Source organism: Quercus robur, chromosome 6 (assembly GCF_932294415.1).
Source record: "Quercus robur chromosome 6, dhQueRobu3.1, whole genome shotgun sequence".
Lineage (NCBI taxonomy): Eukaryota > Viridiplantae > Streptophyta > Magnoliopsida > Fagales > Fagaceae > Quercus > Quercus robur.
In genome coordinates, this window is record NC_065539.1 from 50,345,382 (window position 1) to 50,410,747 (window position 65,366).

At 35.4% G+C, this 65,366-nt stretch overlaps 4 protein-coding genes and 1 long non-coding RNA gene across 6 annotated transcripts; 3 read left to right on the forward strand and 2 right to left on the reverse strand.

Annotated features, from left to right (window-relative positions):
* Positions 1–7,994: 7,994 nt before the first annotated feature.
* On the reverse strand, positions 7,995–8,522 carry LOC126690334 (uncharacterized). The gene has a single exon (XM_050385443.1). It carries the CDS (start codon positions 8,520–8,522, stop codon positions 7,995–7,997), a length of 528 nt encoding a protein of 175 aa, XP_050241400.1.
* Positions 8,523–28,767: 20,245 nt separating this feature from the next.
* Positions 28,768–33,060, forward strand: LOC126689303 (G-type lectin S-receptor-like serine/threonine-protein kinase At4g27290). Of its 2 annotated transcripts, XM_050384453.1 has the most exons (7): positions 28,768–30,064; positions 30,190–30,315; positions 31,337–31,494; positions 31,596–31,806; positions 31,933–32,170; positions 32,245–32,395; positions 32,477–33,060. In XM_050384453.1, the coding sequence occupies exons 1-7, from the start codon at positions 28,768–28,770 to the stop codon at positions 32,768–32,770; spliced, it is 2,475 nt and encodes an 824-aa protein (XP_050240410.1). In that variant the 3' UTR covers positions 32,771–33,060. The 2 variants fall into 2 exon arrangements, with proteins under 2 accessions (XP_050240410.1, XP_050240411.1); XM_050384454.1 differs by lacking the exons at positions 31,337–31,494; positions 31,596–31,806.
* A 6,384-nt stretch (positions 33,061–39,444) lies between these two features.
* LOC126689306 (uncharacterized) lies at positions 39,445–41,404 on the forward strand. Its single transcript, XM_050384466.1, has 4 exons — positions 39,445–40,001; positions 40,293–40,366; positions 40,836–40,928; positions 41,010–41,404. The coding sequence occupies exons 1-4, from the start codon at positions 39,983–39,985 to the stop codon at positions 41,208–41,210; spliced, it is 387 nt and encodes a 128-aa protein (XP_050240423.1). The 5' UTR covers positions 39,445–39,982; the 3' UTR covers positions 41,211–41,404.
* A 1,589-nt stretch (positions 41,405–42,993) lies between these two features.
* LOC126689309 (uncharacterized) lies at positions 42,994–45,808 on the forward strand. Its single transcript, XR_007644507.1, has 2 exons — positions 42,994–43,396; positions 45,179–45,808. It is a non-coding gene; the product is annotated as an uncharacterized LOC126689309 (long non-coding RNA).
* A 1,655-nt stretch (positions 45,809–47,463) lies between these two features.
* Positions 47,464–57,133, reverse strand: LOC126689308 (L10-interacting MYB domain-containing protein-like). The gene is made up of 2 exons (XM_050384467.1): positions 56,608–57,133; positions 47,464–48,148 (listed from the first exon to the last, which is right to left on the reverse strand). The coding sequence occupies exons 1-2, from the start codon at positions 56,917–56,919 to the stop codon at positions 48,113–48,115; spliced, it is 348 nt and encodes a 115-aa protein (XP_050240424.1). The 5' UTR covers positions 56,920–57,133; the 3' UTR covers positions 47,464–48,112.
* Between the last annotated feature and the right edge of the window lie 8,233 nt (positions 57,134–65,366).

A 65,366-nucleotide genomic window follows, 5' to 3' on the forward strand; every position in this document is an offset into this window, starting at 1 on the left:
TATCCTTAAAACAAACTAAGTTATTTGTTTCATATGGTTTTCTTCAAGACAGAAATTGTATAAGAATTCCAATCCTCCCTCTCAGTGCATCTTTCCATGTTATATACCGCAATCTTCGAGTCATCCTTACCACACACGTGTAGGTTAGATTCGGGGGATTCCTTCCTGTCCCATCCAATACTTCCTAGAACCATCAACCAGTAACTGTAAGGCTACTTGATCACTGTTCAGACATCACTTCCACATTAATGCGGCCAGATAGTTGGTTGAGAGGCAATTAATGCGGAGGTAGCAACCTTTAAAGATATTTGTCTACCTTTTTTATTCTTATCCCTGGTCCAATGTCCTACCCTTAGTTGTGACGTAATCTCGAAGTAAGTCTGTGATGATAAGGCACTTAGATTAACCTCAGACACAAGTTGCCAAGAAGGTTTCTGTCCTCGGATGTTTATTGGACCCATCTCATATTGTCTCTACTCCTCTCTTAACTTTATTCTACTCATAACCTTATTTGGGCCTCCTCGGATGGTCTAACGTCCTCAAATAGGGCCATAGGCCCAGTTAATACGGCCTTTAACAATACTCCCTAATTAACTGGCCCCCACACTACCCCCTCAAAATCTTGCTTTTTGACTCCTCGGAAGAAAAGGATGATTTTGATGTCCTTATCCCGTCTTGTTTTTAGCTTTACTCCGTATTCCTGACCTCCTACATGGCTTTTAGTATGCTCTAGACACGCTCCTGACGCTTCGGCACCCAAGGCGTGCCAACATTAAATTTTGGCGACGCCCTTGTCTCCCACGTTCAATGGTAAGATGTAAATCGAACGGTGGGGGGCTTTTCTTGTTTTACGAGCGGGAACTTTCCCGCTTGTAACTTCTGAGCCACTATAAATAGTTTTTCAAATCAATTCTCTCTCTTACTTTCAGCAATCACACAATCCTAGAGCTCATACACTGAACCTGTCACTTTCTTTCATTTCCTTGTGCGTCTACAAATACTAGACTCTTGTCCAAGGACCCTCTTTCACACCTGTAAGTCTTCTTAAAACCTTTTTTAGCTTTCATCTTAAACTTGTTAATTTTTCTTCGAAACCCCTTAGGAAAATGGGTAACTTCAAAGATCTGGTTGAATCCGAGGAAGGTATGAGAAGTTTTCGGGCTAAGTATAGGATCCCACCAACAGTGGGCATGAGGTACGCTGCCCAGGGGGAATGGGCTAACGTTAGGAGAACAGGGGAGGTGGTTATTCCCATGATCGCCTTCATAGAAGGGGGGATGACCATTCCCATGGGTACAATTACTAGAAATTACCTTAGGTTTTTTAGGTTATCTCCCATACAATACGCCCCAAACATGTTTAGGGTCCTGGGAAGTATAGAAGCCTTGAATGAGAGAATGGACTTGAACCTGACCCATTATGATGTGAACTAGGTGTACAATCTTCATAATTTGAAGGGGCAGGGATATTACCTCAAATCGAGGTACCCCGCAGTAAGACTAATCCAGTGCCTTCCCACTTCAAACAAAAATTTAAAGGAGGACTTCCTTATTTTCTCTGGAGAATGGCACAATGGCTTGCCTTGCCCAACGGAGGAGGGAGAACCAGGTGGAAGTATAGCCGTGGACTCATGAATTTTGGTTTACATCTTTTCTTTGTTTGTTCTGTGTCTCAATATCCTTGTTTCTCATGAAACTTTCCTTTTATTTCAATGATTTTGTAGATAGGCATTATACCAAACCTAAACTCAACTTAGTCAACAAAGCGAGCTTGGATAGGGTGTTGCGAACCGAAATATACATGAACGAAATTGACGGTCAACTCTGAGCAGCTCATTTGATCCTCGGATACACACCTCTCTCGTTCGCCTTCCAAGCTCCTAAGTACGTAATCCGAGCTCGTGATCCTCGGCTCAGCCATATCAGCGTTGCCTACCAGGGGTTCATTGTTCCAGAGGGTGTTCCACTCCCTAGAGACACTCCCCTCTCCCAGCCATTTTTTGTTGCCAGTCTTTCAGCAGGAGCATCCACATCCCAACCCGTCCTTAGAGAAAAAGAGGACATAAAGGAGGAAGAAAAAGAAGAAGAAGAAAGAAATCTGAAAGAAGTTGTAGATTTGACAGAATCTTCGGACGAGTTCGAAGTTTTCAATCAGACTATACACTCCGAGAACAATCTTGACGAAATGGGTGTACAAAGGAAATCCCAAAGAAGTCTAATGGAGCTGATAAAGAACCAGCCCGGGAAAAGTGCACCAGGGAGACCTGCACAGTCCCAGATTCCTCCTCCTCCCACCAAGTCTCCTTCTCCTGCTCCTCACCAACCTCCTTACCAACCTCCTCAGCCGATCAGAGTTGAAGCCGCTGATTTGAAAAGGCGAAGGGAACAGAAGTGGAAGGACGTGGTAGATACTGGAAAATCCCGTCCGACCCGAGAGGAAGAGGCCCAACGAGCTGCAAAGCAGCAGAAAACCAGTCATACCTTACAGCGAGGCCAGGAAAGGTTGAACACTCAACCTCCTAAGCCACAAGCTTGGCTGCCCGCACCTATGCACGATGGGGAGCCCCTAAGGGATGATGCATCACTTAGGGATTTCAACGATGGCATTGGGTGCCATGTAGCCTCGGCCGTAGAGGAGGCTTTATTGCTTCCAAGGGACATGGCCGAGCTAAAAAATGCAAGGAAGAATGAACTCATCCTTAACAATAAATGATATTTAGGAATGGTATAGTGTCAACTCTTTTCCCCCCCCTTTTTTTTTTTTGCAATTATCATTTACTAATGTGTGTTTTTTATTGACTATGATGATGATCCTTCCCTTTTAGGTTATCCAAAACACTTTTAGACTGGATGAGATGTTCAATAACTGTTACCAACAGTTAGAGGATGAAAGGAAAAAACGGGCGTCTGCCGTACAAACTTTGACCATATCGGAGCATAACCTGGCCGAGGCGAAGAAAAAATTGACTGCTGAGGAGCAAGCTCGTCGTAACGCTGATTCGGCCTTGGAAGGCATACAAAGGCAAGTCGAGGATCAAAGGAAGCGCCTACGCGAAGCAAATGAAGAATTGAAGGCTGCCAGGGAGCAATTAGCAGCCCTTAAAAAGCAGCTGGAGGAAACCCAACGGCTAAAGGATCAAGTTGATAAATCCAAGGAGGAGGCCGAAAAGGCAAAGGTTGAGGCCGAAAAGGCAATGGTTGAGGCTGAAAAGGCAATGGACATGGCCGAACAGAAAGGTTATGACCTTGGGGTAGCTGAGACCGAGGAAAACCTTAAGGCAGAGGTCCCAGTAGTATGCCGCATTTACTGTACCCAAACTTAGGATATAGCCCTTAACTGAGCTGGGGTTAAGGCTTCATCTGAGTTGAGGAAGGCAGAGAATGTGTTTTACCCTCCTGCAATCCGAGCCTCGAATCCTCCTTCCACTCAAGCCGAAGTGACTTCCATAACTGCTGATCCAAATCCAGAAGTATTGCTTCAGGATCCTCCTCCTCCTTCTAGCCAACCAGAACCAGCCAAAGAGACCAGTGTTTCCCAAGAAGCATCCTTGGATAAAGCTGCAGCCGTTCCAGAGGCAGAGGTAGCTTCTCAAGGTTTTCAGCAAGATTTGGCCTCTACAGTCATGCCAGCTGAAGGAGCTTCCAAGGACAAAGAGGGAATAACTACCTCAAAGGCAGACAAACTGGCCAACCAAACTTCCAAGCTTCAAATTAAGCTGAAAAAATAAGCCTTATTTTGTAATTTAATTAGAACTTTTGTAAGGGATTTTGTTTCCATTTGTTTGTTTTTTTTTTTTTTAGACATATCTTAATGAAGCATGCATTTTCACTTTTTTGAATTTGTTTGAGTTGTTGATTATCTCATTTTTGTGTTGTTCATTTTGTCATTTTAGTTTGAATGGTTTCACCTCGATTGTCCTTTGTTTATACAAGAGAAAAAATATAACTTACACACATTAACAGTTGACAGTTAAAAATGGATGATAACCATTAAGACTATAACATCACATAGATATATTTCGGATACATATATATCCATTCTAATAAATTGAAACTTAACGAAGCGTTCAAAAGTTGGATAAAGTTAAGTCTAAAGTACTTCAATTATACATTAAGTGATGCTCACAAGCCTATTAGGATTTATATCTTCACTAGGTAATTAGGAACCCTGTGATCCGAGGATGGTACTTGAGGGTTTGTTATTTTGAAATGCCCATGTTCTTGTGGCACTAACATTTTAATAACAAGAGGCTATATTAGTTTCTATTGAACCCGTTTAAAGTTTCAATAGATGTTATAGGGTATTAATTTTCACTAAGTTTGTGGTCCTAGGAACCTGACATAACTTATTTTCTGTTTAATACTTCAATAGATGTCATAGGGTATTAATTTCCACTAAAGTTGTGGTCCGAGGAACCTGACATAACTTTGTTTCTGTTTAATACTTCAATAGATGTCATAGGGTATTAATTTCCACTAAGTTTGTGGTTCGAGGAACCTGACATAACTTAGTTTCTGTTTAAAACTTCAATAGATGTCATAGGGTATTAATTTCCACTAAGTTTGTGGTCCGAGGAACCTGACATAATTTTGTTTCTGTTTAATACTTCAATAGATATGGAAACACATGATGTATGATTGTCATAAATTAAAAGAAAACTCAAACTAGATTACTTTTATTAATAATAATACCTCTTGAAATTGTTTACATTCCAAGGATGGAGTACAACTTTTTCATCTAGGTCTTCCAGATAATAGGCTCTTATTCCGGCTACTGAAGTAATCCGATAAGGCCCTTCCTAATTAGGCCCCAATTTTCCCCAAGCTGGATTCTTGGTGGTTCCCAGAACTTTCCTAAGCACTAGATCTCCTACAGTTAACGGCCTCAGCTTTACATTAGTATCATAGCCTTGCTTAAGTTTATGCTGGTAGTAAGCCAATCAGACCATTGCATTCTCCCTTCGCTCTTCGATCAAGTCCAAACTTTTCTCCAACAGCTCATCGTTACCGTCCGAGGTAAATGTACTAGTCCTTAACATTGGGAAACCAGTTTCAAGAGGGATGACAGCCTCAGCTCCATATGTCATTGAGAAAGGAGTCTCTCCTGTTGACCGTCAAGGCGTTGTTTAATACGTCCAAAGGACATGTGGCAATTCCTCCACCCATTTTCCTTTCGCATCATCCAGCCTCTTTTTAAGTCCATTGACTATAACTTTGTTGACAGCCTCAGCTTGCCCATTCCCTTGAGGATAGGCCGGAGTGGAATATCTATTCTTTATCCCTAAGTCTGAACAGTATTGCCTGAAGGCTTTACTATCAAATTGAAGGCCATTATCCGAGACAAAGGTGTATGGAGTTCCGAATCGCGTTACAATATTCTTCCAGATAAACCTCTTAACATCTACGTCTCTGATGTTAGCCAAAGGTTCAACTTCGACCCACTTAGTGAAATAATCCGTGCCGACCAACATATACTTTTTGTTTCCTAATACTTCAGGAAAAGGACCTACAATATCTGAACCCCACTGAGCAAAAGGCCAAGGGTTGGAAAGGGGATTAAGAATTCCTCCAGGCTAGTGGATGTTGGGTGCGAATCTTTGACATTGGTCACATTTTCTAACATACTCCTGTGCTTCCTTCTGCATATTTGGCCATCAATATCCTTAAGTAATGGCCCTGTGAGATAGGGACCTTCCCCCCATGTGACTTCCACAAATTCCTTCATGCAGTTCCTTTAGAAGTGACTCTGACATCTCGGGGTGTATACAAAGCAGATACGGCCTAGAAAAAGAGCGTTTGTATAACTTTCTGTTCCCGGATAACCAAAACCGAGGAGCTTTCTTACGTATTTTGTCGGCTTCTATTTTTTCTTCAGGCAAGGTGTCACTTTTAAGGAATTTCAATATGGGGTCCATCCAGCTCAATGCTAGGTTGACTTGATAAACCTGAAGCACGTCCTTCCCTACTGGGGTAGATGTGCACAAATCCTCAACGATTATCACCCGGGGCAAATTCCATGCTGAAGAGGTTACAAGGGTTGCCAAGGAATCGGTGTGGGTATTTTCGCCTCGGGGAATATGTGACAAGTCAAAATATTCAAATTTCGTTTGCACACGCCTAACTTGACTTAAATATTCCTACATTCTTGCATCTCGGGCTTCCAGTTCCCCTTTCACCTGGCCAACTATCAATCTTGAATCCGAGAATACTTCCACTACCTTTCCGCCCATTTTCTAGACCATACTCATTCCTATCAATAAAGCTTCATACTCTGCTTCGTTGTTTGTGACTGAGAATCCCAGCCTCAAAGACTTCTCAATGATGATCTTTTCGGGGGATACTAGAACTAGCCCCACTCCTGCTCCCCGTTGATTTACTGTGCCATCCATATATACTTTCCAGGATGAGACGCCCTGTGTGGAAATCAGGCTAACCGACTTTTCATCCATGTCATGTTGCTTCATCTCATCTTCTTTTGGGAGCTCGGTGAACTCGGCTACTAAATCGGCGAGGACCTAGCCTTTCATGGAGGTGCGGGGCATGTATTTGATGTCGAAAGCCCCTAGGATCGTGCCCCACTTAGCAATCCTCCTCATATAATCTGTGCTTCTAAGTATGGACTTGAGTGGTAGCTGAGTTAGGACTACTACGGTGTGCACTTGAAAGTAATGCGGGAGCTTGCGAGTTGCATGGACTATTGCCAAGATGGCCTTTTCTAGCGATAAGTATCGCACCTCGGCTTCATGAAGTGACTTACTTACATAATAAACTGGCCTTTGAACGCCACTGTCCTCTCGTATTAAGACAAAACTAACTGCATGAGAGGCAACTGCCAGGTATACAAACAGGACTTCGTCCACCTTAGGGCTAAACATGATAGGCGGCCGAGATAGGTACTATTTCAGCTGCTGAAATGCTACAGCGCATTCCTTGGTCCACTTAAATCCTTTCCATTTATGCAGTAAACGGAAGAAGGGTTTACACCTATTCGCTGACCTGGAGATAAATCGGTTCAAAGCAGCAGTCATTCCTGTTAGTTCCTGCACCTCTTTCGGATTCCGAGATGCTTGTAAATCGTTAATGGCCTTAATCTGGTCTGGGTTCACCTCAATTCCCCTATGAATCACCATGTACCCCAAGAACTTTCTGGAGCCTACACCAAAGGAACACTTTGAGGCATTCAGACGTAGCTTATGCTTTCTCAGAATTCCAAAAATACTTGTAAGATCTTCCACATGCTTGAACACCACTTTACTCTTCACAACCATATCATCGATATAGACTTCAATGTTTCTGCCCAGTTGTGGTTCGAACATTTTAGTCATCATCCGTTGATAGGTAGACCCCGCATTTTTCAAACTAAAGAGCATCACTTTATAATGATAGTTTCCAATGGGGTTGACAAAAGCTGTCTTCTCTTGATCGTCCAATGCTAGCGGTATTTGGTGATATCCTTGAAAGGCATCCAAAAAACTCATCCGATGATGACCAACTATTGCATCCACCAACTAGTCTATCTTCGGCATAGGAAAAGGATCCTTGGGACAAGCCTAATTGAGGTCCATGAAGTCCATGCACGCTCGCCACTTTCTAGTCTTCTTCTTCACCACCACCATGTTGGCTAACCATTGAGGATAAAAAAACCTCCTTGATAGCCCTGGCCTGCTTGAGCTTGGCCACCTCACTCCTAATGGCTTTGGCGTGCTCTTTTGATGGTCGTCGAGGTGGTCGTCTCTTCGGAACAATGGAAGGATTCACATTGAGTTGATGACAAATAAAGCTCGGATCTATACCCGGGGCTTCGTATGGACTCCATGCGAACACATCGACATTTTCTCTGAGGAATTCTACCAACTGCTCTTTCTCTCGCGAAGGTAGTTTAGCCCCAACTTGGAAGAATTTCTCTGGATCATTAGCAAGAATTACCCTCTCTAGATCTTCGCATTTTGCCTCATTGGCCAGTCCATTTAAAGGTAATGCTAGGGCTTTTAATTGCTATAATCCATTATCGGCAGTAGCCGAGGTCTCCGCCTCTGGCCGATGTTCGATAGCCGCTACCAGGCATTGCCGGGCTGCAACCTGACTTTGTACTATCTCCAAAACTTGACCTCCGGATGGGTACTTTACCTTCTGGTATAGGGTAGAGGAGACTGCCCCTAGGGAATGGAGCCAAGGTCGGCCCATAATAGCCGTGTATGGAAAGAAAACATCTACAACGATGAAGTCCACCTCCACCACATCTGTACCGGCTTGCACAGGTAGCCTGATCTGACCTTTTGGGACGACCATTCTTCCTTCAAAACTCACCAGAGGTGAACTATAAGCTATCAAGTGCTCAGGCTTCAAACCTAGCCCCTTGTATAAGTCATGGTACATTATATCAGCAGCGCTGCCTTGGTCAACCATTACTCTTCTCACATCATACCCGCCAATTCTTAGTGTGACCACCAGAGCATCATCATGTGGCTGCATGGTTCCTACTTTGTCTTCATCTGAAAAGCCCAAAACCAATGGGATGTCCATCCTGGCTCTTTTAGACATTGAGCTATACTCCTCGGCTGGAGATCGAGATACTGACAATACCCTGGAAGGACAAGAGCCAGTCCTCCCCAGGGCAGCAAAAATAACGTTTATTGTGCCAAGGGGGAGTCTTGAAGAAGCATCTCCCTGCATCTCCGAGCCTGCTTAGCCTACTTGACTACTGGAGTGGTGCAAGTGTTGCTTCAACTTCCCTTCTCGGACTAGTTGTTCCAAACGGTTCCATAAATTCCTGCAATCCTTAGTTGTGTGTCCATGATCTTGACGATAGTGGCAATAAAGATTCTGGTTGCGTCTTGTAGGCTTTCCTGCCATCTTATTTGGCCATTTAAAAAATGGTTCGTTCTTGATCTTCTCCAATACCTGTTGCACCGACTCCCGAAACCTAGCATTAACTGCCTGGGTGTTGGCAGAACCTGACTGCCCAACAAAGTCTTTCCGAGGCCAGTTATTGTTGTACTGGTCCGACCTGAAATCCTTCCTCTCCTGAGGGATTACCTTAGCCTTTCCTTTTCCCTGAAGTTGGTCTTCTTCTACTCTTCTGTACTTGTCAATCCGATCCATCAATTGATGTACATTAGTAACAGGTTTACCAGTTAAAGACTTCCTCAAATCATGCTCGGCTGGAAGACCGGCCTTAAAAGTACTTATAGCCACATCATCATGCTCTCCTTCTATCTCATTAAACATTTCCCAGTATCTATCCGAATAAGTTTTAAAAGTCTCACCCTCTCACATGGACATAGACAACAAGGACCCCAAAGGCCGAGAAACCCTGCTGCAGGTAATAAAGTGAGCGCCAAAAGCCCGGGTAAGTTTCTTGAAGGAATCGATAGAATTAGCCCTTAAACCGTTGAACCATCTCATCGCCACCGAGCCCAAACTTGATGGAAAGACCTTGCACATCAAAGCCTCATCTCTGGAGTAGATAGCCATCCTTTGGCTGAAATGGCTAATGTGTTCTACCGGGTCTGTCCGACCATTATATAGGGTGAATGTAGACTGATGAAATCGCCGAAGAAGATTCGCATCCTCTATATTCCTTGTGAAGGGTGATTTGGAAACTTGGCTTAACGCTTTATTCATGGCGTTATTCCCCAAGCCTCTGCGAGGCGGACTTTTGTACCTACGTCAATGGTGATACTCCTTTTCATAGGAAAAAGTCTCACTGGGCAGAGTTCTGGACTTTCGTCTATAACTAGCACCATCTGTCTCTTCGGAGGAAGGCTCGAAACTGGGTGGGGAAAATCTTCATCGTGCGTGACGCAACTCTCTTTTCAATTCGTCAATTTCACGTTGCATGTCGCTGTCATTCTTTGCAGGGGAAACATGACTCTTCCCTCGAGACTGGCTTTTGCTGGTATGAGTCGTGCGTACACTTCCCTCACGGCCCTCTCTCCGTTCAAGGCTCCGGTGCGGATTGCCATGGTGGGAACCCCTTGATTCTGCTTAGTGTGGGCCAGCATCTATCTGGTGCGGCCCCGCTATTGCCTGGTGTGGACTTGCTTCCTCCATTATGAACGTTGTAACTGAATTTCCTTTGGCTTAGATCAAGCTCTTCCCACAGACGGCGCCAATTGTAGTGACTGAAATTGTATTGATCCCAAAACTGGATTGGGCTCAAATGCTAACGGTCCAAACAATAAATTTGTAGAGCGTGGATAGAAGAACTAGATTTATCCCAGAAGAAAAACGATTAAACTTAATGGTTCAAGATGGTTTGACCCAAATAAGATTATCAAATTTATCCTCGGAACAAACTAAGTTATTTGTTTCATATGGTTTTCTTCAAGACAGAAATTGTATAAGAATTCCAATCCTCCCTCTCAGTGCATCTTTCCATGTTATATACCGCAATCTTCGGGTTATCCTTACCACACACGTGTAGGTTAGATTTGGGGGATTCCTTCTTGTCCTATCCAACACTTCCTAGAACCATCAACCAGTAGCTGTAAGGTTGCTTGATCACTGTTCAGGCATCACTTCCACATTAATGCGGTCAGAGAGTTGGTTGAGAGACAATTAATGCGGAGGTAGCAGCCTTTGAAGATATTTGTCTACCTTTTTATTCTTATCCCTGGTCCAATGTCCTATCCTTAGTTGTGACGTAACCTCGAAGTAAGTCTATGATGATAAGGCACTTAGATTAACCTCGGACACAAGTTGTCGAGAAGGTTTCTGTCCTCGGACGTTTATTGGACCCATCTCACATTGTCTCTACTCCTCTCTTAACTTTATTCTACTCATAGCCTTATTTGGGCCTCCTCGGATGGTCTAACGTCCTCAGATAGGGCCATAGGCCCAGTTAATACGGCCTTTAACAATACTCCCTAATTAATTGGCCCCCACAATTTATTTTTAGTTATGGCTGGTCACAGTCTCATATTTTATTATTTTATTGCGACTTATAAAAAATTGACACATCAATAATTGTGAAAATATTATGAAATTTGTTGTGTCAATATAACAATATATATACCAGCTTACATAAATATTTAAAAAGAAAAAAAAAAAAAAAAAGACAAAGTGGCTCACCAAAATGACACTGTAGATGAACAATGCAGAAACACTGAATGAACATTGCTAAAATACTGTAGCGGCATTGCCACTTTTCACAAAACATTTATTTTCAGTTGTGGTTGGTCACAGTTTCATATTTTATTATTTTATTTTGACTTATAAGAAATTGACACTTCAATAATTATGAAAATATTGTGAAATTTGTTGTGTCAGTATAACAATATATATAAAAAAATAAAAATAAAAATAAAAAAATAAATAAATAAAACAAACGGAAGACTGAAAGGAAAAAGAAAAAAAAAAGTGTGTAGCTACTATAGCTACAGTGCCGCTTGGTACTGTAGCTACTGTTCAAAACTTTAAAAATAAAAAATAAATAACAAGTGCCTCACGAAAATTTCACTGTAGATAAACAGTGAAAACCACTGAATGAACAGTTGCAAATCACTGTAGCAGCATTGCCACTTTTATATATAAGAAATAAAAAATATATATAAAATCAACAGTGTGATGGAACTCACAGTGTGACCATGTGAGGAGTCTGGTTTCTTGTCTCTATTAGGTAAAGGGAATTCACAGCTTTAATGTAGAGTTTGCATTTAGGAATGGTTTGTTCCACCCAACAAGAGGGGATGGAGCATTGGGAGTGTAGTGTACCTACACTCCCAATGCTCCATCCCCTCTTGTTGGGTGGAACAAACCATTCAGTGATGGTAATGGGTTGGGGAAAGTTAGGTGGCTCGCAAGACTCACAAGTCACAACCCATTGCTGAGGGGCGTGTGTCTATACTACACTATTAAGGAATTAATAATTTGAGGGCACTCTAATTGGAGGTTAAATGGAACATATAGAACATAACACAATTTAGAGGTTAAAAATTTATAAATTTGAGTCCTATTATATTATACTAATTCTTCAACTTCTTTAGGGTTTTGTTCATGTGAGACTTTCAACATGCACATCTTGTGTTGTGTGAAAGAGAGATCATAAAATAAACGGCTCAGTTAACAAGTGTCTAAGACATTGATAAATATTGATTTTTTTTTATTATTATAATCGTTCACTTTTTTCTACAAAGTTGCACATAAGTCAATTAAAAAAAAAATGATCTAATTAATTGATGCCTATAAACCATTTGTTAATGGACAATTTTAGAAAAGAAAATTGGCGAAAAACACATTTTGGTCCCTACATTTTGACCCGATTCCCGTTTTAGTCCCTAAGTTTTTTTTTTACCGCTTTTAGTCCCTCTCCAGAAAAACGGTTCCATTTTAGTCCCTGCCGTTACATCAGAAACGGATATTGCTGACGTGGCAAACGGCAAAGTCAAAAAATAATAAACTAATGTCCACGTGACCTAAATTAATAATAAAAAATATTTTTTAATGCCACATTAGCATCTAAATTAAAAAAATTAATTTATTAATTTTAACTAAATAAAAAAAATTAAAAACATAATTAAAAACTAAAAATCTTATGTATTGAGATCTAAGTGTGCCTTGAAAAAAAACAATAAGAACACAAACCCAGATCCAAGAACACAAATCCAGAAATTATTTAAAAAAAAAAAAAAAAAACAACAACAACAAAGAAAAAAAAAAAACGGGAACTGTATTTCATAAATTTTAGTGGTAGGATACTGATATAGGATACTTGGTATTGTCAAAGAAATATTTCACATAGAAGAAGACTTAACGAAATAACCCAGAAATATTTCAACCCACCCCAGATGTTTTTCTCATCTAACAAATATTTTCATAAAAGAAGCAAAAGAATCTACAGGAGAAGAAGATCGCGAACCTCAGAAATGGGACTGTGAGACGGATCGGACAAATGCGGCGGCAGAGAGCCGGAGTGCATGGACCGAGCGATTCTCTCTCTACCTCTGATCGCTTCCTTCTTTCTCATCCGCCGCTCGTCGGAGCTCTCTCTGACGCTCGGACTCGACGACGGAATCTCATTCATCTCCCAAAGCGTCGCCGCCAGCTTCCTCGCCGACACAGGCGGGGGCAGCGGCTGCTGTTGCTCCGCCACCGCCGCCGCTCAACCCAGCACTCTAACCCCCTACCCATTTTTCCCTTCACACTTTCTCTCTCACGAACCCAGATTTGCTCTCTCTTTTTCAACCGAAACCAGCCAAGACAAAGAAAAATAAAAAAAACAACAAAAATCCATAACAATATCCACGAACCCAAATTTGCTAACAATATCCATCAGCTCCTAAGAAATTGTTTTTCTTGTCTTTTATTATTATTTTTTGCTGTCTTTTGGTTTAGATTTGAGCTGTTGACATTTTTTTTTTTTTTTGGGTTTGTGGCTGTGGGTTGATTTTCTTGGCCTGGGTTGTTGTGTGAAACAAAACAAATGAAAAAGGTCGAGTTTTTGAGGATGACCGACGAGGAATGTGGCTCTCTGCAAATATGGGTTTGAATTTAATTTTTTGAGTTTTAAATTTGCCGTGTTTGTGTTTTGTTAATCTTGTTTTTGCTGGGTTTTAAATTTGTTGTTCTTGCTGGGTTTAGTTCTTTCTGGGTTTTGTTGTTCTTGCTGGGTTTAGTTTTAAATTTGTTTTTGATTTTTTTTTTATGAGAGTTTTTAATTTTTTTTATTTAGTTAGAATTAATAAATTAATTTTTTTATTTAAGGATTTTTTTTATGAGAGTTTTTAATTTTTTTTTTTAATTTAGATGCTAACGTGGCATTAAAAAATATTTTTTATTATTAATTTAGGCCACGTGGACATTAGTTTATTATTTTTTGACTTTGCCGTTTGCCACGTCAGCAATATCCGTTTCTGATGTAACAGCAGGGACTAAAATGGAACCGTTTTTCTGGAGAGGGACTAAAAGCGGTAAAAAAAAAACTTAGGGACTAAAACGGGAATCGGGTCAAAATGTAGGGACCAAAATGTGTTTTTCGCCAAGAAAATTTTAATACTACTTTTATTAGAAATGTAAAAAAAATTGAAAAAAGTTAATTTCTTTTTTCTTTTCCCATAAATAATTTCTAAACTAAACTTTTCCTTTTAAAAGAAAAAAGAAATGCATTTGTTTATTTAGGTAACAAAAACTGTTGTTTAAACACCGCAACGCGTATTTTTACATATTTTTTCACCCACACATATTTTCACAAAACTTAAACTATGTTACTAGAAATTTCTTATTAAATGAGCTTTAAACCTCTATGCTAGATGTTTAAATAAGGTACTTAACCACTATGCTCCCATCAACTCTGGTACTAATGCGTCGACTTGAACCCAAGTACCAAGTTGAGGTGAATAAGGTGTTTAATTACCGTGCTCCCGAATCAGGGTCAAACCAACATGATTAATGATAGCCAAGAAAGAGAGCATGATAAATCCATGAGCACGCAGGCCCTGTCTCCCTAATGAAATTCATACCACATGAAATTTTAACCTAGAACTTCTTGGGAAATTAAGCAACACAGAGACGTTTGTCCTAATACATAGGAATATGGGGTATAAAATCAACCATGCCTACCCGGCGACCAAAATCCAAGAGTATTGTGACTAATTTTGGGGGTAGGGTGCACCAGCTTAGCCAATGGCCAACCTGACCCCCATGTGATTTTACTACTAATTCCTTGATCTTTGTGCTTTGAACTAGGGGTGTGTAAAAAACCGACAAACCGAACAAACCAGCCGAAACCGATCGAACCGTTGCCAAATTTTCAATTCGGTTCGGTTTTGCTTTTGACTTTCTAAAACCGAAATTATTCGGTTTCTGTTTGGTGGCAGGTTTGAATGCACCAAACCGACCGAACCGAACTGAATCATATTATAATATATTTTATATATAATATAAATTTTATAAATATTTGGGCCTCCTATACATAGTTGGGCTTTTCATTTTGTTTAAAAACATTTGAGCCTTTCTTTTTTAAATATGACCCGGCCTTTACGTTTAATGTTTTCAATTTTCATTTTATCATTAGATTAAGTAACTATAATTAAACTAATTACTAATTATATATCTAATTAAACTTAATCTAATTAAACTATAAAAATTAAAAAAATAAAATAAAAAATACCCTACAGACCCATATGTTCTCAGTTCTCACACTCACTCTCAACCTTCACTCCAATCCCTCTCAGCTTTCACAGTCTCCTCTCACAGCCTCCACTCCAATCCCTCTCACAGCCTCCATTCCACGTTGGCTTCCACGCAAATTTTCCTCTGCGCCGCCTCCACACGAATCTGTCTTTGCCACTACCTCGATCTGCCCCTGCCACCGCCTTCACATGTTGGCCTCCGCATGAATCTGCCTTTGCCACCGCCTCGATCTACCTCTGTCATCGCCTCCACATGAATCGGCCTCTGTCGCCACCTCCACACACTGGCCTCCCCACACCGGCTTGATCTTTTCATTCTTAGTTTCTCACGGTGACATTTCTCGATAACCCTCTCTTTTTTTTGTATTTTGGGTTTTGTTTAATACTGAATCAATGCTATTTTTTGTGAATCTGTGATTGTGATTTTGAGTTGTTATTTTCTTATTAAAAAATCAATAACCCCATGTGATGTTGAGTTATATTTTTCTTTTTGTGACTGTGAATCTGTGATGTTGACTGAAACCGAAAACCAATTGAAACTGAAACCGATCGATTTCCAATTATTTTGATCGGTTTCGATTGGTAATCTCACAAACCGAAAATTTCAATTTCGGTTGGCCAAAACTAAAAAAACCGACCGAACCGAACCGATTACACCCCTACTTTGAACATAGAATTCCTCACTTTGACTTTTATAATTCTTGACAATAATTAATTCTTTGTTGGTAATAGTTTTTTTTTTTTTTTTTTTGGGTACAAAAGAATTTAGGCGATAATGCATTTTTAGTTCCCACATTTTGGGCCGATTCTTGAGTTGGTCCCTAAATTGCTTTCGCTTCTAGGTTAATCCCTAATTTTGAAAAATTGTTTTTATTTTGGTCCCTGCCGTCAATCCAATAACAGAAAAATCTAAGGTGGCAAACGGAATACATTGTGTGCACAGTAAATGCTGATGTGGCTAGTAAAATAATATTAACAAATCTTATTTTACATTTTTAAATGCCACATTAGCATTTAAAAAGCCACATCAACATTTAAATTAATAAAAAAATAGCTAGCTCAGAAAAATAAAAATAAACATTAATCTAATAAAAATAAATAATTTAATTATATTAAAAAAAACAACAAACGTTGAATTAAAAACAAATTTCTGAATTTCTAATTTTTTTTAATTTAATTAAATTAATTTTTTTAATCTTAAATCTAAAATTGTGGTAAAAAGTGGTCACAAGTTTTGATTCTTAAAAAAAAAAAAAACTTTAAAACTATTTTTGGAGTATGATTTTCTATCATGTTTACAAAGATATATCTGGGTTGAGAGAGAGAACGATATGGGTTTAGAGAGAGAGAGAGGCTGAGATGTGGCCGGCGGTGGTTCGACATCTCCCTTGTCGACCAACGACGAGTAGATCTGCTTATCTTTCTTTGGATTTTTGATCATGGAGGTTTCGGTGCTTGATTGGCAACACAGATCAAAGAAAACGATGGGCAAAACGACTTCTCCCCCTTGTGTGTGTTATGAAACTCAGATCGGTGGTAGTGGTCATGGTTTCCTTCCTCGCCACTCACCACCACCAGCCACCATCAAGGTAGTCTCCTTGATCTCTCCCTCTACCTCTTCTTTTCTTGGACTCACCCACTCGGTGCCTCTTTCTTTGATCCGTGATGGTGTGGGGGGGTTGGGTTGTTTAATGGTTCAAAACATGTTTGAGTTATGGTTGAAATTTGATTGTAGGGTCTGGTGGTGATGGATTTGGTAATGGTGGTGCTAGAGGTCATTCGGGTTTGGTGCTGGTGGATATGGGTTAGTGTGGCAGATTGTGGTGGTGGTCATTGGGTTTGATGGTTTAGGTTTTGATTTTTGTGGAAGAACACAACACCATTTTTTATTTAATTTATAATTGATTTTTGGTGGAAGAATGTATACAAATTTTGGAATAGAAATTCAGAGTATTGTTCTTGTTATCTGGGTTTGTGTTCTTATGATCTGGGTTCATGTTCTTGTGATCTGTGTTCATGTTCTTGTTTATTTTTATTCAAATCTGAATTGATGTATTTTTATGTAAATTTTGTTTTTATGTTTTTTTATTATTGTTAAAATTGATATTTAAAAAAAAAAAATTAGATGCTGACATCGTATTTTTATTAGTATTATTTTTTGGTTGCGTCAGCATTTAATATGTCACCTATGTACTCTGTTTGTCATCTCAGATTTTTCTGTTACTAGAATGACGGCAAGGACCAAAATAAAAATGATTTTTAAAAAGAGAGATGTTACATCTACAACATTTTTACAACAAATCACAGATGGTTAGTTGTTATTGGTTCAAATTTCAAACTAACGCTAAGATTACTTTTTTGCTTCAACAATAACAACTAGTAATAACTTGTCACTTAGGATTTGTTGTAGAAATGTTGTAAAAATATTATAAAAATATTATAGACATATCATTTCTCTTTTAAAAATCATGGATTAACTTATGAGCGAAATCAATTTAGAGACCAAATCGAAAATCGACTCAAAATATAGAGACTAAAAGTATATTTTTGCCAAGAATTTAACTCAACTGTTAATAAGAACTAGGTCGCATGAGTCAGAAAATGCGGCTGCACCTAACTGAACAGCACAAGCACAAAGCCATGCACACAGTCCAATAATCTATATTTATTTTTTGCTAGATCAGTACAATTGCCAATTACCGGTATCTTTACTTACTGATTGTACATTCTACCACGTATTGACTCTTTTTTTGGTTGAATAAAGATTTCATTAGAATGATCAAACAAGATCAGCGTAGTTATTAATATTTATTTATTATAATTTTTGAGTTTCAACTTTCAAAATCAGTGTTATTGAGGTAAGGTTTTACTGATAATGGTTTTGATTATCTTCTTCTTATAGGTTAGTAATAATTACAGTACTAGGATGAAACATGGTCATCGTTATTTGAGATAAGGATTTATTTTTCCTAACTCAAGGTTACGACGTGTGGTGTGGTATCCTATATAATTTATAAATATTAGTACTACAAATTTCAAGATCAATATACAAACCTCGCATTAATGAATTATTTAAATCACGTGAAAATCCAGTTAAAAAAAAAAAAAGAAAAAAAAAAAGAAAAAAAAGAAAACTAAGAAAAACCATGAAATTTAATGGACAAAAGTTAGGCATAACACAATCCAATTTCTTTCTTACATAGTATTATCTATGATTTTACAAAGATATCAGATATGATTTGTCACTGAATGTTCACTATTTTTTTTTCCCAGGAAAGTGATGCATCATGCATAGAACTGGAACTGGATCTTAGACAAAATTAGCACTCACAACTTCTCAAGGTTAAATAAATAAAGGGGTTCTATTTAAACTAATTAAAGGTCCAAACAACAATACTATCAATCAACATCTATAGACAATGAAAGTTTGAAACATAAGGCACACTCAATTGCTTTTCCTTATAATAATTGAGCTATTTCATGATTGTTAATTGCTTTGATTTCGGTGAAACGGACAAACCATGATTGGTGATATGTATGAATCTTTGTAAGCCTAATCTTAGTTTTCAAGAGGGCATAGCAGCATGGCCAGAAGACTTTTTGTAGTGCCTACCCAGTTATATCACTATCACACAGAGTCATAGTGTGGGGAAAATATTAACAAGATTTTCAATGTTCCATTATCAATGATTGTTCATTTAAAGATTGGACTGCTAATAAGTCTTGACAAATTGGTCAAAAGTATGTTGACAAATGAACCTCAGACAACTTGTCAAGTATAGTCCATGTATATACCATATCCTTTAAGTGTCTTGCCAAGTATAAAATTAAAGTATTGGGTTAGTGTTTCAGAACTTAAAATTAAAGTATTGTCCTTGTCTTACGTGTTGTGCTTGTATCATATGGCTTATTATGATGCAATATGTTTTTGTCATATGGATCATTTTAAGTGTTAGATTATAATTAATGTCTCAACTCTCAAGTTTCTAATTTGACTTTGGTTTAGGTTCTTATTTTTGGTCTGAAATGAAAGTCTATTATTCGTCTGTTAAGAAAATTATTCATTGTGTAAAAAAGAAAAAAGAAAAAAGAAAAAAGAAGAAGGTAAAAATCCATCCAGGAATAGGTATTGAAGTTTTATAAATAAACAATAGTATCATGGGTATCAATTTATATTATTATTATAATTATTTTTAAATCAATTTTAGATATGTTGTCAAATATAAAAATGATACTTATTTTTAAGGGAAATTTTAAAGATCTCTTAGCCCTCGTTTGAGAGGAGAGAATAGAAAGGAATGAAAATAATAATTTTAGAATATTATTCACTTCCCTTGTTTGAAAGTTTTAGTGGGAGGTAATGGAATTAGTAGAAGGAACCATTCATTGTTTTGTATTTCCATAAAATCTTAAATTTTTATTTTCCCGATATTAGTAGGAATTGAAGAGAATGAAATAAGATTTAATGAATTTTTTTACTAAACTTTCAAAATACCCATATATATTCAATCATTTATTTTAAAATAGGAATCTAATAATAATGTCGTCTTTTAAAAAAAAAAAAAAACTCTTGTAGCATCATTTTCAAGTAATAAATTATATATATATATATATATATCTGTATATATTAAGAGGATTCAGAAAGTTAGTTATTACTTTTTTCCCAGTCAAAAATACCCCCTAAATTAATTAACTAACAACTTAAAAATGGGGTTAAGTTTGCAGAGAGTGCATTGTTTAGTTCAATGTGACTCCGTCTCTATGCCCCCATATACATATACCTCCATAGTCCAAACAAATTAAGCCCCCAGCCCCTAAACCCTCATCCCCATGCAAACACCATGTGATTCCTCACCTGCCTGTCAAAAAGTCCTCCTCTTCCTCCTCCTTCCATGTGGCATCTGGCATGACCGAAATTTGGCGCATTCATTTTTGAACATTTATATATGATGGATCCGGTTAACAAATCTGTTTTTGAAAAAAAATTTATTAGATATTGAGAAAATTGTCAAAACTTTTTTAGTTTTCAATAAAATTTTTTTCCAAAATAGTATACTATTGTGTGCCCTTAAGGCACACATAAATAAAATTCATATATTATTACTGTTTCAAGTTTGAACCTTTTGGATTAGGAATGTACAAAGCTAGGAGGTGAATATTATTGTACCCAGTGATGTCATGCTAGATTTTGTAACCAAACACTCCTCAGCAAATTTTGGATCTCAAGCTACCAACATTAAATGTTGTCTCAGGGGTCTCAGCACCCGCGCAAGTGCAACCCTTGTGACTGAAATACAAGTTGGCGTAGGCAAATATCCAAAGACTTCTGCATCATTCACAAAATCTTCAAACATACACTTCACTTACAAAGCCCCCAATCTCACAACAAAGCAATCCATTGTGAGTAATACACACTTTCTATCCACTCTTGTTGGCATGAATTTATTACTATCACTCATAATAAATCACACTTAATTTCACAACAAAGTAACAGACAATAAGTACTCTTATTTATATGAACCTATCTCTCATAATAGCACGAGGCAGCAAGCCATAGAATTGGGTGTATTTCTAATATTGTTTTTTTTTTCTTAATAAAAAAGAATCTCTAGTATAGACTCATTGACCCACATCACGTGATGATAATAAATATTAGAGGTATCACTCGCTCCCCAAATGATGCAAATTTCAAGAACAACTACGCCAGGTGGTGTGTGACAAGTATTGTTAATCCAAAAACTAGTTAAGATCAGGGCGCTACAATCCAGTAATACATGGAATTTATTTTTTTTGCTGAATAAGAGCATCCACAACAGTGGAGCTAAAAATTTAGCAATTTAGCTCCACCAAAAGTTACTTTATCTATTTTACCTACACACATGCTACAGCAATGGATCTATTTTAACTTTCAACACAATAAAATAATATAAACATCACAATAAAATATTCATTATATACAGCATCATCATCTCTATCTTTTTCTCTCTTCCTCTTCATCTCTCTCTTCTCTGATACAAAGTAATCAAACCACCACACCACAGCAACAATCACACCACAGCACACCACGACAATCACACCATGGCACACCATGGCAACAATCACACCACAACAAAAATCACACCACGACAATCACACCAACACACCACGGCAACCCATGGATCAACAACCCACCACCACTGACCCACAAGCCACAATCCACCGACCCACAAGCCACAATCCACCGACCCACATCCACGAAACCCATTGATCCACAGGCCACAATCCAATCAGATCACACCCACAACACAAACCCAGCACAAACACAAGCATAAACACAAACCCAGCACAAACACAAACACAAACTCAGCACACATACACAAATCTAGCACAAACTCGGCGATGATGGGGCTCGGGTAATAGATCGGCGATGGGGCTTGGGGAGATGGGGTCTCGGCCTGCCAGAACCGCTCAACCCGCGCCTGCCAAAACCGCTCAACCCGCGGCCACCAGAACTGAAGGCCGATTGACCCGAGCACCACCTCTGTCGGCGAGCTCGCCGGCGAAGCAGAGAGGAGATAAGTGAGGCGCTAGAGGAAAAAAATGAGAAGCCCAATCCAGTTTGGATTTAAAAACCATGTGTCATGCCGTCCAGTGGGCTTCGCTTGATCAGCCCTCAATGCTCCTACTCTAGCTTTGTGATGAATAGAACAAGATTATTTATAGGCCATGGAGCGATTGGTTGAGCCATGCTTGGTGTTGCTAAGCAGGTCATACACCTTGTGCAACTTAAATTTTCTGCCTACAACTGTCTACTCAACTAGTCAAGGCCTTCGTTGGGTGGTCTTGGTGTCCTTGGAAAGTTTATGAAACCTACTTTCTAGAGCCTCCACATGTGTGTAGTTTTGTACAATGATCCGAAGGTTATAGTCTCCTGTGAAGTTAGATAGTTGGTGAGGCAATATTGATTATTGACCCAATCATAGATTTTTGTCGGCTTTCCATTTTAGTGCGAAAGACCTGATAATCCAAACTTCCTCAAAAAAATGGGGCTTAGCCAAGTTGTACAGAATTTTGACTAGTTTTTTGAAGTACATGCCTTTTGAAATATCATTAAGCAATTTATGGCAACTTAGCGCGCAGATTTAGTACCCCAAGATGATTTTGGGACTTACAATATGCTTTTCCTAATTTTCAGATTTTTCACATAAAATTACCGACAATTTGAACTTCCATGTAAAAATTCTGTTTAACCAAGTTGTAGTAAATTTTGCATGGTTTAAGAAAGTTTTAGAAAATTTTACATAGTTTAAGAAAGTACATTTTTTTCAGATGAACTATGTGTGGTTCAAAACAACTTTGCATGGAATGGTTCTAGTGCAGTCTGATTTTGAAAAAGAAATCCAAGATTTCCATAGAATCCATCCACTTTCATGCTCTTAATTAACGACCTTCTTGTTGTCCGTTTAACTCAAATGACTTATCATTGCAAAGCTTTAATAGTGCCAAAGTTGCACTTACAATTTCTTGACATGAAAAGTCATGATCACTACAACGTAACCTGAACCAGTTTTGATTATTTTTTGTGAGTGTGAGTGGGTCTTTTGGAGTTTCCATGTCCAAAGCATATAAGATCAAAGTTTTTATTTTATTATTATTATTTTTTTCTGTGATCTTTCCAATAGTTTCCAGTTTGCATCAATTCAACAACGGTTGGCCTTGGTTTGAGCCATTTTCCCTTAATTTCATGATATTTTGCTTGTTCCAACTTTGATTGTAGCCTGCAAGTAGTCGTTTTGATTTTTGATTTTTTTTTTCGTTCTTTTTAGAATGGAACCAAATTCACGCCAATCAGACAACAGAGCTCTAGTTAGATTTTGGTCAAAATTAGTCAAATTTGCAGTTTGACCATAAATCGATAGAATATACTGGTTTGATGCCTAATCTAGGTAAACAAGTACGTTTGGACCTTAGAAAACCCCTAGCCAAACTTAGACAAAGTTGGTCAATCCTAGGGTTTGGACATGAATTGATGAAATTCACTGATTTGACACATAATCACAATAAACATGTACATTTGGACATATTAAACCCTTGGTCAAATTTGTTCACAGTTGATTAATCCTAAGGACTGTAATTTGAAATTTGATCGGTCAAATTTGGTTGAAGTTCATTAATCATAGGGATTGTAATTTGACACAAATAAATTTTTCCTCCATTATATCAGGGCAAATTTCTAATTGATTTAGGCGAAATTTGGGGATAGTGGGGGTGGTTGGTGTACAAAACTGGTGTTAGCTAGCGGCCGGTGCATGTTGATACTCGATAGGGATATCTGTCCAAAAAAGAGCTCCGCTGTAAGGTTTTGTCTTCAACTTATAATATGGAATCAAAGTTTTTAAGAACTAGCAATCAATTAGCACACGTCTCTTACATGTCCTTTTTTTTTTTTTTTAATCAAGGTCCCCACTCGAACTTGACAATATTGGCGCTTTAGTTTGCATTTATCTATAGCTTAGTTACCATAATATGTGGGAAATTTTGTAGTCATTAGGGGATTTGCAAAGAGTTATGTTACAGCCATGGTGAGACAAACTAAAATAGAAAATCTGCTCAATAAACTTAAGTATATTGTAGTGAGCCTGAGAATAAATTCCATCATATGGGAGGAGATGTGAGTTTTCAACAATTTGCATAATACACAAGTCTCTCCAGTGTCGGCTCCAGGAATTTTTTCTAGGGTCTTTCTTAAGAAGCATAAATTACACAATCTAATAAAAAGAGATCATATATTGATAACAACAACAATAAAAAAAACATTCAAATACATAAAGTTTACAATTGCATTCTACAAGTTTTCATATTTTGAAATTATTAATTATTATTGTTTAGTTGTTTTATTAATTTGTTTGTCTTTTATAAACTATAATTTGTTATATTGTTGTTTCATTAATTATAAAATTATTAATTGTTGTTTAGCCTAACATAGTAACATAATTTAATTTATTGTTTATTAGTTGCTTCCCCCAATTAATTATTGGTTAATTAAATGATTGTTTATTAGTTGCACTACTGCACTAGCACACAGCCACACACCTCATGTGCATTTACCTCGGCCCCATGTCCCCATCCACCCCCCCAATTCAACAGACAAGCCCTAATGCCCCATAGCACCCAATCACAATACTAGAGCCAATCAGATAAAGCCAATTAATTGTATCTCACCAAAAGACCAATCCGATCTGATGTGTTCCACCGTTTTGGAGCTCGAGTTTGAGGCCTGATCTAGCAATCTCCTTCTCCGTCTATTGGTTGTTGTCGTCCTTTCAGTGGCGGCGATCTCCTTCTCCATCCGTTGGGTTAGGTTTTTTTTGTTTAGGTTAGGTTTCTTTCTTTCTTTCAACATCTATTAGTGTTTGGTTGTCCATTGCTAAGTTGGTTTCTGATTTCAGTTTTTTTTTTTTTTTTTTTTTTTTTTTTTTTTTTTTTAAAGAATCCATGGGTTTGCTACCATCTGTAATTTGTTGGACTTGCCGTGGGCTTGATGTTGGGCTTGCCATCCGTTGTTTTTTTTTTTTTGAGAATCTGTGGGCTTGCCGCTTGCTCTGTTACAATTTTTTTTTTTTTTTTTTTTTTTTTTTTTTTTTTTTTTTTTTTTTTTTTTTTTTTTTTTTTTTTTTTCAGATTTTGGTTCAATTTTTTTTTGGGCTTTTTTTTTTTTTTTTTTTGCTTGAGCGTAGAACAAATAAAATTTTTTTCTATTTGAGGATGTTCCTGATTTTGATTGAAGGTGTTCCTAACTTTTTTTAAAGGGTAAACAAATAAAAAAATTAATTATTATATTTTTGTTCTTCAGGTCAGGGTGTTTTTGGGAACACCCTAGACTAAACATAGTGCCGCCACTGAGTCTCTCAGCTATTTGTAAGCCTAGATCAAACTTCACACCTAGTCAAAGTTCCTTCTAGCCCTACTCCCATTAAATACGGAAGCAAAAACAAATAAAAAAAAAAATCTGGCTCCTAATTAAATGTGTGATGTGCTACATTTTTATTATGAAAAATGTTACATAATTACGTGCATAATATTTTTACAATAATTTCATAATAAATTTTAGGTGTTAAGTTATTATTGGTGGGACAAAAAAATAATATGTCAATGGTGATTCATATTAGAATCAGTAATAGCATGACAATCAGGATTTATTCTGAAAAATGTTGTGTTGTAACATTATTCTTTATTTATCTCTTTCAATCAAAAAATGTAACATAATACTGCTATATAATTTCTAGGATAATTCTTTTTTTTATCAATTTTTTTTTTGGATAATTCAATATCTTGGGAGTGCAAAATATTCTACTTCCCAAATATGGTAAAATCTTTCATAACATTACCTTTCCATTCCTCTTGTCAACCTTCCACATTCTTGTCAAAAATAGTCGAACAGAAGACAAACTAAAAAAAATGCAACATCTCCAAAAGAGAATAACAAATTAACAATACAGCAGGAAATATTTGTTCACCAAAAAAAAAAAAAAAAAAAAAGTGGAGTTTTCTAACAAGCAAGTCATTGTTAATGTACCAATGCTCAAAAGAACAACCACATGCCTAAATCAACGCACGGCCTTCAATGATCTATTCTTTGCTCATTATAAGAGCATTTACATTCAGTCTTCTATATGCCATGTGTTGGTATATTTTAGCATCAAGATACAAAAATAGCCCATTACTCGATCTTGCAAAATCTTACAATTGCAAAAAAATTTGCAATTGTGCTACAGTGCCATCCTAAATGTATGATGACATTGTAGCATAATTGTAAACCAAAATATTTAATTTTATTTCTTTTTACCTTTTGTTTTCTCTCACTTTTGTCTCTCTCTCTCTCTCTCTCTCTCTCTCACGCGTGCGTTCAGAGCTTGCGCTAGAGCTGGGTTGGATTCTGAGTGGTCATGGCATGGCAATCGACGTGGTCACGGCATGGTCACGACGTGGCAAAGATTGGTGTGGGTTTTGGATTGGCGTGGATTGGTGGAGATTGGAAATCGTGGTGGCGTGGGTTTGGATTAGTGGGCTGTGTGGGTCAAGTGGGGTTGTGGTGTGGAGATTGGTGGGTTCTCTTGGTTATTTGATGGTGGTTCTTCCAGGTTTGGGTGTTGTGTGTGGCTTCGTTAGTGGCTTCGATGGTGGCTCCATTGAAGGCTTTGATGGTGATTTTTTTAAAATTGGTTTGCTGGGATATGTGGGGTTTTGGTTTGGTTTGAATGGTTTGATGGGTTTTTTATAATGTGGTTTTGGCTTGATGGTCCAGTGGGTGGTGCTAGGATATGTGGGGGTGGCAGTGTGTTGTTGGGTGGCATGGTGGCGGCTATTGTGACTGTGGTGGCCGTTGTGGGCAATTGTGGTTGTTGTGTGTGTTTTTTTTTCTTGGTTCCTTTGGTTTGTGGTCGATGCAGTGGTTTTTGGTGTGGTTGTTTATGGTTTTCTATGGTTTTTTTTTTGGTCGGTGCCTAGAAGTAGAGGGAAAAAGAGAGGAAAAGGAAGAGAGAGAGAAATAGTAAAAAAAAAATTAAATAAACTGAAAAAAATAGAGTTTGAGATGTTAAGTATGTTGTAAAATAGTATGATATAAATGATAAAATAACTCTTGGTGTGTGTTTGGCAAAAATTATTTTTGCCAACTTATTTTACTATTCAGCTTATTTTTGCTACTAGTCATAGGGCCCACTTCACTTTTTGGTACTATTCATAGGTCTCACTGTACTATTTCAACTAACTTTTATTTTTATTTATTGTACTTTCAGCAAAAAAAATTCAGTTTCAGTAAAATAAACAGATCCCAAACAGACCCTTGATATGGTAAAATGAGATTTTTTTTTTTTTTTTAACCAGATGTAAATGCTCGTAGACCTAAATTTAAAATTTTGGCTAAAGAGCTCTAAGAACAAGAAGCATTAATGGACATCTTTGCTTTGTCTCACTTAGTATATTGTAGAGAATCTGACAATAAGTGTCCGTTTGGCAAAAATTATTTTTTTGTCAACTTATTTTACTATTAAACTTATTTTTGTTACTATTCATGGGTCCTATTACACTTTTTGATACTATTTATGGGTCCTACTGTACCATTTCAATTAACTCTTACCTTATCTATTATACTTTTAGTAAAAAGTTTTCAGTTTCAGCAAAATAAGTAGATCTCAAAGAAATCCTAAATTGCATCATATTGAATGAACCAAACTTCACTCCTAGTCAAGGTTCCTACTAGCCTTGGTCCCATCAAATACGAAAGCAAAAACAAATATTAGGCAAAAATCTGGCTCCCAATTAAATGTGGCCCTATTTATTTATTTATGACATGGCCTCATTTATTTAAGAGCAATGTTATGTTTACAATATTTTCACATAATTTTATGCTAAATCTTAGATACTAAGTTATTACTATGAAAATGTCATGCATGTAGTATATTGTGGTGTACTTTTATGTTAGAATTCATTTTCCTTTTCCTTGTGTGTGTTTGTTTCAAAAAAAAAAAGAATGGAGATTGTCCCACGTTGCTTAAGAAAGTGTATTGTGTATAATATAACTTTCTCCAACCTCTTTTAAAAGTTACCATAACTTTTGAGTGCAGTTATAGTATACCTTTGTGTTTGTTGTGTGTAAAACTCTTTCTCTTCTTGTGTTTGTTTCTTAAAAAAAGGGTAATAATGGATCTACCAATATTCCATAACTTCAAATCCTGGTGCTTACCTTTCCACTCTTGTCAACCAAGGGCGGCTTGATGTATTGGGGGGCCTACCGCGAAAACTAAAATTGAGACCTTTTATATATTTAAATATAATTTTTAAAAAATAAATATTATCTAAACTCTACTCTCTTGTTTTAGATGCAAAATTATTACTAATAAGCATGAACAATGTAGATTTTTTTTTTTAGAAAGTCTTTAGACACAAAAAAATTGATAAAACTTTCACACCTGTTGATATAGTAGATTGATAGTGGTAAGTAAAAGAGTAATATGTGGTGGACCTAGATAAAAACTAATAAAAGTATGTCAACTCAATTATTGTGGAAAACGTGGTGAATTTTTTTTGTGTATTGCTCTCTTTTTTTAGATATGCTATATTCACAATATTTTTCACAGCAAATCCTAACTGTTAAGTTGTTACTGGTTCTAATTTGAACTCACTACTGAAATTATTTATTTTGTTATCAATAAGTAAGAGTCTTTAATAATCTACTACTTCAGATTCGTTGTTAAAATATTGTGAAAAATATTGTAAGCATAACATTTCTCCTTAATAAAAAAATTTACTTCACATAATGGCTAATATTTGAGCTTAATTAAATTAAAATTTGGGCATTTTTTATTTTTTCCTAGGTAGTGCCTGAGGTGATCGCGTCAATTATTGACTTACACTGTCGCACTTTTTCTACTAGTATTCCATAATTTCAAAACCTGGTGCTCACCTTTCCACTCTTGTCAACCTTTCACAATCTCGTCAGAAACAGTGGGCGCGAGGCCACCGGCCTGGGTCAAGAAAGAACGACCACCGGCCTGGGTCAACGCATGACCTTCCATAGTGTAGCCATTGCTCATTATAATAGGCCTAACTTTAAAATGTTGGCTAAGACTAAGTTCTCTAATTAAGAACAGAAAGCAATGGACATCATTGCTTTTGTGTTGTTGAGTTCCAGTTTGCTTCCTTTCTCCTTTGTACTGTCGGATGCTGCTGACAGCATTTCAAAATCCGAATCCCTCAGTGAGGGCATAACCTTGGTCTCTAAACATGAAAGCTACGCTCTTGGGTTCTTTCGTCCTGGTAATTCCAGTAACCGTTACTTGGGAATATGGTATAACAATATCCCAGTTAGAACGGTTGTTTGGGTAGCAAACCGGCTCAATCCAATAAACGACTCCTCTGGCATGTTGATGGTAAACAGTTCAGGTAGTCTTGTTCTTCTCAGCCAGAACAGAACAGTTGCTTGGTCGGCAAACTCAACAAAACGGGCCAGGAATCCAATAGTCCAGCTTTTAGATTCCGGAAATCTAGTATTAAGAGAAGAGAACGAAGAAAACCCAGAAAATTATTTGTGGCAAAGCTTTGACTATCCTTCTGATACTTGGCTACCGGGAATGAAGCTTGGATGGGACTTAAGGACTGGTCTGGAACGGCGCCTAACTGCTTGGAAAAGTCCAGATGATCCATCTCCAGGAGAACTGAGTTGGGGGGTTGAACTTCATAATTACCCTGAGATAGTCATGAAGAAAGGCACCGAGAAGTTCTTCCGGACCGGACCATGGAATGGCCTTAGTTTCAGTGGTTTACCAGTCGTAAAGGACAATCCAGTTGTCATCTACGATTTTGTCATCAACAGCGATGAGGTATACTTCATATACAATTTGGTTAATAATTCTGTAATCTCAAGAGTACTTTTGAACGAAACTTCGTCCTTATATGAGCGCCACATATGGGTCTCAGAAGATAAAAAATGGAGCCTGTACTTATCCGTGCCAAATGACAAATGTGAAGGTTATAATTTATGTGGTCCTTATGGAAATTGTATCATTGGTGAGTCACCTATCTGTCAATGTGTAGAAGGATTCAAGCATAAGTCACCAAATACATGGAACCCAGATGAGTGGTCTAAGGGATGTGTACGTATTACCCAATTGAGCTGCGAGGATAAAGATAAAATTGGGTTTGTTAAATTTGTTGGGCTCAAAATGCCAGATACCACGTATTCCTGGGTAAACGGAAGTATGAATCTTAGCGAATGCAGAGTCAAATGTCTGAACAACTGTTCCTGTACGGCTTATGCAAACTCAAATATTATAAATGGAGGAAGTGGCTGCGCCGTGTGGTTTGGGGATCTAATTGATATTAGACAGATTGCAGCTAATGGGCAGGATGCTTATATGCAGGATGTATATATTCGAATGCCTGCTTCAAAGCAAGGTAATAGGCCTATGGTCTTTATTGCTCTTTAATTTATATTTTTACATGCCATTGAAGCTATAATCTTTGTTGTTTCCATCTATTTTATTGCATTACTAAAATATTTTTGCTTTTCTTCCGCAAAGTCGATCATAAAGAGGAGAAAGACAAGCAAAAGATGAAGGTTATAGTGATAGTTGTGATTGCAATTGCGGTCGTTTTTGGGGTGCTCTTGACTACCTACCGCATAAGCAAAAGGACAAACTTCAGAGGTAATATTTCTCTCTGACCCACTTTGGAAAAGATATTTCAAGTTTGTTTAATTGAACTTCTAGAAACGTACAAAGCAGCCAATAAGATGTTGAACAAGAAAAGCTATGAAGTTTAGCCATTTGATCTTAAGAAAAATAATGTCAAGGCTAAAATATGTTGTGGCCTAAAGCAGTGGGGCCAAGAGGTTGACTCAAGCTAGTAAATATAGATGGGCTGAAATTTGCTCAAAAAAAAAAAAGATGGGCTGAAATGGCCCATTGAACGAGAATCACAAAAAATAATCTAAATCTTGTTTTGATTAGGATTATAACCGTATATGTAAACACCAATTTATACAATTTTATGCACGATTTCCAGTAAAGTTGGAAAGGCAGAAGCTAGCACAATACTTATAGTGAAAAAACCATGCCTTTCATCCATGAGCTTTCTTGAGAAAATCCTAGTAGTTATATCAAATCTTGTGATCCAAAGTTCAAAACCACATAGCATTTCTTCTAGTTAGTTGACTGTAGATCAAATATTCAAGGAGGCACCTTAATTGGAGTGCACCAAAGGTTCTAGTTAATTTACACAGATCTGCCGTTCATGAACGAAACCATATAGGAAGAAACTCAAAATTTTAAAGCTATTGTGAGTCGCAGCAGTGAATTATCGATTTGGAATGTAGAGTCTCGGGAGAATGGTTTTTTTCAAGACTATAAAACACATTCTTTTCTAGTTGATTGCCTTAGTGGGAGTAGGTTACTCATATAGCCCCTTTTCCTCTAAAGAGTTATCCATAGGTTTTCCACTTCAGAATCATATTATCTGTCTTATGCATTTATTGTTTTGCTTTATGACTTGATCACTTATTCTTTTTGGTTATTGATATTGACATTTTGGATCACCTAATTAATTTATTTGATTTGAAATCAAATAATAATTATGTTGTATAATTAACTAGTTGATCTAGACGGAACTTAACAAGTGCCATACTCTTATTTCTTATGTATAATGTGAAGCTCATCTTGATCTTGGCAGAGAGAATCGAGAATAATGTGATGATAGACCAAAACATTGAAGGCCAAAGTGAAGACATGGAGGTCCCATTCTTCACCCTGGCTACCATAGTCATTGCCACTAACAACTTTTCAAGCTATGACAAGCTTGGTGAAGGTGGCTTTGGACTTGTATATAAGGTAACTTTGCAGCAAGCTTTTTTAAAGATTACAAAAAATGAAAAAGCAATTCTCAACATTTTCAACTTCAATAAAATCAATTTGAAAATGTGAATTTTCAGGGTACATTGATAGATGGAAAAGAAATTGCTGTGAAAAGGCTTTCACAGAAATCTGGACAAGGATTAAGTGAGTTTAAAAATGAAGTTATACTAATCGCCAAATTGCAACATCGAAATCTTGTTAGGCTTTTGGGATATTGCATTGAAGGGGACGAGAAAATGCTAATCTATGAATACATGCCCAATGGAAGCTTGGACTCCTTCATTTTTGGTTTGTACTTAATGAATTATTTTTACCAAACTTCATAAAAAATTTTATTGTTATTTAAAGAAATGCCAATTTTTTGTTTCATATTCAAGTTAAACTTAGTATTAACATAAGTGAGAAACTTTTCAGATCAAATGAAAGCTAAAGTTTTAGGTTGGTCTATGCGCTTCAATATTATCTGTGGGATTGCGCGAGGGCTTCTATATCTTCATGAAGATTCTAGATTGAGGATTATACATAGAGATCTCAAAGCAAGCAATATTTTACTTGATAATAAGATGAATCCAAAAATTTCTGACTTCGGTATGGCTAGAATCTTTGGTGGAGATCAGATTGAAGGAAACACAAATAGAGTCGTCGGAACTTAGTACGTATTCTTAACATATTTTATTGTTGATATTTTTTAATCAAAGATTTTCATGCTTAATGATATGTTTGCAGTGGTTATATGGCACCCGAATATGCCATTGATGGCCTGTTCTCAGTAAAATCTGATGTCTTTAGCTTTGGAATATTGTTGTTGGAGATAATAAGTGGAAAGAAAAATCGAGGCTCTTTCCGTCTAGACAATACTCAAAACCTTGTTGGACATGTGAGTTCTCAAAAGATTTCATCCTTTATCTTATTACATATAATGATACAAATAATGATAAATAATTTTAAAATGTCTTAGGCATGGGAATTATGGAAAGAAGGCAGACCTTTAGAACTGATTGATACTTTCTTAAAGGGCTCTGTAATGCAATCGGAGATTCTACGTTGCCTCCATATTAGTTTCTTATGTTTGCAACAACATCACAACGATCGACCAAATATGTCATATGTGGTTATGATGTTACACGGTGAGAGTTCATTACCTGAACCCAAAGAGTTGGGTTTCTTTGTAGGAAAAGAATCAACTTCATCAAGCAAGGGCCAATCATCCTCAACCAATGAAATTACTGTTACCATGTTAGAGGCTCGATAGTCAAATAGCATATCAATTGCATTTTATAATATATCTTATGAGTGATATTTACATCTTTACATTTTGTATCATACACATTTGTATTCTCCATGTATGCAACATCAGTCTTACTATGAGAAACCGTGCCCCTGTCTCGTTTTGAATTGATTGCTTTAGGCCAAATTGACATGAATGGGTGGAGTCATATTATTGCCTCTCAAAATGGAGATTCTACTGATTACATTTTTCCCTTTAGATTAAGGGTTTTACAATGGAAAACTATAATTGAAAAATTCATCATTTTATTGATTTGGGAATGAATGTACATTGATCATAGAAAATTACATGGCTATGGTCCTAGATAGAATTAAGATAAAATAGATGGCTTTGTTTCCTAGTTACAATGTAAAGATTGAAAATTTCATGGACAAGCATTTGATCTACTAACTCTTGATCTAAGCTTAGAGGCTATGTTATAAGATGGGAAGGTGTTAGGCACCCACCTTGCCCAGTAAATTGGTCTTCTAGACTATAGTGGCCAACATTTATGTCATATCATCCAAAATATTATCAATCAATTGCTTTGCTTGAATTTAACGTGTGTGCATATGAGAAACCCTAATTTCATTTTTTTAATCACTACATTTGGATTAAAAAAAGTAACCTCCAGTGAATGTGTGTGAATGGTGATGTCATTGTGAGAGACCACAAAGGTGCCCTAAAAAAAAAAAAGAAAAAAAAAAAGAGAGATTTTGAGTGCTTTTTCAAGACACCTCTCTTTTTGGGTAAGTGGTGTGGAGTCGCCACTTACTTTTTATACTAAAAAATAAGAAAAAAGTTAAATACAACTTTACATGACTATATTGTTCCATTCTCATTGATTGAATAAAAAAAATACAAACTTGATAAATTAAGTATTACATGACTTTGGGTCCTTGTTTGTTTTTAGACCCCTTAAAACACAACCAGATTAACCTAGTTAATTAATCAAGTGATTACTTAGTCAAATTAAACAGATCTAGGTTAACACAAATATATCATATCATTGTAAAGTGTGGAAAATAAAGAACACAACGATATGATAACTCAGGAAAACCAAATCGGTAAAAAACTTGGAAGAATTTAACCTAACTATCCTCAAGGTAAAACGAATCCACTATGAAAGAATTGAAGTTTACACAATAGCGACTTAGACCACTAACATCTTATTGCTATCTCGAGTAGGAAACTTACTACCATAACCACGTGACAGCTCTGAGTCCACTGACTACTTCTTTCCTTAATCTACAACAACACCAAGTTCTCCTACTTTTGACTTTGAGTCTCCACTCAAAGGTTTTAGATCTTCTTGAAAGTTCTTTATGCAACAACTAAAACAACCATCAAATTCTTGATGTGAATCTTGATCTTGATAGCTCTATGTGTTTGTTTGAAAGTAAATACCTCTCAGATCTCACAAAAGATTCAAGACACAACTTAACAAAGACCTCTCTAAAACTTCTAAAATGTAGCTAAGGTTTTTCCTTTTATACTTGAAGTAAAACACTTAACCCTATACGTCATATGGGCTTAGGCTGGTTTAGAAATTCTATAGAAAATTCCTGATCCATGATTCTTAATCAATCGAGTCTAATTTTCGATCGATCGAGCCTTGTAGAAATTGAATAGTAATTTCCTGCAATTACTCAATTCCAAATTTACATTAAACCAAACTTTAAGCGAGTTTAAACCTAAACTAAATGTTTTGATCATAGTTTGCCAACATATACAAATTGAAGTTCTAATACAATAGTTCCTAAAGACTTAAAACCTAACACTTCTTAAGAGGTAATGTCATTTTCTCAAAAAAAAAAAAAAAAAAGGGTAATGTCATGTCCTATTAAAATTACATTAAGCTAATAAAAGCCGAATTTAAACAAATAAATTAACTTATTTAAAAAATAAAATCCTACAATTTATAACTATTCATATTACTTGGTATATCCTATAAAAAAATATTACTTGGTATAAGTTTGGTAAATTTATAAGTTTTTGAGTCAAATTTGCTTAGATCATAAGCTCTTATAAATTACAGAAAAGTGCTACGCCCACAACACTTTACAACAAATCATAAGTGGTAAGTTTTTATTAATTTTAATTTGAATTCGCAACTTAAATTTCCTTTTACCTACCCATAACAATCAATAACAACCTACCACTTAAAATTTGTTGTAAAAATGTTGTGAACATTCCATTTCTCTAAAGAGAGGTTATAATCTCAATTGCCATTTTTTTAATAAATTGATTGTTACAAGTGGGTGGGAAGATTTGAACCATGAATATTGTTGAAGTACAATTTTTTCACTCATGTCACGTGCCCCAATCCTATTTAATCACATTTATTTATTCACAAAAAATACCAAAATATCACTCATAAATTATTTTGGCCCTCCATGAATATTTCTCATCCCATTGGCCCACAAATATTTCCTATTTCATTATCTAAATTGGGTCACAATATAAACCATCACAAAAACCCAATAAAATCATATCTTATTCAATTTCATCATCATTACTTAACTAAGCCCAATACCGGTCCCATGAGCCCAGTGCACACATCACATTCTTTTTAAAGCCCAATGCTACTTATGATTGACAATATTTCAAAAGACTAATTCTCATTGGAAATATCAAAAGTTCAATTTACGTTGACACTATTAAAAGTCCAAGCTAGCTACTTAGAATTATTTAGTAAAAAACCCAAGGTTATCAATACTTGGAAAATACTATATTATAAGTATTTCACTTAAAGTCCAATGAAGAACAATGCTTTAAGTTCTTAAACCTATTACAATAATATTACAAGCCCATGAAATCTATTTATACTATAAACCCATGGTAACTATTTATGCTACGTAACACTATTCATTTTTCCAAAACTCATTGCAAACATATATCAAACTCATGGAGACTTATGAATTTGTGTTACTAATATAAAAGCTCATGAAAAGTTATGATTATTTATCTTAAACTCATGACATTTATTTATTTCATACCATATTATAAACCCATGAAATTTATATAAGAACCCATGGTTGCTATTTATCTCATATCATAACATTTATAATATTTATTTCCAAAACTCATGGTAATTATTCACCTTACAAGCCCATTATGATTATCTATAGAAAAACCCATGAGAATATCACATTATTCCACTATAGTGGTTGCTAACCTATTTTATTTGAAATTCATGGATATTGCCTCTATTAAAACCCATGGTAAATATTATTCACAAGAAACATTAGAGATTATGATTTAGCCCCAAAGAAAATATCATAACAAAATAATCCATGACAAAAATTATGAGAAACTATACAAATTATTATTTAAAGCCCATGGAAATTGATACCTGTAAGGACTTGAATTTGACCTCCTGTTCACTAATAGTGGATGAGGGCCCAACAAACCCAATACAATATATTTGTAAGAGAATGGGTTAGATAAGAGCGTAGCTCAGTAAATCAAATATGGGCCTTAATTGTTTGAATTCAAGCCAAGAAGACAAACACAATATTTAAGGAAAGCTTTCCTCAGTCGTGTCCAAGGAGGAAGTGTTCTTATATTTAATCAAGTTATTTCAATACAATGTGTTCTTTTCTCTTTTCTCTTTTCTCTTTTTCTCTTCTTCTTCTCTCTCTCTCATTACATGCCCCATTTCTCACAAGGGCCTTTTCTTTATATAGTTCTATTCTTTTCAATCTCAGCCTTCCACTTGTTGATCATGTAGACAATCTTTTGGATGCTTGTCCCATCAGAAACCTCCTGGAAGCTTTGTGAGTAGCTTTAAACTGAGATATCCTTCTTCAGGGGTCATCTCCACATAAATGCGGCCAGTTGGTTAGATGCAAAACATTTAATGTAGTGGTAGCAGCCTTCTTCTCAAATATTTCCTAGGTTACTGTTGGCTCCTTTCCCTAAAAACTTATCTTCAAAAGTACAATTGCTCCTTGCATAGTATCCTCTAGGCATCTAGGTTCCAACCTTCCACAATACTTTCTCGAGGAAGCCTGGCTCCTCAGGGGACACCAACAACTTGCTATCATTTTTTCTTCTCCTCGGCTCATTGACCTCGATACTTATTAAACCTCTTGACCATTCTAAGGTTCCTATAGGTCCTCGGGCATGGGGCCCAACACTCTTACTCGACTCGTTTACCCTCACAATACCTAAACCCTATCATAAATATTTATTAGAGATCATGAATATATTTCATTTTTACTAACAACTAAAGCTCATCTGGAATAAAAATCCATGGCAATATATGGTAGCTTTGTCCATTTTGTAGAAATCACAATGAGAAAGTAAAAGGATGGACCTAAGTGGAGAGAACCACCAAGTCAAAGACTCATCGAAATACTCAGCCCTCATGGCCAATCCCCAACATGAAATCTTAGTCAAAACAACTCATGTGTGCAAACTGACCCAGTTGGAGAACTCCTTTTAGTTCTACCTTCCGCTAGAAAACAACTCAAGAAGCAACAAAGCTCCCAAACCAAATTAGGAGCTGACCACCTGTCCCATCAGCCTCTCTGCCAATTCTAACATAAACAGTACCAAAGGCTGAGATGACACCTAAAAGCTAGTAGGCAATAAATACTCTTCTTCTCCAAGTTTTGGTCACAACTCAAGGAAGCCATAACCAAGACCTCCAAGCTCATGAAATCCTTAACTGAATAATTTATTTTATTACTAAAAACATATGTAATTGATTCATGAATCAAACCCATAAATCCCAGAAGGGAAAAATTAGGGAAAAGTGTTTTGGAGAGCATAAGGGGGTGTCCAGTAGAAGCTCTCAACAAAGGAATCAATGGTTGACACTTGGCTTGGAGTGTCAATCAACCCTCTTGAGCTCTGTTCCTAGTTGTAGCAAGCAAGATCTCTAGTCCTTGTACATGCTCTAATCCTATTAGACAAAATTAATCTCCAAATCCCATCATTTAATGCCTAGATTAGGAACATTTTAGCCTCTAGCTACATTACCCAAATAAGCAAAACACTCTAAAAGCAAGTCTCACTATTTTGGGTCAAATCTCAGAAGAGATATTATGGGATTTTGTTGCGGTCAGACCTAGTCCCCTCTAAGTTTTTCTAATCAATCTCTTAAGTTTCACTATAAAAGGGAACTACCATCAACTAAAGAAAGGGAACAAGATTTTTTCATAAAATTCTTTATCTATCATGTCATTTTCAGTTCATAAGTCAAACCTTTAGTTCATAAATCAGCTTTTGATCCATAAATATTCATGTACACTTACCTATAAACATCTCATTCCATCTCCTCAGAAAATCTCAGCACCTTAAAATAGTCATAAACAGCCCCTTTTTACACCATACACGAAAATGGGTAAACACTGCTCCATGTCTCTTCCATACTTCCATATATTCACTCATACTTTCCATAAATCATTCCCACCACTTACTATACACATATATTCATCATTATGGGCATAATATGGCATATAGAGATCTTGTTTAAACATTTGCTACACTAGATGGACACTCTTTCTCTCCCTTCATTCCATCATAATTTTTCCTCTTTTACTTGTAATTATGAAGCTTTTAATTCTTGTTTATTGCTATTATAATGAAGGTCATAATGTCTTGGATACTATGGAAATTTTCCCTAATAACTGACTTAATAATAATAAGAAAAATATATGATTTGTATCATGTAAGCACATTTATTAACTTATCAGACGTTACCGATGAAGGTTTGTCATATTCACTACTAGATCATTTTCCTCTTGTCTACTTGTTATAATGGGCCCACTTTTATATTAACTGACTACAGAAGAAATGCATAATTCTTACTATGCAAATACATTTATTAATTTTCCAGACATCTATCACTAGACATTTCTCCTGTTTACCGCTGGACTATCATTTAAGCACTTATTGTGGTTTGTCATCCTTTGTGCTAGCTTATCTCTCCAGGAGGTATTTTTGGGTTTTATTATAATTTTTGTTGGATGCAACCCAGACCTTGAGCAAAATAGGTCTTTCACATTTCACCGACAGCCTTTGGGTCATATTCTAAATCCAAAGTCGAGTTTTGGTTTTGGTTTCCCAAATATTATATTGGTAACAAAAAAACTACCCCCGACAAATATCTTCATGATAATCTTAATTAATATTTCCTTTAAATAAGAAAAATACTATGACTACAACATTTTCACAATACTTTCACAACAAATCATAAGTGACAGGTTGTTATTGGCTATTACGAGCGGACAATATGGTAATTTAAATTGTGAATTCAAATTAGAATCAATAACAACTTATCACCAATAATTTGTTATAAAAGTATTGTGAAAATGTTATAAACATAGCACTTCTCTTTAAATAATATTTTTAAAACACCATAATTCTATTTAAATCATTATAATTATGGAGTTTTAAAAATAAGAAATAAATAAAATTACCATTATTTTTAAAAATAATAACTATTATTAATTAAATTATTTATTACTTTAATGTTTAAAAGTTAGTGGTGTATATGTGTGTCGAGTTCTCTCCTAGAGACTTGAACCACGGTTTTTGTCCTCTACATTCTATAACCACCTATACCTATAGAGTGATCATTGTGCTAAAGGTACGCGGTTGTTCATTTTGAAAACTTAAGTTTTCTAGAAAAAGAAAATCTTAAAACAAACAATGAGTGACTAGCTCGTGTAATGACCCTTGCCCATATTATTTTCACATAAAATAGTATCACTAGAGGGGAGTGGGGTTTTGGTTTATGTTACACTCAAAACCCCCATGGGGGTTTAGTGTACTACACTCAAAACCTCCAAGGGGGTTTAGTGTAATACAAGTGACATTTTACACATCAAATAATACCACATGGGGTTAAGTGTTACACTCAAAGCCTCAAGAGATGTTTTGTGTCTTATAGGGAAGCCAAAGGGGGTTTTGTATATTTTTACCTAATTTTTGGGATCATGGAAAACCTAAAAATGGTTCATTTGCATCAACTAGAAACAAAGGTCAATGTGAAGACGTGTGTCTGTTTTGTTGTTGCTGTTTGTGGCTTAATTGCCACATTTGTGTTCCCCTGGAGATATTAAACTTGTGTTTGTACATCTATTTTAAAACTTCATGATTTTGTGATTGTTTTCCTCATTGTGCAGGTTGCATTTAAAACAGGTGATTATAAACAACGAGTAATTTTTATTGGTGGATTAACTGATGGCTTTCTGGCCACAGAGTGTGTTTTTACTTTGCTGTTTTTACATAATTACTTTGATTGAAGTGAAATATTGCTGATTCCTAAAGAACTGATGTCTCAGTCTTTCTTTGCGGTGAAAATGAGATAATATCTTTTTCAAGATGGTCGTTGAGTGACAGTTCTTTTTTTCTTTTTGCTTTGATTAGTACTGAGAGGCAGTTCTTTAACTAATTAACAAAGACCCCAGCTCTTTTAAACTATTCTAAATATTTAAAGCTAAATTTGAAAACTTAAAATTCCTGATTCTTTCTTCTTTCATATGATTTGCAGATACTTGGAACCTCTTGTGTGTTATTTCCAATGTTTTGTCATGCCATAGGGAGTTACAGCTATTCCTATGCACAGTTGGGTGGTTTGTTCTATTTGAATTGTAGACATTGCAAATCTGAATATCTAATATTGTTTTGAAAGTACATTTAGAAGCTAAATGTGTTTTTTTGTTGATGTAAAAATTCAGTTCAATTGGATTTTTTACACCATAAATATTGTAAAAATTCACCTCTAATTGTAAAATGTATTGTGCTTGTGTAAACCCTAAAGTGAGAAAGAGATGGTAATTTTCCTTCTTTTACAGTTGCATTGACCTTGGACATGGATATTTTACATTGGAACTTACCATTCAGATTTTAGATTGTTTAGATACTGAGCCCATGTTTACTTTCATTCTGTGTTGAGTCAGGTATTAATGTATGGAACTTGGTCTTGCCTTTTTTTCTTTTGAAAGGGAGGGGGGATGGGGGTGGAGGGGGTTGGTTCTTTTGAAATTATCCATGCTAACTCTGGTTTTATGACGCTGTTTCATCTACCTTGAAGGACGCAATGGAGCTTGATCAGCAGATCAGTCATTTAATCAACAAAGAAGATTCTGAAGGTGTGGTACTACTGGGGCATAGTACTGGTTGTCAGGTTAGTACCAGTTGCATTATTATCTAAAAACTGGATCATAATTTCATTGGATCACTCACAAGACTGTCTTTGAATATCTAGGATATTGTGCAATATATGCGTACAAATGCTGCATGCTGCATGCTCCAGAGCAGTCCGTGCTGCCATTTTGCAGGTGCTCACCTATCAATACCCTGCTCTGCTCCTTGTAATGTAAAAGCTTCAAAGATCTATATATTCATTCCTAAATGTAAACCATTAGTTGTGCTTCTTGATGTTAGAATGAGTTTCTGCAGTGAATAGCATGGCTTTTAGCTGAATACAAAGGCTTTTTTGTGTGTCCTTGTTTAATTTTTGCATCTGAATCCTGGCTCAATCCAACTGGGTAGCAAATACTATTTAGTGGTACTAGTACATCACTACTACTAGCGATATCAGCTGTATAAAAAATTTCTCAAAACAAGTATATTATATACTAGGAAGCACGGGTGTGGATTCGGGTCGGCATTACGGCACTTTTTGAAAAAGTAGGATGCGGGTATGGCACGATACGTTTATTACTTTATTATTAAATATATTTTCTATATACTACTAAGAATTTTTTTTTTTTTCCCCATATAATGGTAAACATATATCAATTTAAGAGCAATAGTAGATAATAAAATACATAACGATTACATGATGTTCTTAAATTAGAATACAATATCGAAAGTTTGAAACTAAATCTAAATAAAAGATAAATTTGAAATTAACTTTTTTTTTTTAAATCTATAAGTATTTTGGCCCATATTGGGTTTAATTTTGGACCGTTTCAGACCGAATCGGACCCATATCAGGTCCTATTTCAAACCATTTCAGACCGAATTGGGCTACATTGAAAAAAAAAAAAAATAATTTGTTGGTGGACACGTGTGGAGCCGCGTCCACGGCTGCACGGCATATCGACACGAATCCAACTCGGTATGTAAGTGCATGGATTAGAAGAAGAAGGTGGTAGTGCTCAATAATGTGAAATCGACACCTTCCTTGTCCCAAGTTTTGACATCTTCACGTCCAAATGCCTTGCAGCTTCAAGAGGCCTGATATTAAAAAGCAACAATGCGAGAATCACCACCATCTTTACAATGTTTGACTGAGTGTTTCCCCGAAACATGTTTTGCTTCATCAAGCTCTCTTTTTATGTTTCACAGTTTGAACGAGAATTGGTTTTTATAGGAACAAAAGCAACCCTCCGTAACTCAAAAGGCAACGAATGCTGATAGTTCGTCTTTTTCTTCCTTTTTTGCCACTGCTTTTTGTCCTAAGCCCCAAATTAAGAAGGTTGATGTGGATTCTCTCATCTTTATTAGAGATAAGTGTTAGCCCCGGAGTAAGAAAAAGATGTTCCTAAATAAACAAATAGGGATTATGGAATACTCTTATCAGTCAAAAATCGATCTCCGTGTTTCTCTCTTTAGTTGTTTTTCTAAATAAACAAATTGAGCTTTAGGGAATACTATTTTCACTTCTTAGTCTCCAATCTGCATGTACCACCTCCATGAATAACCATATAGGGTCCCTTGTCCCATCTACTTGTTCCCAAGTAAACAAACAGAGCGAGCTTTGGGAATACTCTTATCAACCTCCAATCTCCATGAATGTAACTATAGCGGCCCCTTGGCGGCTTGGCCAGTTGGCCCCTCTTGCAAGATTCAAGATGCATCTGTTTTTGACTAAAAAGTATCATAGAGTGGTCCCATAATAATCCTCTATATCATATTGTATATACTATATAATAAAAGTTAGAATCTAAAACTACAATTACACGGAGTGTTTATAGTCTATTATATTTTTTGGTATATTAGAGCCCGTTTGGTTATAGTTTTCAAAAATTGTTGTTTAAAAAGATGTGAAAATTGTGGTTTAAAAAGTGTTGTTGAACAACGTGTTTTTAGTGTGAATAAAACAAAAAAAATGTGTTTGGTATCATAGTTTAAATAATGTTTTTCAGTGTTCAAAAAATGTAAAATATGTGTTTGGTATTTATGTTTTGTTTGATAAAAAAAAGCTGACCCGTATTAAATAACAACTTTGTAATCCCATTTTTATCCCTACTTTATCCAATATCTTTCCGTCTTTACCCCTTTCTCTTCAGTCTTTCCTCATAGCAGAAACCCAAAAAGCAAACCCACGCCGTCCTCAGCTCCATTGCCGCCAAAGAAGATCGACGGCTACGCTTCGCGGTCGTCGTATCTTATCTCCACCAAAAAGCCAACCCCACGCCGTCCTCATCTCCATTGACGCCAAAGAAGATCCACCAAAAAGCCAAACCCAAGCCGTCCTCATCTCCACGAAAAAGCCAAACCCACGCCGTCCTCATCTCCATTGACGCCAAAGAAGATCCACGGCTGGGCTTCACGGTCGTCGTATCTCATCTCCACCGTCAACATTCGAAGATCGAGCCCGAGATCGAGCTTTTGTCGCCGCCGACCCATCACTCGAAGATCCAGGTTCGAATCTCACTTTCACCTTGCTTCTCAATGGGTTTTTGTGTAAAGATTGAATATTCCCTTCTTCACTCAGATGTGTCCACTTGTTTGTGTTTTTTGTTTTTGGGTTTTCTCCCTTGTTTTTCCTCACCAATCGGGAAAACCCATTTTTCCAGTTCTTTGTTTGCTGTTGAGAGAATAGTTGATTTACAATCCAAATATACATGCCATACTGCATCGAAATGTAGAAGGGTTTCCTCAAAATCTGTTGCTGTTGTAAATTTGTTTTGATTTACAACCCAGTCGATTTCCATTTTTCTTAACACTCTGTTTGGTTGCCGAGAAAGCGTTGGAAGATTAAACAAAAAAAAAAAAAATCTAACAAATCTGCCAACTCTATATATTAATAATTTGTTGTGGTTTTCCGTAGGGCTTCACAGCAACCAAATTGAATCTTATCTTGCTTGCTGTTTGAAATTTGAGGGTATTTTGAGTGTGATTTTTAAGCTAATACCAAATTCTCCATAGCTTATTATTAGTTTCATTTGTGAATCTGAATTATGTTGAATTGAATTTGGATATGATGGATATATTGTGTTCCTCAATTATAGTGAGCAAAACAAAGGTCTTGTGAGGTAAACTGTTTGAGGTGGGGTTGTCTAATCCTTTAAATTTTGTAATTATCACAATTTCATAAAATAGTGTGCCTTGTGTGTGGGGAACAACTTGGACGGGAATGCTCACCCATGGACTAACATGTGGGAATCAGTAGGCTCACTTATTGTGTATATTTACTTGGCATTTCCTTTTTACAATTTTTTGCTATATCTTGTAAAAGCTTCTAGCTATCTCTAGAGATGCATATATATATATAGCAGTATTTGTTTTTGAGTTGTGTGTATTCATCAAGTGATTGAGCTTGGAAATGTATATGTGATTGCGTATTAATATTGATACGAAATGCCGACAGCATTATGTGATATTGTCTTCAATCCTTATAAATACCAGTGAGCATCACTTTTTTATTTCCTTCTTGAGATCATGGGTGTTGTCTCTACTATACTCCTTTGATAAAAATGATTGGGTCTGAATTTAACTCTCTCCTTCTAACGATTGTATCATTATGCAAGCTGATATATGCATGCAAAATACAATGACTTCAGGGTAATTTAGTGGTTAGATGTTTCAAGCTTGCTTGAGGAATAGTCTGTGAGTTTGGATCTTCTTTGTGCTCATTCATGGGTAGCCCTTAAGATGTCCAAAGTGGCAGTGGGCAGTGACCTGGCAGTGCAAGATGAAACTTTTGCATCTCAATTTTCAAATTTAAACCAAGGATAGCAGGAAGAACCTTTTAGTCCTCAAGTAGTTAGATATATGGTTCTCATGTAGATAACTTCAGTGAGCAGATTACCACAGCATTCACAAAGCTCTTTTGATAGTTTCGAATCTGCATCTTAGGCATAAGATCGTGGAGGAATCCACTCACATCCTTTTTGGCAAAGAATATTCTTTTCCATTTGAATGCTTTGCCAGTTTGTTACAGCCCGTTGGTTGGTTTTCCTTTATAGCTCTCTCTGTGTTAATTGTTTTGATTGTTTATGTCATATGCTGTATTCAAATCTTCATGTTAGTTGTAGCTTTTTATAGTTAGGACTCCTTCTTTGAAATGTTTGCTGCATATAGACTAATGCTCAGCATCTACTGTTTGTTGCACGAATGGATACCATGTTCAAATGGTTGTTTAATAGTGTTGATTACGTTTTGTAATGTGTAAGTGAGTAGGCTTGTGGCTTCTTCTTGCAGATGGTAGACACAATGCATGACGATCTTGACGATGGCCTTCGGTTCCGAAATTGCAATTGTTTCTGTGGCTTGAAAGCAAGTGTGAAGATTTCAGATAAACGAAATGAGAACCGGTACAGGCTTTTCCAATGTTGCCCAAAGGACACATGTCGGTTTTTTCAATGGTGTATTCCCTTGAAGACGCCAGTGTCATATGCGGATGATTTCCAGCAACTACAAGAAGAGCTATGTGTATTGCGAGAGGAATTGAGGGTCATACATGACAAGGTCCACCCCTCAGACCAACCGAAGAAAATGGTGAAAATTAGGTTCATTGCTTGGTGTTTGTTTTTCACCGCGCTTGCAATACTGCTAACTATGACGATGTTGTAAACCAAATTGTTATGATGATGTGTTAATTCCTACTATGTAATCATATTATCTTATTATGTACTACTAACTCCTTTTGAACTTGATGCACTGTGTAATATTTTTAGACAATCTTGAGTCATCCATTTTGGTAGTGTATAGAATATGTATCGGGCTGACTCTTGATTCTTACAATAGTATGTTATTGGCTTAATGTAATGTATGCCTAGTACTGATAATTTATTGGAACATAGGAGAATTGTAAGTTACAATTCTCTTCTATGGATGATAGTAATATTTATTTTGGAGCAAGGTGTTGCAAATAAGGACTGGAACTTGCTTTATTGACTAGATGTTGGCATGCAGAAGAAGTCGAGAGCAGAAAAGCATGGAAGTTTGCAACTTTAGTTAAAAGTATTTTTGTGTCTTTAGCTAAAGTTGATTGAAGGTGCCTCATCGCCCATGTCATGATCCTCAATTATTTCTTTTAAATTGGAATTTATAGTCCATTTCACAACATCAGGGGCTACACTTAGTCTACAATATTTTGAATAATTCAATCTACAGGAGACTACAATGTAGTTTATAGTATATATAGATTACAAGTTTTTTTTTTTTTTTTTTGGAGTAATATATAATTCCAAGTATGTTTCTATCGTATTCTAGATGTTTGATTATAAATAAATAAAAATAAAGAAGAAAAAAGCATGATGTGTTGAACCATAAATCAAATATTAAAATTCAAAATTTGTTCATTAAATTTTATTTTGCATATGAGCAGAACACTCGCTCATTATAAATAAAATTATATGTTAAAACTTGATTTCTTTTCTTCACAAACAAATTCAATGTTCTTTAAATGCAATTTGATTAACTTTTTTCCTATATAAAGTAAAATCATGACTAAAACATCTTAACATATAACAAATCTATGAATTGTTACTACAAATTGATTATTAGTAATATTAATAAATTATAAATTATTAAAATTTATACAATTGAATGTAAACTCTCTCTCTCTCTCTCTCTCTCTCTCTATATATATATATATATATATAAAGTTTGCATATAAAAATACAATATTATGTATAGTAAAAAATTGATATGTATATTCACTGTATAAAAGGGTTTATATAACAAATGAAAAGACAATTTTTTTTATAAATCTTTTCGATGAAGACTAGTAATCAACAAAAATTGACTGTTGACTTAGCAATTCCCTTCCTTTTCCGTGTAGTACTAGAAGAAATATAGTTGTCCACATTTATATAAACATCATCCAACCTTACTTGTTCGCTACAATAGCCTCACATCTCAACCTACGTACAGATAGAAACTCATGGAGGATTCGGCCTTTTTTCACTTTTTCGCCTTTTTGTTGTTGCACTATTTTATGGCTAGCTTAACTGTGGCAGTAAGAACCACCATCACCATAGACCAATCAGCTCTTCTTGCTCTCAAAGCCCATATCACTGATGACCTTCACGAATTCTTGGCAACCAACTGGTCTACCTCTACTTCTGTTTGCAACTGGATTGGCATCACTTGACTTGCGGTGCCAAACACCTTAGAGTCACTGCCCTGAATTAATGCATATTTGTTTTTAAGTTTCTATTATTCGATATTTTATCTTTTCATTTGAAAATCATTCTTCTTACTTTTGGTGATGATGCAAAATAACTTATTAATTTTTTGCAAAAAATACTTTTTAATTGATAATAATGTACTCAATGTTTTTGTGACAACAATATTGATCATAATTAAGTAGGATTTTTGTTATATTTTTTTTTGTAAATTTTCTTCCAACATAAACAAATGTAACAAGTATGGAAACTAAAATCCTATAAAGGATATATGTATTTGGGACAAAATAGAATCTAGCTTTTCAAAAAGATGGAGAGTAGTGTAATTGTGTGAAAGCCATTCAAAAAGTGACTAATATATGTTGACAATCCAGCTTCATGGGCAGCCATTAAGTTCACCAAAAACAACAGTAAGAGCCGTTGCAGTCCAAATTAAAGAGGCTCACTACCCCGTTATACAAATCTATAACAACAACAAAACACAGTAATCTTCATCTAGACTTATACAAAGTTCCATGTCATCCACATTTTAATAAAATAATGCCCATCTAGCTCAATCATTGAACAATGTAATCTGCCCACATAGCAGCAGTTATCACATCACGATACTCCGACATTGCTCGTTGTGCCCGAGAATTAAAAGCTTCTTCAGTGCCCCCACTGCCTACGCGTGCAGCTCCTGCTATGTTTGCGTCTCCGTTACGCACAAATGATCCTTCCCACACATGAAACAGTTCATCTGCCCGATTATACATGCAAATAAAGTTGTGCAATGCACAACAAGCAGTCACAATCAGCCGTTGTCTAGAGATAGAGAAGGAGTGCATTCCCGTCAAAACAGGGAACCTCGCCTTCAAGACGCCAAAGCATCGTTCAATCACCATGCGTAATGAGGAATGCCTATAATTGAACAACTCTTGTGGGGTACTAGGCTGCCGGTTCGTACCCCGAAACTCTTGGGCATGGTAGCATGTGGACTTGTGTGAGGGGAGGAATGCATTGCCTATAGCGTACCCCGAGTCAACGAGGTAGTACGATCCTGCAATACGAGTGATAACCATTGCCAATTAGTCACTTAACATAACTATTCTTGCTAGTTCCTTACTACGGAAGTGTATCTATACATGTATGTATACGAACCATGCACTAAAGTTTTTTGATATCAGCTTAAATAATGAGTGACCATGCAGTGATTGACTATAACTTACTACTCCATGAAAGCAAATTTTATGAGTGACATTACAAACTTTGACACGACCTTTTATCCATGATATAGAGTGCTGAATGTGAATCACACAATTCATGTATTGAGTGAATTAGTTTCGATATAATAAAATTACGTAGCTACCAATCAAGTGCAGTGTATACAAGGTATTCTTTTTTTTTACACAAAGGACAAAATATGAAGTAGTTACAAACTCATTGACCTCAATTTGGATTTCTAAGTGAACTAACGTAAATATCTAAATTTACCCAAACCTATGAAAAGACATTCATGAATAAAATATGTGACATGAGATTTAAAAAAATATGACAAAACCACACAACCCACAAAGATTCACACCCTTTTTGAGAATTATCATAGACAAGAATTTTATCCTACTACTCCATAATCCCATTTTGAATAGTTTTTCACATCTGTACTATGCTACAAAATACTTTGGAAATGCGAAGTCAGATGCAGCAATGATCAAATCAAAAATCAAATGCGGAATTTTTTTTTCATTTTTTTTTTTTTGTTTACCTCTAGGCGGCCAAGGGAACTCATACTTGGCATGTCCAAGTGCATCCTGCATGACTCGTGAATCATTTGCACTCCCTTCCCATCCCGAATGCACATATGTAAACCACATGTCAAAGTTGCATGCACACATCACGTTTTGGGTGATATCACTCCGTCTATCTCTAAATGTGGTAGTCCTAGCGGATGGGGCAGAAGCACTTATATGCGTCCCATCGATAGCCCCCACACATTTCTGTTAAAAAAATAGGTAGCTGTAATTAATAAATTAAACTTATGTGCAATATAGTGTAAACAATATGAAGTTCACCAAAGTGAAGTTAGCTAGTACAAAAATGTATGTATCCAATTATTACAGGCTGAACAGTACTGTCCAACTACCTACATACGTAGCTAGAGATATTGGAACATTTTTAACAATTCATATAACCAATAGTCATGGTTGGACGTAGTACTTGCATTTGACATTGGAATTTTTCCAATGGTTTGCATACTCAAGGTTGTTTACATCAACTTTGATATGTTAACTTGTCTACTTTATTTAATATTTGTCAATCAACCTCAAATTAAAAAAACTAGAAATACTTCAGAACTCTTTCATAGGTCATCTTATTTTCTTTCTATTCTCTATTATAGATCTTTCACAATTGAATTTCATCACAAGGATAATTTAGCTAAGAACTATAAAAGGAAAAATCGAAGCATACCTCAAACCATGGATAATATTTTCCATTCCCTCGAAGTGAATGAGGGAGCTCAGCTGCATCAACGTCGGGCCGGATGATGATACATCCCAAAGCATGGATAGCACGCAAGGTACGCCGGAACCGCCTTTGAATGGTCTTGAGAGAATTTTGGAAGCGGTTGGCAGTTACCCGGTAGTCAGCGTTGTGTCCGACAATATATAGCACTGTCCCAACGGACTCCTCAACTGAAACCCAACCAGTGTCCTCCTCTAATAGGTGCAGCCGCTTCAACTCATTACACAAGTGTCTAAAAATGGCCTTGTCCATGCGGAATATGTCATAACACACTTGGGGATTTCCTTCTAGTACTTCAATCACATATGACCTCCCACTCAGGATACTAGTGCACCTAGGTCACTTCATGTAGTACTTTTGTACGTACTCTATACACAGCTGAACGTAGGCTGTGGCAATCTCGAGCTCCACCTCGCTATCGTACTCATCTAAATCGGACTCAGCCATGCCTGAATCACGATCTGAATCGGACTCAGCCATGCCTGAATCACGATCTGAATCGGGGTCGGCCATAACTGAATCACACCTGTGGGCAGCCATTAAGTTCACATCAGCCACTATAAAGAAGTACATATATATATATCGCTTTATGTATATATATCTATATTGCTCTATGTATAGAAACCTGCTTCTCAAGGGATTTTTTATGATAGATCCTACAATCACATGAACCTTGCAGCGGAAAAATTCATCTCACCATATAATCCAAACAATATTAAACCTTTACGACTTGAAGACAAATATGGTTTGTCAAACACAAGAAGACCTAATTTAAGGAATAGCAAAGAAATATTTGTAAGAGATTATTATGACATTGATAATTTTACATATTATCTTTGGTTTAGTTTTTTTAAAATTTTCAAAAATTTAAAATGATTTCGTTTAATATATTTTCAATTCAATGATATTATTATTATTATTATTAATATTATTATTATTATTGGCTTATACTCAAATACAACATATGAACAAAATAGTATTACCTTTTCAAAAAAGTAAATGGATTCCATTACTTTGTTATGGCTTAATTAGTTGAAGGAGCCTCCGCAGTAATTGACTACCATACATGGAATACTCTATGGATACAATTGACAAGTTACTATAGACAAGATTAAGTATGACTTCACCTGACTTCCTCCTTAACCTAGTAAAAAGCATAAGATGTAATGATTTTTTCTAATAATTTTTTTTTATCCTGAACATTGTTTAATAACAGAATGACGCAAAAGAAGGAATGTGTATATGATGATTTTTTATGTGTTCGGCATTGGGTAGCATTTAATAGGCCATGTATCTTGGGGAGGGATAAGAACTATGGCTATCATTTTAAAATCTTTATTTTTAAGTCAAGTACAAACGAGGATTTTGAGAGTAAGGCGGGACATTTCATTTTTTATTTTATTTTAATTTTTGATAAAATTTTATTTATTTTTTAATACTACGACTACACTTTTATTTAATTTATATTCTTAAATTGATACATTATTATTGATTGTCACCAAAACTTAATTTAATAATTTAATTTATCACTAATCAATTGTCCCTAAACTCAAGCATTTGAAAAATGATAAAATTTAATCATTAAATTAATTTAAAGAAGTGTTACGTTCATAACATTTTAATTATTTTTTGTTTATTAATAACAATTTACTATTTAATATATATTTATCATAGAAGATATATTTATTGTAAAAAGGTTATAAAAATATCGTTAACATAACATTTTTCTCCCATCTAACCAAAACAAACCGGAAAATATTCCATACAAAGTTACAAACAGTAACCACTAGTGTCCATTTCCATGTTTTTTATAAGTAGCAGCCAGACCGATGCAAAGCATGCAATAATAGCACTTCTGTCTCTTTTAGGAGCGTTCATGCATGTCCTCTCTCTCTCTCTCTCTCGCTGTTTTTGTTCTTTGTTTTTCAATAAATTCTTTTCACTTTTAATTAATATCCGTTTCAAATTTTTTGCAGCTAGAAATCATAATTAAGTAGTTACAATTTTTTTTTTAAAATAAATTATTTATATTCATTTCACTTGCTCGGATAGTCACACATCACACCAAATAATCCTTCACCTTACATTATTGTAGTCTTCCCCACGAGCACATGGACGGCTCCACTTGGAGCTCAGGGGTTCAAATGAACCTCCTGCTGGCCAATGTATATATATTGGTATATATTTGTCGACGTCCCTTTTTCAAAATTTTGAAGACCTTCATCATGGATTTTTTTTTTTTTAAACTCAACTAATGGATTTTTTTTTAAACCCAACTAAAATAAGTTTGAATATGATTCTATTAACAATATCCTAGCATTTTTAAACAAAAAAAAGAAAAAAGAAATTACAAACCAATTTGATTTAAAATTTGGGAAAAAAATTAATAAGTCTAATGAATTAATTGGAGATCAATAGATGAATGATTGCTTAACTGTATAAATTGAAAAATATATAGCTTTGGAGGATTGATAATAAAGAAATCATTTAAGCATTTTCGTGTATAAAACATCATAGAGAGCAATTGTAAAACTTTATGTATTTTTTTTTTGGTGATGTCTTTTATTTTTTACTAAATATTTTTTTTGATGTCAATATATTCAAGTTCTCTTTTATTTTAAATTTCGTATAATTTTTGTTTCTTATTAATCCCCTAAATAATAATCTTGGAACTGCCAATGCACTAACATTATACTTTTCATTCATATAAGACACGAAAGAATAGAGAACAAACTAAGTCCGAACTGTTAAAAATGCAAATGGTCACTATTCAAGAGTCAACTTTCAAAATGTTGCTAATAGTGTTGGAGCCAAAATTTTAGTATGAGGACAAGATAAAAAGCAAAATTGAGCAAAATCAGTTGTTAAGAAAAAAAAAAAAAGTTCTTCAACAGTATACGGTAAAAAAAATTAGAAATAAAACACATCCTCCTGTTAGCTACGTGGGATGGTGTACTATGAAGCCATAAGGTTTTGGTATGATGGGGCTCGTCCTGAGTGGTAGCCACTAGCCAGGCCAGTGGGGTAGATTAAGTAAATTTCTATCCACAGATTAATAAAAATAAAAACAAAGTCTGCATTTTGCAATATCTTTTATAATACAAAAAGAAATTAAATTTCTACCTTATTATTGGCATCAATAATTCAATATCAACTTATTTTCACCTGTTTCCCATATTATTGGCATCAATATTAACTTATTTCCTATCATAAGCGTGTGTTATACACACATATAAAATGATACAATCATGATTATATTCATGCATGTTTACATTCAAGCCTCACCTACGCACATACTTGTTAATAATACTCAATTCAGCCAATCAAAGAAGAGAAGGTGAATCTATGATAATATATCCATTCTTTAAATCTTGAGAGGTTGCCCAATGTAAAATGGTGAAAACTTAAAAGAAAAACAAAATGAGCTAAAGCTGATCAAACACCGACAAAGGAGTAGTGCAATCAGAGAACACAGCGTGGTTGGTGGTTCTTATTTAAGACCCATTCGAAGATCGAAGATAAAAAAAAAAAACAGAGACGACAAATCCAACTACAACTCAAACAACGTATGTGAAAAAAATAAATAAATAAATGAAGTTGCTCAGATAGATTGCGTGGCAAAGAATATATAGGACCCAATTTGGTGATGTGAGAAGAAACTATTGGTAGTAGATAAGGTTTGGTGGCATTTACAGTTTACATTACACTGTCATAATTTTTCATGTAGAAGTTAAAATTTAAAAGGAAAATTCAAGTGGGATCAGCCAAGACCAATATTTTTTCTTATTGAATTCTATTGATAATTGAGGTGTATATATATTGAGAACATGGTATGTTTAATACTCTATCAAATAATATAATGTTTTAAAAATACTTAAAAAAAAAAAAAAAAAAAAAAAAAACTATGCATAAATTTCAAGAAAGATACAGACAACCACATAAAATTGTGCATCCAAATCAATAACTTGTGTTTTATTTTATATAAAAAAAAATGAATTATGGTTCAGAATTAACAAAACTCCACAATTGCATACTTAGAAAAAACAGAAGTGTTAAAATACAGGGAGTGAACTATTGACTAAAAGTATAGCCAAAATGGAAAACAACCGTGTGTGCAGTTGGTGGATCTGTTTTGAACTCTTAAATTAAGCCTAAGAGCTAAGGTCCCCCACTTCAAATTCTCAGCTCAAAAAGGGAAAAACAAGAAGAGGCTAATGATCAGTAAACCTCTAAATCTAAAACTCCGATCGAATAGCAATGTCAATATCAGTAGGACACAATTTCATCTGTATAAGCAAATGAACCCATTCAACCTTTAGTAGCTCTTTCTTATTTTGTACATAGGATATTTGACCAGACTCACAGATTAAAAAACAGAGAGATAGAAGAGAATTTGTCCATGTTTTTCTTCTCTAGAACATGCTGAAGGCTGATTGTTCATAGTCATAGGTCAAAAAGGGAGACACAAATAGGGTCTAACAATGATCTTCAACATGGGAAATGTGAATAATTAGCACCATTAATCTGGTGCAGCCACGATATTCTATTAAATACCAAAATTTTTTTAAAAAAATCATGTTTAAATTTTGCTTCATTTCTATTTCACACAGCTCAAAAAGGATCATGTGAAAGGTGACTATTCAATATTTATGACAGTTCAACATATGAATATATTTCACAATTTAGTTGAGTATCTTAGTATATATCCAATGCACCGAGAGTTGTGAAAATTTTTTCCATGAAGAAATTAATTTCCACCACCGTCAAAGTATTCTCTAATCTCAAAATCTGCACGCAATCTTAGCTAAGGTCCCCCACGTCAAGGTTTGCATGAGTTATATGTCATTTCTCTACATTTCAGGAAATTTAAACTTTTGACTTCAAGATATAAATGTACTAATTTCATTCAAGTAATGTAAAGTGCTGAAAGTTTATTTACTTTTTTTCTTCTTAGAGGCAACAATTGGCTTCAGGGCACTTGACTGTTCTCCGGATTATTTGTCAAAGGCTGATCAAATTGTACCTAAAAAAATGGGAATAGATATAAGTACAGTAGTGAGTATCCCAATCCTGACAGCAAACTCATTAACAAAACAGATTGGTAAATACCATGACAGTCAGGTTGATATACTTTATTCACCCAGAAATGCATGCAAAGCAGAAGAAAGGAAAAGTTGAAGAAATTAGTGAACATCTGTGAACAGTGGTCTGACAGCGAAGAGGAAGAACACACTCTAACCTCTAATTAAGAAGTTGATATTTTTGCAACACAAACAAAAAACCAGCAGCAAGAAACAAAATTAATAAAGCTTACATAAAGCAGAAAAAGGGAGACTTAATCTAAAATTTTTGAACGAAGAAACTGATACTTCCAGCAAAATCAAATCATAATTAACAAAGAATGAAACAAAGATTTATAAAAAGGAATACCTGAAAGCTATATAGACCTGGATCAATTATAACAGACGTGGCTCTCTCATACCTGCAGATTTCATAGAAAGTACAATCCTTTTATTAGCCAAAGTTGTATACAAAATTTGCAGTAAATTCATGTGCTGCTTTGAAACTAATTCCACCAAAACTACAAATAACTAACAAAAGAGAAAGGATAAGCCAAATACTCATTCCAGCCAATGTCACTTGTATGCTCAATAAAATACTACATTGTTAAAATAGCTAACAACGTCTGAAGCAGATATGTGACACAAAAAAGAAATTCCCAAAATGGAATGCAGCAGCTTATGTATCAAATATATATATATATATATATATATGTCACCAAAGTTAGAAATTCATAGGAGACACGACAACCACAAAACATATTTCTTACATAAATACCATACATGTCCCAAGGAGGTTAACATAATAAAGGAAGGCATAATGCAAACATTGTTCATAGTATTAACATAATACAAACTTTGCGTATTCACATTAAACCAAACTAAGACTACTAATTAACTTCCTAGGCTGTCTACATGGCGCACATCATCAGTTAACTTCCTAGACTGTCAACCACAACCACCACTATTGCAATCCACCCCCAATAAACTCAATCCAAGCCCTTCTTCTATCAACCGTCATGGCCAAAAAAGCGGCTCTACTCTTGGCATTATGAAGCTCCTGCACGACCTTGCAATACGTGACATGATCGACATCGGTGTGCTGGTTCAGAAGAGTTACAGCTGCTGTAACTAACTCACTGGCAGCCCCCACAGCAGAGTCTCCAGTGTCGATGGACTTTTTCCCCCGACGGTTCCTCATGTCAGTAAAACCCCATATTGCCTCAGTCATGGATTCAAGGGAGTGCCCTTTCCTCCTTTTTCCACTTGAATGAGACGGTTCAGCTGGCCGCTTTTCAGCTTGCCTCCGGCTTTGGGCTTCACTCGGTGTGGGCAACTCCTCCACGTCATCCAAACTATCAATGCTGACATTGACATGTACCCCCTCAGATAGAAAGGCTGCATCAAGTTCTCTCTCTTCATCACTATTGGGAGCTGGTTGGGCAGATGACATTTGGAGGAAACTCGTGGCTGTGTTTGAATTGAAAAGAGTGCCCAACAGCTCATTGTGTCTCATCCCCTTTCTCTTGAACTCCTTGAATCTATGATTGACCTATTAACAACCATATATATTGGGTTAGATGTTTTTTTTATTTGTAAAACCCAATACAAAGTAGATGGCTAATTTATAATAATCGTATAACAGCACTCTTTATTCCAAATTGATGATAGCCAAAAAGGTTTTTTAGGAAATTGTAGACATTGAGTATAAAATAATATAAGTCAAAGATATAAGTCAGAATTTATAAGTCACATTAAACCCCATTAAACCCACAGTAAACCCCATATATAAGTCAGATTTTATTCCATTCCTAAAAGTATCATCATGGGAAAATGCTACAAAACAACTATTTAAAGCCACTATTATTAATACACTCATAAGCCAATAAACCTAATATTTTTGATATTTTTGATATTTAAGTCAGTAAGGACTTACCGCAAATGCAGCAGCCCAAGCATCGTCACTGGCCGTCACCGTATTTGAAATGGGGTCCCATCCCATTCCTGTACGTGCGATGAGCTGGGAGAAAGTGCTGTGTCTCTGTTTCAGTCGTTGATATTTTTGTGTAAGTTGTGCCTTGGTGTAACTTTTAGACGCACGCTTGTTAAACTCATTGACAACTGCTGTCCAAGTTCCAGACTTGAACTGGCCTTGGGGCATATTCCCTTTAGCATCCTCTTCTAACAAGATGTCAATAAAATGTCTCTCAACTGCTTCAGGCCACTTCTTATCCTCGGCATCATCCATCTAAATACATGTTGGTATACTTACATAGACTCGTAAAATGGTCTTCTATGATATGGAATTAAAATTTTTAACTTACTACTAGACCCAAGCAGCAGGCATATAAGAGAAAATTCACCCCATATAAAGGAAAAATACAAAGATACACATTCATACACATAAGTTTTAGCTCAACTTGTAGTGGCATTGTATATTTATGAAGGCATAAGAGCATATTACACAACAGATTAGCTATTTTAGCTTCAAGGTAAAATATATTGTCTCTTCAAGAGACAAGGTCCATGTTGGGACTTGTCTCTTGAAGAGACAAGATCTAAAAAATACTATTTCTTCAAATAAGTTTCAAATAACACTATTTAGTGAAATAATTTTAATTATTAAAGAAAGAAAAAAAAAAGTGTTAATGCAAACATAAATAAAAAGAAAACTTTTTAACTTGAGAAACAAAAAGTGTCTTGGTTATAACTTGTAAATATTATCTAGTCCAAGAGCTGATCTTATCTATAACGATTATATGTGTAACCACACTCATAGTTGTAGGCCACAATGTCATTACATGGAAAAATTACATAAAATACTGACTCTCTCTCTGTTGGACAAGTTCCAAATATTCATATTCCAAAGGGAGAGAGGTCATGAATTTAATTAATTAATTAATTAATTATAATTAAAATCTTAAAATTTTTGAAGAATTTAATTTTCACTAAACGATGTGAAAGGATGTGGCTGCCTTGGCAGCTTAACCTACTTCATGTTCTTCCAAGGCTCACCCATCTCATCAATCCCAGCTTCAGTGCTCATTCATCCAGTGTTGATGAGATGGGCTGGCCCCTTTGGGCTATTTTGTTGTAAATATCTTCTTCCCTTTTCCTTTTTTATTTTATTTTATTAATTTTTTTTATTCAGGAAAAAAGTAGATTGATTTCTAAGGTTTTCAAGATTATAAATTCTTATAACTTGGATATATGATATATCAACAATAAATTCATTATTGACCTGGCTATTTGTGGTTTTATTTACACACATACATTACATGTGCAATTGTGCAAAAAAGAAAAAGAAAAGAAATGCCAAAATAAATCATTTTCATAATATACAGATAAAAAACATTAAATTAGAATGAAACTGTGTTTCCTAGCCTTCCACCTAAGACTCCACAAGTAGAGATAAATGTGCTATCTACTTTTGGCTTTTTCCTTAACCTCCTTGTCCCTTTGTCTTAATATGAGAAGATAATACCAATTGTATGGTCACAGGGTTTGAGAAGAGAACAAAATGTGGTTTTGGAAGGATCTTTGAGAGTTTTCTTGCAATTCTCACACTCCTCCCACTAGGAAAGTGAAGATTAGGCTATTTGTTTGTCTTTGTTAAATATCTTTATCTTGACCTTATATATTTTTCACAAACTGAAGAATATAATTTCAACTCCAAAAAAATCTGTTTCGTATATAGTTTTCTTATACATTTGCTCAAAATCTCTATCCAATAAATCTTGATTCTTATTAATGTAAGTATACTACTACCCTCTAGGTTATATGATAAGCAAGATGCTTGTTTAATGATAAGAAACTCTATTTCGATTTAAATTTATATATTGAGGTTACTTCACTAATTCCAGTAGTTTTAAAAGCTCAGATTTGTGTTTTTAATTCTAACATGATACTATTAATTAGTTTGGACTTGGGAGTGACACACATCTATGCCAAGGGCACACTCATTTATTTAGCCCATGGTCAGATTGAGTTTTTGATTATTTGACAACAGTCTCTGAGTTATCCTTATAATTCTCTATGACATTATTGTTTCATTCTTTGAGTGCAGCCTTTGTAACTTTTCTTTTTATGGACACAGTATTAAGTTAATGTAGGGGAATCATTTACTTTTATTTTTCAAGCATCTTGCACTACATTTTTACATAGGGTTAATTTAGCAACCACATTGCTTCAAAATGAAACGGCCTTTTTAAAATTTAAATAAAAAAACAAGTATGATAGTCTTAGTATCTAACAAAAGTGGTGAGTGATCTGAAATTGTGATGGGTAGGGATGTGACTGTTGTCTGAAGTACATCATTCAGCCATTTATAATTAGTGAAGGCATGCCCCCAAAAACCCAATACACTAAAAAATCCCATCTAACAGAAGGTGCAGATCATGAACCCAATATCCATACAAACTCAGAAACAAAAATCCAACACAAGAACTCAATAACCCATAACAAGTAGATAAACCTAGACCCCAAAACAACCCATTGATCCTCTAAGAAACCTGTCAACAAACATCTTCTCAGCCAAGTCAGAATTAGTGAAGGCATGCCCCCAAAAACCCAATACACTAAAAAATCCCATCTAACAGAAGGTGCAGATCATGAACCCAATATCCATACAAACTCAGAAACAAAAATCCAACACAAGAACTCAATAACCCATAACAAATAGATAAACCCAGACCCCAAAACAACCCATTTATCCTCTAAGAAACCTTTCAACAAACATCTTCTCTACATGCATTCAATAGTCATCAACATATAATTAAAGAAAAGTCACAAAAAAATAAATAAAAACCCAAATTTTTGACAAACCCAAATCTAAAACAGACTGAGTATCAACGGTCTTAGTAGGAGGGTTTGGGTGCTTAGAAGATTAAAACAGAACAATCGAAGCATGATTCACTATATATTACACAGACGTACCGGTGAGGGAACACGGTCAGAAGAGGAAGCTGATGCTCTGTAATGCACTCGAGAGGTGGATGAGGAAGGGAGTGAGGCGTCCATCTGAAAGAATATATGGGATTAAAAGAAGCCCTAACATGAATTAATGTGAAATGATCTGTTGGGATGTGAAAGAAAGCTGAAACAAGTAATTAACAAAATTAAAAACCTTACCTGACCGACCCCTTCAGACTGTGTGAGTTGCCTTTTCCTTAGCAACAGAGCGTCATTGGTGAGGAATTAATTGGGAGAAAGGGAAAGCAAGTGATTCATAGGGGTTTCTTCCAAATGATGTGTGTGTGGGATTTTGACGCGTTGATGAAGCTACTGTTAGGAGTAATGGCGCCGGATCCGTGAGGGCTGAGGTGGAATGCCGCTGGGTTAGAGCAGTAATGGAGGTGGGTGAGAGGAGGAGTTCGGACTGTGAGTGTAGAGATGAGAGTAGAGAGGAGAGGAGAGATGAGATGAATTATTTGGGGCGTGAAGACTGATGGTGTGAAGACTGAAGAGATGAGAGTAGAGAGGAGAGGAGACAAACTTTAGAAAAAGCTTATCAGTGGGGTCCGGGTGCAGTGAAAATTGAATTTCATTTTTATTACGGTTGTGCCATCAGAAACGCAATTTCATTGTTTAAAATGTGGCCCGAGCATGTTTCAAAAAGTATGTTTCAAACAGAGGTTTTTAAGCAACTATTTTCAAACAACCCTATTTTAAACACTATCACCAAACATATTGTTTCAAATTTTGGACACTAGTGTTCAGTGTTTAAACACTGAACACTATGTTTTCAGTTGACAAACCAAACAGCCTCTTAGTCACTTAGGAGGTGTTTGGATTTGTTGTTTCCATAACACATAACTCAAAAATGGTGGGACCCATGACTAAGAAGTCCGTTTGGATTTTCATAACTCTGTTTCCAGTTTTTGTTTCCATCACTCAATTCTCTGATTTTTGAGTGATGAGTTATGGAATCTGAAAACACATTTTAGGTGTTTTCAATTTCCATAACTCAGTTTTCAATGGCATTTTCGTAATTAAAACAACATACTGGGTCTCACGGTCAGAGGTTAGCCGCAACTTTTGACCTTTCTCTCTCTCTCTCTCTGGGTTCGGTGATCTTCTTCTTCTTCTTTTTTTTCTTTTTCCTTTCACACTGGTGGGTTTTGGAGTTTAAGATCATAAACTTTATAATAAAAAAAAATGATTTTTTTTGCAAACATAGATCTGAATCAAAGACCTAGAAGTCTTCCAGATCTTAGAAAAACAAGAAATTCGCAATATTTGTGTACCAAGTCAAATCAGACTCACATTCTCATCTCTCACAATCCATAACCCAAGCAAGAAAAATAGAGAGAGAGAAGAGGCAGAGAAAAATAGATAAAAAGTTTCTTAGTGTGAAAATGTGTATAGAATAGTGGGTAAGTACTGAAATTTTGCAAAGGAATTTTTTTTTTTTTTTTTTTCACTGGGTTCAAGCTCCTTCCGCACCTCTGCCTCCATTGCCCTCTTCCTCTTTCACTGGGTTTTGGCCTTGGTTTAAGATTTGAGAATGGTCTACAGTAGAGCGAAGACCGAAAAGGACTTGTGGAGAGCTGGCAGAGCCATCTTAGCGCTATTGGACCAAACGGTGGTGTTGCTAGGATTGTCTTCATCAGCCAAAGAGGGTGGAGGGAGGTCTCCATACAACCCAATGTAGAAAAGACCAAAAAGAAAGAGATGAGAGAGAGAGTTATTAGGGGCTATGAGTGTGTCAAGCATGGGTCCCACAAACAGTGAAAAAATATTGAGTGATGATAAGTGGAGTGATGGTGCCAAACAGAGTTCGTGTAGAGTGATGGGATATTTTAAGTGATGAGTGATAAGTGACGAAAATTGAGTGAGGAGTGATAAGTGATGAAAAATAAAAATCCAAACAGGACCTTAATTATTGCCACCATGGTATTCCCGATGGGGGCTATACAGAGGAAGCATGTTGAAATTGCACTATTACTTGCCTTGAACACATTCACGTGAGAATTGATATATATTAGTCTTCCTAAAATAGGGTAAGAGAAAAAAATAGAAAAGAAAGCCCAGAAATGAAAAAACACCCCCACATTAGCTTCCCTATCCCATATTTGCTACAGTTGCTCCCTTGCACTGTTCATTCCCATTTCATTGCTTTATTATCTTTTGTATTTTGGTAACTGTGGTAAAGAAAAGTGTGCACTTTAAAAAGTGTGAGAAATAATTTTAAAATAATATATGATTTAGAATAGATTATTGATAAAGCCTTAAAATGTAAACTTGATATATATTTATGTGAGCGTTATCTCTTTATTACTATGCTTAATTTGTATAATTAAGCTATGATTTGCATTAGTTTCTATTATTTATCTTTACATAATTTCTTGAATAAGATGTCATTTATTATAATTTTCTACCTTTAGGAAATCATGTGAAAAAATGAGTTTACAAGAATTTGTGAGAGAATGGAGGCCAAACTAGAATTAAAAAGGAGCTAAAGGACCATGCTTAAATGTCTAAGGATGTGCAGTTAGAGTGTTTGGGTCGTTTACCATGTTTGGAAGCTTCAAGTAAGGAAATAAATCAAAGAGACAGAATCTGAAAAGGAAAAATCAGATTTAAACACTGATCAGTATTTTGGACGTATCTTTCTCCTTAAAAATCCAATTGACTCAAGGCTAGATATTAAATATCTATAAATTTCCAGTTTTGAGTTTTCGAAATTCACAATTTTTGAAGGCCGATATTAACTCACAAGTTGCTACTATAAATTTGGACGAAAATTAAATGGTAAAAATTTTATTTTTCTTTGGACACTTTTACGTTAGGCTTTTGAAGAGAGGTTGTGGAGAACGAGTTTGGCAAAGAAAAAACTTGTATTTTCTTTTCTCTTATGGCAACCTAAACTCTTTGCTAGGGTTAAGGGTTATGTTTCTTCTAAACGGTATGAATATTCAATGTGATTCTTTCTAAAATTTTAGACAACGACATATTTGATTGTTCAATTAGATTTCTTTAGATGTATTAGTTTTTCCATGCTTTCAATAAGTTCAATCATATTTTTCTTATTGTTTAGATGAATTTCTAATAGTTTCAAATAGAAATCATGTTTTAAAGTGAAAGAGTTTTTTGAAAACTATTCTAACCACATTATTAATCTAGGTTATCATGCATTCTTGAATTGTCTCAGTTCAACTAAGTCGTAGGCTTTTAATTGTTTAAGAACAATCAATTATGAATTTTTTTTTTTTTTAGATCACAAAGAATTTCATATCGATATAGGGAAACACGCTGATGCCTTGGTAATTAAAATATTGATTTAAAGCAGCTGTTATTTAATTGTTAACAATCACCAAGCAAAAAAAAAAAAAAAAACATTACTTTTGTTATTCATCCAAATTGTTGTTTGATTACATTGTCTTTGAATTTACATTGCTTCTTGTGGTTCAACCTTAATTCTTCAAGAATTATATTGCTATGATCTCTTGCACTTGAGAGTAAGCAAGCAATTTTGGCGTCGCTACCGAGGAGCTACTGCGTACGTATTTAGAGGGATTTTTTTTTTGAAGCAAAGCATAATTGGTAGAAATTCTTCTATTGGTAACTTCATTCCATTTTCCTTTTTTTCTTTTTTTTTTTTTCTTTTTTTCTTTTTTTAATTTGATTTGATTTGATTGTGCATTCACTGTTGCATGAGCATTTGGGTTAAAAACCAGAGAGGTAGATTAAAAATTTTTGAAACTTACTTTGGTAATATTTTTGACACACCTTCACCTTCTTCATCAATCATGGGTGATGAAACACATAATAATCATGATGAGAATAGAAGAACCATGTATGAACTGTTGCATCCCACACAAAATTCTTTTCCTTCACGCATCATGTTTCCACCTAATGCACCACATGTAGAAGTGAAACAAAGTTTATTTGCAATATGTCCTAACTTTAAGGGACAAGAAAATGAAAATTCTTATGTCCATATTAGAGTTTTTGAAAAGGTAATTAGTAGTTTCTATGCACAAAATGTTATTGAGACTGCTAAGTTACATTTCTTTCCTTTTTCTCTTAAGGATAAGGCAAGAAGTTGGCTTTACACCTTAAAACCTAGGTCTATAGGTAATTGGGGGGAAATGGCTCAAGAGTTTTTTAAGAAACATTTCCCTCCCCCACAAAGTCCAATAAGTAAAAAGAATGATATCTAGTTTTGTCCAAGGAGAAAATGAAACCTTATACCAAGCTTGGGAAAGGTACAAAGATCTTTTCAATTTCTGCCCAACTCATGGGTATGAAGATTGGAGGTTGGTTAGCTATTTTCATGAAGGACTTACACATAGGGATTGATAGTTTGTTCAACTCTCATGTGGAGAGGACTTTTTACAAAAAGAACCCAAAGAAGCAATGGATTATCTCGATGAGATAGCTGAAAACTCTAACACATAGACTAGATCTACCCGTATGGACTCCACTAATAGGACTAGAATCAACACTAGCACTTCTAGTGGAAGTGTTTTTAAGTTGAGGGAAGATGATAACATGAGTGCCAAAATCAATAATTGATGTGGGTGTTTTGAAAAGTAGTTAGCTAAAATAGAAAAAATAAAATTTTATCCAAAAATAGTGAGAAAAAATTTAGGGATTCTATTGCAATGCTATGCAGGTTCAGACTCCCAATGTCTCTCATTGGCCCTAGTGCCATCGATCATTTCATTAACTATTTGTAGTTTGACTGATTACATTTGACTATTTGTAGTTTGACTGATTACATGCTTGAGGAAAACGCATGCATCTAATAACACAGTAATTCTTTTCATAAATGAATAAATAAACAAGTTTTGTATTGCTGATATGTACACAATGCTTTATCCTATATATATAAATAAAGAGGTTAATGATATAGAATACAAACAAGAACTAATATTAATAAAATATATGAAAAATTATTATTAGGACATAATGTTGCGGAGAAAACATCTTGGGGAGACTCTAGATGAGTGGTTAATAGAATATGTAAGAACACTACTTAACCTTAAAGTTTAAACTAATGAATTTAGGTTCAACCATATGATATTAACTACTCATTTTTCTCATAAGCAAATCAATTTATTACAAAAGCGTTGAGTTTTATCAAAAGCCAGTAAAGAGCCACCATAGGCGGTGGGCAGTCAAAAGAAGAAAAGTCCATGGGTTGAGAAGCACCCATTTTAGCCAAAGTATTAGCACTTTGATATGATTCACCTTTTATTTTTCTAATAAATTGAGAAAAGTTTATTCAGAAAATTGAGATACTTTACAAAAGATCTGGCATAATATTAGAAACACGGGCCAAAATGTGCATTTGTCCATTTCGCCAAAATTTTCCAGCAAAATACTCAATGTCTGAAACTATTTAGGAAAATGCCTCTGTTTCAATTTAAAACTCGATTTTTAGACAATCGAGTTATAAGGAAATGAAACTTAAAAAAAAATAATAATAATAATAAAAATTGTTGTTTGGCTCAGAAAATCATTAATGTTTCTTTAAATTTCAAAGAATTATATCAAAATAATATTTATTTTCAGAAAAAAAAAAAAAAAAAAAAAAAAAAAAAAAAAAAAAAGACAAATGAGAAAATATTTTTAATTCTTTTAGGCGATTTGGGCAAAGAAAAAAAAGTTAATAATCAATCAATATCAATCATTAATTGCTAAAAATGGAAAGAAATTGGAAGATTCAATTTTGAAGGAGGCCATTTC

Excerpts from the sequence above, each read along its gene's own strand:
- LOC126689306 (XM_050384466.1), top strand. Across the intron at positions 40,367-40,835 it reads TACAGCTATTCCTATGCACA|GACGCAATGGAGCTTGATCA; the intron begins GTTGGGTGGTTT and ends TCTACCTTGAAG. Across the intron at positions 40,929-41,009 it reads GGCATAGTACTGGTTGTCAG|GATATTGTGCAATATATGCG; the intron begins GTTAGTACCAGT and ends TTGAATATCTAG.
- LOC126689308 (XM_050384467.1), bottom strand. The coding sequence starts at position 56,919 with ATGGATGATGCCGAGGATAAGAAGTGGCCTGAAGCAGTTGAGAGACAT. Across the intron at positions 48,149-56,607 it reads CTTGGGCTGCTGCATTTGCG|GATCGTACTACCTCGTTGAC; the intron begins GTAAGTCCTTAC and ends CTCGTATTGCAG.
- LOC126689303 (XM_050384453.1), top strand. The coding sequence starts at position 28,768 with ATGGACATCATTGCTTTTGTGTTGTTGAGTTCCAGTTTGCTTCCTTTC. Across the intron at positions 31,807-31,932 it reads CTTGGACTCCTTCATTTTTG|ATCAAATGAAAGCTAAAGTT; the intron begins GTTTGTACTTAA and ends GAAACTTTTCAG. Across the intron at positions 32,396-32,476 it reads CTCAAAACCTTGTTGGACAT|GCATGGGAATTATGGAAAGA; the intron begins GTGAGTTCTCAA and ends AAAATGTCTTAG.
- LOC126690334 (XM_050385443.1), bottom strand. The coding sequence starts at position 8,522 with ATGGACATCCCATTGGTTTTGGGCTTTTCAGATGAAGACAAAGTAGGA.